The sequence below is a fragment of the Saccostrea echinata genome, unplaced genomic scaffold (assembly GCF_033153115.1).
Source record: "Saccostrea echinata isolate AGI-Se365-2 ecotype Australia unplaced genomic scaffold, CSIRO_AGI_Sech_v1 ptg000029l, whole genome shotgun sequence".
In the NCBI taxonomy this organism is placed as follows: Eukaryota; Metazoa; Mollusca; class Bivalvia; order Ostreida; family Ostreidae; genus Saccostrea; species Saccostrea echinata.
In genome coordinates this window covers 2164875-2231270 of record NW_026889778.1, presented here as the reverse complement: position 1 = coordinate 2231270, position 66396 = coordinate 2164875, and the positions used below count along the sequence as shown (strand labels likewise).

The following is a 66396-nucleotide window of genomic DNA, read 5'->3' as shown; positions in this document are numbered from 1 at the left end:
CTGCCTCGTCAGATATACCCGCGTTGACTGAACCTTCCATTTTGGTAGGGTAAGATAAGTGATGAATCATTCGATATTGATTTGGGGTTTTCTTAGGCACTATACCTAGTGGAGAAATCTTCAACGAGTTAAATGGAGGCTTTGAAAAAGGTCCTGCAATGCGACCTGCACTGAGCTCTTTAGAAATTTTTTGACTTACAATTTCTTTTTTCTCAAGTGCTGATTTAAGATTGGAACTGAACTGAAACCCCCTGTCCCCTTCATATTCTAACCTGAAGCCATTTCTAAAACCATCTAATAAATACAATGTCTTAGATTCATCATAACCTACCAAATATTGAGCTAATTTGTCAGGGTTAATAGGAGTTGGTAATTTGCCGGAGTATTCAGGCTTTCTTTGCAAGCTGGGACCCAGTTGACTGTGTAGCAGGTGCAGACCTTTTTTCTCTATTTCTCCAACACTGGGTTTTGGGGTGGGGTTTAAAACAGGTAGAACAGATGTGAGGGTATTTACAGAGGCCTGTGCATGACTTTCCTTCATTAAATTTGAAGCAGTGGGGACGAAAAAGCTGGTTCTTAGCAGTATGCGTTACAGGTGCCCCCAACTTTTTCATTAAAGCCCGACTATACAAAACCTGATCAACATGTCTCCATGATAATGAGATATCCCCTTGCCTGGCCTTTCTAAATGTGATATCATAATGAAACCAGTCCCCCCCATCTTTATGTATTGAGCGAATTAAGTGCATATACACTGCCAAAGATTCTGGGAGGTCTTTATCATTGGGATTGCCTTGCCTTACCACTGAACTGAAGATGTTGAATGCATCAGTCCATTCTTCAATGGTTATAAATTTTTTTCTTTTATTAGAGCTTAATCCAACTCTACCTTTATCTTTAACTGACAGGTGGAAATCGACAAATTCCAGATCAGTAGGGGGGTCTAAAATGTCACCCATCTGTACAAATTCATTTGCCAATATCTTGTCTTTGATTTTGCTAGAGACATACGTGTAAAGGGGTCTACCAAGAGGTTTGTACTCAGACGTACTTTCGACATTACCCTGTAATTGCTGTGCAAGATTCACAAAAGTAGCTGCTGGTAGCTGCTGTTCAATTGGTGCTCCATTCACTGCTGTGTTTTGTGCTGTCACACCATGAGCTGAAGTTGACTGTGGGGTTGATGATGGGGATGATGGTACTGTGTAAGCGGTTCCCTGCTGAGCTGCTATAGGTTCACTCACATTTTCTTCTGAGGTTGCTCTAGCTGAATTGGAGTCTTGCAGTGAATGTGGCACTTGTGTCGTGATAGCCTCTTGCGGTCCAACAGTAGGTAGGACTCCAACTTTCTTGAGTTCTGACAAAATGTTTGCTGTAATGGACTGCGTCAGACTTTGAATTACACTAGAGTCATTTGTCACTGCACTGTCAGATGTCCGCTGTTTCTTAGTTGGTCTCTGTCCAACTGTTGCTGAAGGAGGGTACTTCTTTTTGGGACCCATTATGCTCTAAAATAACAAAATGTAAATGAAACAAATACATGCTAAGAATATTCATTAGCATGCCAACATACATGCCTTAAATTTCTAGCATGCCAAATTTTCAAAGGTTTTTGATAAAATGCCAATTTTTTTTTTTTTTTTTTTTTTTTTTTTTTTTTTTTGTTTTGTTTTTTTTAAATCCTCCTTGGCACTTACCAATCATACATGTAACAGGTATAATCTTCCTGCCTTATAAATTTGTAAAATATTACATGTACCAACTCATACATGCCAATATACATGCTTGAGTTACAAAGCATGCCAAAACCAGCATGATTATTAAACCTTTAAACAGGCATCAAGCATTGCAATTGATGTATATTTTTGAACATTAATATACATTGTTTACATGCTGAATTTACAGCATGCCACTGCACAAAATAAACTGTTCACTGGCTAATGTCAAATAATGTCCCCATTCCATGATCAATATGATAATGAAGATACATATATATATAATATGAACATGATTATGCCAATATACATGCTCGAGTTACAAGGCATGCCACAGCCAGCATAATTATTCAACCTTTAAACAGGCATCAAGTATTTATGTATATTTCTGAACAATAATATACATTGTTTACATGCTGAATTTACAGCATGCCACTGCACAAAGTAAACTGTTCACTGGCTAAAGTCAAATAATGTCACCATTCCGTGATCAATATGATAATGAATATACATCTATATAATATCAACATGATTAAAGTAAAGCAGGAGACTTATGTGCTCGCCTTACAAACCATACTACAGCCAGCAGTCATTTAACCTTTAAATGGGCATCAAGTATTGATGCATATTTCTAAACAATATACATTTTTTACATGTTGAATTTGCAACATGCTACAGCACAAAATAAAGTGTTTACTAGTTTATGTCATATGTCACTATTCATTGATCATAATGAGAATGAATATACATATAATCTGAAATGACAACTACATGTCCAACCCATCTACATAAACAAATAGAATGCCTCCAATCTACCCTTTAGGCCATAATGCACTAATTGTATAACCAAAATACCATAGCATTTGAAATCTGAGTAATGATAAAAAGATGAGCATGAACAAAAACTCAGCTATTAACAATATCCTAATTGATTACACAAGGCTCACAATAGCATACGGTATGATAGTAAAAGCGCTTGAATCAACATTCAGAATTTCTCTAACCAAAGCTGTTTTTATAAATTAGTCTATTTTAGACAACATGTGCAACTTATCATGTCTACAATACCTTATAGCCTGGAGAATTGCCAGTCTTAGGCTCCTATAGAACTTCCTATTTCCTATTTCAGACAGATGTACACCATCTAAACTGTAGATGGCCAATGGACTGTTCATTAAACGTAAAAGTCGCCAATATATCAACTTAGGGTGAATTTCTAACATGTCCTTCAACATTTGATTGACAATATCACGTCGGTAAGAGTACATTTCGACTGTCACATTTCGTGGTTTTGACCGACTGAAAAGCTCACAAACAACTATTCTCTTAATAAAACTGTATTGGTAAACAATCGATTCGACCCATTCCACAAGTCTGCAAGCGAAAACTTCTGGTCTTAATGTCCTATTACACAAATCATTTCCACCCAGCTGAAGTACAATAACACTCGGGTGAAAGTTCTGGAGCTCGTGAACTAACGCATCATCGACACTGAGTTTATCTAGAGTAGCCCCACCGACTCCGTAGAATCTGATCGTGCAAAAGTTTATATCTAGTCCAAAATTATCACTACACCCTGCATTATGTCCTAATGACTGCTCAAGGCGACGAATAAAACTGTGGCCGACTACTAAGACCTTCGCCATTTCACAAAACGAAAGCACAGCGTTTTACTCAGCATACAATGTTTACATAACAATGGCGGGTCACACACTAACGAACTCAGATCAAAACAAACAGAATTGTAAGCATTTACCTGGAAAATAGCTCTCAAAAACCACCGATCTTCACACAATTGTTCCAGATATCAAACGCTTAAACGACGTAACGAAAACTTGTATCAAAGTAACTAAAAAACTGGCTAAAAATTCAGAAAAATAATTGTTCTCCTCCAGGCTTAGGCTAATACAGAAAGGACGCTATCTCTTAGCCAATGAAATCAAAGGAAAGTAGAGAGGCTACATACGGGTCACTGACTTAACAAAATGTGAGGCTCACCAAAGGGTGACAAAATGAAAATCATGGAAACTCGTCGTCATAAAATAATTTATTACATAAATCGCATTTAAACACAACTCTTTCCATGATTTTTCCAACACAGCTCAACAGTGAAACTGGTCTATAGTTATATCAGGAAAGCATATTTACTTATCAAAAGTACAATTTTCTCTGTAATTGATCGGATTTGAATCGTCAACTTTGAAGCTAAAAGTAGATATCTCTTTTTTTTTGCAAATAGAATCTAAAATCTGACAAATACGATCTCTTCCGAAGATTTTTATGTAGCATTTCAGAGGACAAGCATCAATGCAATACTTTCCAAAACTTTGCACGGACAGTTTTTGTAGACTCATGATTTTTGCCGAAAAATCGACATTTTTTTGTGTGTGCGCATGCGCGGACTCTAGACTTTCGGAGTCTTTTTCAGTCTCAATTTCTTACTTCCGTTCAACCTGTATTTTGAGTTCGTCTAGAGTGATAAAGTCTTGCACACGACTTCAACCAAGCAAACTTGTGTTTTACTAGAGATTATTCAAACATGTAATTTTAGCATCATCATAAGTATAAAACAATTCAAATATGTTCCAAACATCAGTTTTCTTGAAATGTTATGTATTTAGATGAACACTTACTTACTCCTGTGCGGCTTTTTATGTCCAAGCTCATTTAAAATCGACATTTCTGCTCGGGCGGAAACATAAACAAAATACATATCAAGAAAACCCGTAACGGAAACATTTCAGGATCGGGGACTTTACACTATATTTGATTACGAATTGTTTCGTCTACCTGATCAATACAAAAGGCGGATGTGACCTGTCGACGTTGGGGTCTAACTCCTCCATACACGGTACATGAATAAATTTGGCAACATTCTCCTTAAAATTAAGAATCCGGTATGTTTCGTGCCGATTCTGTTTCGCCCTGAGATGGTTCGTGCCACGATGATTCGCTCCGATTTCGGCGCAAAACATCACGCTTTTTTAAAAAAAAATATTTCTTCACATTTTGATCCATTTTAAATTATTTATTAGTTATTAAATATAAATATATGCTGTGTGCTCAAATTCATGCCTTTATAATATGTATTGCCAAAGGTAACGGATCATTTTCCTGCTCTTGGTGTGCAAAACTTTACGGCATTACGGTGACAACTGAAATATTACCCAAAAGAAAACTGCTTACAGAAAGGCAGACCGACGACTTGATTCACATTTTTCCCCTAAGAGTTAACTCCATCTGTATGTAGTTTTGATAATGATGTTTTCTGGGTTATTGGTCACAAAAGATGTACAAAGAAACATGAATACAGTACTATCAGACAGGCATTTATAAAGACAGACACACCAATACCCCCCCCCCCCCCCCCTCCAAGTAATAACTCCTTCCCTTCTTCTAAATTAGTGTTAGATTGAAAATTTTAGGGATGAAAGCTATTAGGTTATTGCATTGCAAGAGGGTTGACAGAAGGACAGACAGACGGACGATGTAATTTCTATAGGTTTCCCGCATTTGATGCCTTAATCAAACTCAAATTTTTATACAGTCATATTGACTTATAACTTTTTGTGGAATGGTAAAACGTCAGTGATCTTTATGCACTGTTCATCAAATTAAACTAAACATATGAATCGAGTGATACACATTTGGCACAGATTTATCACACACATCTTGGACTAAGTCAATTGTATGCAATATATGACCTTTTCCACATTTTCAGTAAAACTTTGCTTTTTTCTTTAAAAATATTACATTTCTTAACCTTGTCTTCATATGTCATATTATGTACCTATTTCAACCCTCAGGACAACATGATCTTTGAATGCCATTTCATTTAATAACCAGGTCAAGGCACATTTCCCAGCACAAACTACTAGTATATTTGAATTTCTACAATGTATTAGCCTCTGAAGTAACTAGATTGAATTTAATGTTCAGACAAGAATCCTTAAAAAATTTAGAATTGACAAATTAACCTGAAAATACCAGATGCTCAATTTCAAATGAAATTCATTAATTCTACAAAGTTTAAAAAAAATTAATTGTTTACAGTTTGAATTTAGGTTACAAATGATTCTTTAGTATTCTACATTGCATTTTACTAGCTCCTAATTTGTAGCACCTTCGTTAGGCTTGAACACTGTTTCAAATTCTTGCATATTTGATTTGATTCTTTCCCAAATTTCTTGCATTTTGACATTTTTTATAATAGCATCCTCATCTTCTCTTCTTAAGGTCAGTTTTTTAATGGAATTAAGATCATCCAAGTATTTCTTCCCAGTAAAGGTTTCCAATCTTTGGCAGATATCTGACATCGTCGACCAGGTATCGTCGAATTCTGTCTGAGAGGTAGAGGCTGAATTCACGTGCGCAGTCAATCTATTTCGTATTAACCTAATTCTCTCGATATCGTCACCCACTGTAACCTCTCCTGCTGCAGGCTCTTCTCCCCACTTTCCTTTTGTTGGTTTAGGGATCATCGAACAAATGTTTCTTATCATCTTGTAAGTTAATGAAATATCAAATTCCACATATCCAGAATTTTTTGCTTTTTTCAAAAGATCTTCTTGATCTGGGTTCAGCTTCAGATTCATCCTCTTTTTGTTTGATAATAAATTCACCTTGTTCTCAATATCAGATGGGGAAATTTCTGATTCTAGAATATCTCTGTATGCCTTATTTAAGACATCGTTTGTAGCCATTCCAAGTTTTGCAAATCGAGATTGGCCTCCTAGGTTTTGTCCAGAGGCCCCAGGAGTACTGGAATCACTCACCTCTCCCTGAAACAAACCATAGTTATAGTGATGAACCCATCTTAGACTAAAAACTTAAATGCTGGAAATAGCCAACGTTGTTTGAAACAGAATAAATCTTAGTTCATTTGATTATTCCATATGTATTTAGCAAAGCTAAACCTAGAGTTAGTAGAGTTTGTAAAAGTATTTAAAATTACATGACCATCTCAAACGGCCCTGTTGTAGGTCAAGTAAGGAAAATTAGGTTCATAAGATTTTAATTTACCATTAGATATCACTGAGTTGGTGACCATCACATTAACATGATTAATTTTGAACATTAGGATTAAGGTGAAACAAAAGATTTATTTTGAAAGAAACAAGTTGTACTCAGAGTCTGTAAAACCCTGGGACCTAAACCATGAGCCAGTGGACTGTTAATTGCATAATTTTGGTAAATGATTGAAAACTCATTTGATTCATGTAAACAGTTCGTCTACTGGGTGTACATCAGTAAAGAAGATATTTATTTGAACAAATATTCTATGAATGTAACAACCTTAGTAAAAACTTCACTGCATATTATAATCATGCTAACAGTTTTCCTACTATTAACATGACTAAGATGTCCAGAAGAACACACAATTTTTGAAAACTGAATTAATTTTATTGGATCCACCCTCTGGATTTCACAATTTTTGTTCCGTTCTATCCATACATGTAATCTGCCAAAACTGGTTCAGCAGTTCTTGAAAAGAGGCTGAACATGTTCAGAAGTTCACAGACAATGCTTAGTGATGTAAAAAGGCAAATAGCAAGAGATTTGAGAAACTTGTTAACTAAAATATGGTTTGCTAAGAGACTTGGGGCCTTAATCAATATCATTATTTATCCTTAGATTATCAGCAATTTAAGAATGAAGTATAGCTTACTATATTTCTCGATTAAAAATTATGGAAATGAATTTTACTTTTTTTATGTTATTGACCAAATGACCTAAAACATCTCCAAATCATGATGCACCCTCAGGTCATAAGTAACCTTTGAGTCAAAGGTCAACCTCTAATTGTTCTTCATTTTTTTGTTTGCCTGGGGATATAAAGATAAGTAATTGTTACCTTTTCCCAGAATCCTAGAGTTCTTTGTACATTTATCACATGTTTCTCCCGAAGTTTACACTTGCACTGAATTTCTTTAGCCTTGATTTTGGAGAGCTCACTTGCAAGGGTGAAAGATATATCTTTCTCATTACAAATAATGTTTTGACATTTGTATCCTCTGTGGAATATTTTTGTGTCTATAAATGTTTCTGTCAGTTTTTCTATTGTTTTATCAACGGAATTTCCAATTTCATTTGATACTTCTTTGTCTACAGTTAATGGTTTGATTCTGAACACTTGCAACTGAATATCATCATTGCATATGCCAATAACAACAGTGTGTGCATTGTGATCAAACACTGCCGCTGTTTGATAAAGACATGGACTTCCTTCATTATCTTCATCTTTTGCAACACTCCATCCTAGATAACTCATGCAGTATGCTACCAGTCTGTAGAACACGAACATGGCAAAAGAAGTGAACCGAAAGCATAAAATGGAGGAGCATTCCCATTTATCTTCAAAAAAGTTAGCTTTAAACTGCTTTTTGTTCATACATGGGACATACCATGACATTCCACCTTCTGACACAGCCTCAAATGCATTCAAAGGTACCAGCATTTGAAGTTTCTCCATGTATGGCATAATTTCACTTTTGTGTTTCAAGTAAGAGGGTTCATCTTTCCACAAAGCATCTATCACTTTATCTTTAAGTTCGCCCGTTTTGTTAAAGGATTTCCACTCTTTGATTAATTTCCTTTTACAATCTTTATTGATGTGATTTTCATCAGCAATTACCTTACTGAAAGCATTAGCAAACCACTGAATGTCTAGTATAGCATGATCCCTCAATTTCTCCTCTTCAAAATACAAAAGAAGGCCATTGTCATGGAAGCATTTTAAAAATTTTGACATTTCCTCAACACGTTTGATTTGGTATTCATCGGGAACAGATGAGTTGAGCTTCCAGATTTCACTCAGGGACAAAACCTTCCAGTCTCCTTCATATAATAACTGCTCCATTAAAGCCCATGAAGAAGGCAATTCAATTCTTGTATTGTTCTCATCTGTAAATAGTTCCACTATGGACTTTTTCATTGACTCCAGCATTTCCTTGGTATTATAATTTAGTTCCCTCAGACCTACTGCATATTCACGATCATTCAGAGACTCGCTTAACCAATCTCTGTCCTCGTCTGGTACAGCATTCCAGAACTCCCCAAAATACTTCTCTATTTCCTGAAGAAGTAAACAAAGCAAGCATGGAAATATTAATATATAATTGTGTGTTATGATTTTAATACTGTAAATGCTAAATTGTGTGTTGATATTTGAAAATCATGAAAAATTTTGGAATTAAAATTTGTAATTAGTTTAAATTGATTACAGATAAAACTGTTGATCTGGTATCCATTATAGAATAACAATATCACTTCGGATGTAAAGCCGTCAAAATATAGCTTCTCTGAATGAAAAGATTTTAGTTATAACTTTTGTATGCTATGTGTATACAATGCCTTCCTATACTGAAAACTCTAAGAAACTTTAAATTTATTTGAATTATTCAAAATTCACAATAGAAACACTCAAAAAATAAGACAACCTCATTTTGATAACCTGGTTAATATTTTCATGGTTAGACCACTAACCCTCATTTATTATGTTACTTCTTACAGACATGGTTTGAATCCACCTCATACTACATATTTACAGTTTTACATTTTCCCAAATTCTTGCCTTTTTAAACACTATCTAATTTTTTATCAATGCTAATTAAGTTTTCTTAAAGACATGTCCTTTCTTGACATGGTATGCTCATCGTTAATCCTCAATGTTACAAGACAGTATAATTAACTGGAACTATAGCTCCGTGAGGACAAAAATCAATCACTTTGTGTTACATGTACTCTTTAAAGGAATTCAAAGAGCTGCAATTGGTTGCTATTATATACAAAATCTACAGTAATAAAAATGAGCTGTTAAGTTGTAGCATATCAGAACAACTGAATTCAAATTTAGATCATTACATCAATGATAAATCTTTATCATTTCCAAGAAGTGTATTAAGTGTATCAAGACTTGACACTACCATTACAATGAAAAGGAAAGAAAATTATCAAATAACCTTTCGAGAGTATAATAAACTAATAATTTGTTGAAAACAATATGCTGCATTTTAGTCATCTATGAAAAGGTTAAAAAAAAACGACAAGAACAAAAATACAAGAGGCTCTTGGGCCACAACGCTAACCTGAGCAACTTAACCTTGCTGATCTCAAGAAGACTGAGATTCTTATATTATGACCTCATGTTATGGCCCCGTCCTAATTCAATGGGATCTCTGATTCCACACAACATTGTATTGTTTTTTTAATATCAATATGACTAACATGACCTTATACATGAAGAAGAGAAGAACATTATTTTCCTGTATACATGTATTATGTAAAGTTTTAACCAGATGGTTTCTTAAATGTTTTCTTATATAGTCCAATGTAAAACTTCCCCATTGTGGTCTCATCCAATTCCTTGGGCCATGATTCAAACAATTTAGAATCAACATTTTAAGGTTCCTCCACAACCAGTGACTTGTGACATATGTCGAGAAAAAATACTTTTACTTCCGGTTTTATATAGTTTGTGCACTGACGATTTGATTGGCACTGCTGCAAGAGAGTCTTACAAATGCTTTAGAGATGAATTTTTTGTCAATGGCAAAGTATGCAGTAAACTGAGAGTGACACCATATTCATAAACAATGAACACATGGCATGGTGACGGCGTGACTGAAAGAAAAATGTGAATATTTTCAAATTAAGAACGGCATACCTTTGAGTTTTTGTAGCATAATAATTCGTAAATATTAGGGAATATCTACGTGAACACGTTTTAGTTTAGTTATACTTTCAGGCTAATCAACCCACTGAGATATTGTCAACAAAGTCTGTTGTATTTAGTTAATACTTTCGCACACTGATCTGTGCATTTCAATAATACCTATCTCATTGTGTGCTTATAATTATTGATAAATAGTGTGAATTTCTAGTTTTGCTCATTTATATCTGTCCAGTTCATTAACCAATAATGAGTAACTTTGGTATGATGACGAATGCTGATGTTAACCAAAGTTTTTGAGACCTGGACTACAGGATAGATAACTCTAAAAAGGAACTTCTATTTCTCAGATTTTGAAAATAATTTTTCTTCATGAATTACTTTGATTTAGATTCAACTTCTTGTTGAAATTTAATTCATTAGAGGTTCTTCTATACAACCAGAAGTCTTTTCTAATCGTTTCTAATCTTTTCTCTATGCATTTTAGAGAAAATGTGATTTATTTATTTTTGTAACTTTTATAAATTTCTTTAAAAAATATGATGACTGATAAAATTCAGTTTTTGTGGTATTTTTGTGAACTTAATAATATATGCCCGGAAGAAACAATTTTTTTTGTGCTATTGATGAAAACTTGATAGGGAAAAATATCTTAAAACTTATGAATAAATTGATTTTTAAGAAACCAATTTAAATTATATTTTAATTCCTGGTCAGTTTTTACAGGTACATTTGTATAGAAAAAAAGCTCTTATGGTCAAAGTCTATGTAAAATTATTATCATGGTTTTAGAGAAGAAAAAATTATGTAGTTAATAAAATCCCTGGCCTCTTTCAAGCTAGTATGTTTGTTACCTTCCACCCACCCACCCCCTTCCCCCTCTTCTAAATTAATCGATAGTCTGTAGATTTTTTTTAATATGTTACGTTATTGTGAAATAGAACAACCACAAACTAACAGGTTACATGTTAATATGTCTGAAAATGTTAATATGTCTGAAAAAGAATAATTTACAAAGTAAGTTTGCAATCAAGTCAAAGTACACACGGGGCGGGGTAACCCGGTAGTTGAATTTGGCTGGAAGTCAGTTGAGTGTGTCATACATTTGATGTGGTCAATGACGAAAGAATTTGAAAGGTGTGATAAAGACAGAGCGCCCCCTGGCCCTCCGGCTGTGTCCCAATATATTTCTAAAGAAAGGTGTTAACTTAGAACTGACCATAGGAATGTTTAAAATCAGAAGACTTTCCACCTAAACGGATTTTTTGGGCCATCTAGCGTCGTGCGATTTTGATTTACAGGTATAGCACGAGGATTTCGTGTGTAAAGTAGAATAAATTGATTGTACACATGTTGTAACTAGGTTGACTATGAAACAATGTTACGGAATATAAATAGTATTAAAGAAGGGTTTATTGTGACATTAGTAATTTATTAACAAATAAAACGAAAAATTTTTACACTCATGTGAAAGGGGGTTAAAATCTCAAAATCTCTCTCTCTCTCTCTCTCTCTCTCTCTGGCATTGTTTCTTTACACACTTTTCAATTAAAGAAAAACATAAAATATTTACACTAAATATTTTAAACATAAACACTAGTTTATAAAAAGAAAAAAAATCGTCTGTTACGAGAAATACGCTTCGAAGAATTGAATGACTTTTTTCTTTTTTTTTTTTTTTACAGATTTATGCGAAAGGGGGTTAAGAACATCTCTCTCTCCTTTCTCTCTTGGACATTGTTTCTTTACATACTTTGTAATTAAGGAAAAAACGTATTGAATACTTACACTGAAATGATTTCTCAAACATAATTTATACTACATGTAGTTATGTACAGAATTTATTCTGTTGTGAGAAATACGCACATTATTGTACACAGGAATTTCGTGTTTTTGCTCTCGATTCTCGCTTATAAATTCAGAATAATATAAGATTAACATAATAAATTTGCTTTACTCTGTAATATAAATGCTTGGACTGAATACTAAAACAAATACTGCTTGGATCGTATACCAGATGTCCTATACAAAAATGTAGACTTTTTCAATTTAAATTTGTAAATGACAATTTGTTATATACAAAGAGCATGAGCGACTTAGGGCCTTTTTTGGCCCAGAGAATTTCTGAAAAATCAAAACTGCTCAGTTTTGGTTGAAAATGCAGTATTTATCACTTGGACCCTTGGTGTCTGTGTATCTATTGAACGTGACGTAATTTTTCTCTCTAGTCAATGCATAATGACGTCATAAAATGCGTCATGTTTCCAATATCCTGTAAATTCCTTAAAAATGGCACAAAGTTGAAATATTTTTTCGATATTTCATATAGAGCACAACTTCTTATCCAAAATATGCAAATACATAAAGAAAGATCTGTTTCTGAAGATCATGAAACATGTTTTTGGATCGTGGGCTGTGCTCATATTTTAATTCTTTGCTGAAGATAGTCAAATACGCATGTTTTCTGCAAAATTCAAGAACATTGCATTTTCTCAAAGCCAATACCTGGATTCTCAAAATGAAATTTTATTATAGAAAATGATGGAACAAAGTCTCTACTTTATATTGATATATGAAATGGGACAGATGGTGATAGTCAATTAATTGATATAAGGACAGGACCATTTTATGCATAAAGTGAACCTAGCTCTTTAAATTGAAGAAGTCTAAATTTTTGTAGAGGACACACATGTAACACAAATGCAGCTCAATGGATCATGCTATTTCTTTGTTATGTGAACACGTGGGATTAAATTATTCAGACATTGCAAATTTCAATCCAAGTAATAATTTTAAAAAGTAACTAAATAACTTTACGAAATATGAAATTCAACTCCATTTACTTTTTTTGTCACTAATATTAAACCTACTGCATGTGTTATAAGTACAAATAAGAGCACAGGTCAATGTCTTCTAGATTAGCAAACGATAATTTTACATATAAATCAATGTGATAATCGTTTTAAAATCTTAAAATATTTTATCAGAACCAAATGATTTTTTTCTCTTTAATGTTATGGACACGGTGCGGCACGGAGGGAATTTTCTGGACACGGTGGGGCACCGGGTGCATTAGCTGGGATTTTTCTAGATACGGTGTGGCACAGTGTGCCTATTGTGTATTTCAAATCCACACACACTGTACACGGTGTAGCACAGAGCATTTCACACGGTGCGTTTTCCACTATGTGACGGGTAAAACTCATGGCCTGTACTGTAGATATGCCTGTTATAAGTAATGCTCAGTAATATGAAAATATAAGCTGGGGGTGTCTGGTGGACCCTTAAAGATAAGAAATTTTTCATGTATAAATTCTATGTAAAACTTTGAACTCCTTTTGCGGCCTCATTCCAACCGGGGGAGGGGCAAGATTTAAAAAAAAAATTAGGACCTATATTATGTCAGGAAACCTGGATAGAAACCAATTCATTTTGTAAAGACTAAAACCAATCTAAAACTTGTACCCTTTTAGGCTTAAAATCTTCTTTTTTTTTTTTTTGGTATTCCTGAAGTATAGCTGTACTTGAGCATTCTCTAGATATGTGAATCTATTTTTTTCTAATTCACATTTCTATAAGCCTGAATACTTACATCTGTAGATTTTGTTTCCGTGTGTGTGGCAACAAGAAATAGTGGTACCTTTCTGCCACCAAATGTCTTGATTGAGGTAATCCAAAACTTCAAGTAGTCTAAAAGAAAAAAAAGAAGAGAAGTCTAAACGAATAAATATAGCATCATACATGTACTAGAAAAAAAGGCAGGTCTATACATCTGTCTGTCCCTCATTAAAATTTTAATATTTTCAACTACTTAAGTACCACTGAGCAAATATTAACTAAGTTTGCACAAAGCATCCTTTGGTAAAGAATTTTTTTTTCAAAAAAGGGCCAAGTATCCTCTCAATCGGGAAATAATAAAGGTAAAACTCGAGTCATTGTTCCAGAAAAATGAAAATTGTTTGAAAGTTTCCTGAGGTAGTGGCTAATGTAGATTCTAAATTCTCCACATTTTGAACTTTCATCCATATAACATAGGAATGAGAACTTTGCATATCATTTGTTTGTTTGTTGATGTTTACTTCCCTCTTGAGAATTTTTCACTCATATGGAGACGCCACCACTGTCTGCAAATTTAGACCAAAACTAGGCACTCAGGACCATTGAGCAGTGATTTTTTTTTTTTTTGTGCTAGCACATACTGCGACTTGGGACCTCTACTTATTGGGTCTTATCAAACATCGTGCAGGATGATTCGAACGCCCGGGTTCAATTCCCTACTCCACGACTCTAGAGTAACTGCACTACGCAGGTGATCTTGACATATCGTTAATTAAACAAGAGGCCCATGGGCCTTATAGGTCACCTGAGTATCATGTAAACACTATCCAACAATTGAATTTAAACAAGAGGCAATGAAGTTCACAATTTTGAAAGAGCCACCATTGCTCATCATAACTATAAACTTAGCATGCTTAATTTGGTTACTTAATACCCAGAGGCAGAGCAAAGGAACAAAGGAAAATGCATTTTCCACTATATAATCAGTAGTGCCCCACCCCACAGGAACCCTGAATCTGGGGCCACACATTTCACAGTATTGGAAAGGCACCCTTCCTCTTCATAAATGTTTGATTAATACCAAAGAAGAGATTTCAAAGCATTAATTCATTTTCAGTATATAACCATACCCCCCCCCCCCCCGGTACCCCGATTCAAGGGCCTTGAAATTCATAATTATAAAATAAGCACCCTTACTCATTATAACTATACATTTAGATCATCGGCATAATACTCAGGAGCAGAGGAGAAGATTTTCAAAGAATGAACACATTTTCACTATATATATAATCAATAGAGCCCCACCCTAACACCAAAACCTCTGACCCAGGGACCATGAGATTCACAATTTTAGAAGAGGCACCCTTCCTCATCATAGCTATGTATATAGTTAATGATTTAATACCCAGAAGCAGAGGAGAAGATTTTCAAAGAATTAATGCATTTTCACTATATAATCAATAGAGCCCCACCCTAACACCAAAACCTCTGACCCAGGGACCATGAAATTCACAATTTTGGAAGAGGCATACTTTTTCATCATAACTATGTATATAGTTAATGATTTAATACCCAGAAGCAGAGGAGAAGATTTTCAAAGAACTAATGCCTTTCACAATATAATCATTAGAGCCCTGCCTTAACATCAGAAACCCTGACCTAGGGGCTATGAAATTTACAATTTTGGAAGAGGCACCTTTGCTCATAATAACTATGTATTTAGTTTGTTTGCTTAATACCCACGAGCAAAGAAGAATTTTTTTAAAGAAATAATGCATTTTCACTATATATTCAACAGAGCAACACCCGAGCATCAGAACCCCCTGTCTCTGGGGTCATGAATTTCACAATTTTGGAAGAGGGCTCAATGCTTATTACAATCATGCTAACAGTTTGGCTGCTTGATGTCTAGGAGTAAAGAAGAAGATTTTTAAAGATTGCACTAATTTTGATGGTATTAATTTACCAAACATCTCAGGCCTCGGGGGGGGGGGGGGGGGAGGGGGGCAATGAATTTCATCACTTTTGTTCCTTTTTACCTATTGATGCTATGTGCCAAAATTGGTTGAAATTGGTTCAGCAGTTTCAGAGAAGAAGCTAAATATGTTTAAATGTTAACGCACGAAGGACGACGAACAACGACGGATGAAAACAGATAGCAATAGGTCACATGAGTAAACTCAGGTGACCTAAAAAGAGTGTGAACAACAAGAGGCCCAGGGGTCACATTGCTCACCTGAGAACCGTGGCTTGAAAAAAGCAGAAATCAGTTCAGTATTTAACAGTTTAAATATAAAAGGGGTTGGGGTATGATTTGAAGTAACTTGAATCTGCACTTCCTAAGGATGCTTGAAATAATATCACACATAATGGCTTTGCTGTTTTTAAGAAGAACATTTTTTTACAGATATCTCCTTGATATTCCTTTGTATAACTATCATCCCCTGTTATGGCCCTTCTATTCTACTGGGAGGGTGGTCATGATTAAACAAATTTGAAACTACATTACATGATGCCTTTATATTATTATGACCAATCATGGCTATGTTGTTCTTGAGAAGAATTTTAAAGATCTTTCCTATGTATTCCTAAGAAAAAAAATTATCACCCAGTGTGGCCCCACCCTACCCCCAGGGGTCATGATTTGAACAAACTTGATTCTTCACTAGCTGGGGATTCTTCCATTTAAATTTGTCTAGTCATGACTTTGCTGTTCTTGAGAAGAAGATTTTTAAAGAGTTTTTCCTATGTATCCCTATGCAAAACTTTGATCGCCCATCGTGGCCCCACCCGACCCCTGGTTGTTATGATTTGAACAACCTTGAATCTACACTACATATAAATATGACCAATCATGGCTTTGCTGTTCTTGAGAAGAAGATTTTTAAAGAGTTTTCTATTGCATTCCTACGTAAAACTTTGATCGTCCATTGTGGCCCCGCCCTACCCCCAGGGGTCATGATTTGACCAAAACCTTAATCTAAACTACCTGAAAATGTTTCCACCTAAGTTTCATCTTTCTAGACCCAGTGGTTCTGGTGTAGAAGATTTTCCTACATATTCCTTTAGATTAAAAATCTTGATTGCCCATTGTGGACCCACCCTACCCGTGGGGATCATAATTTGAACACACTTGAATCTACCCTAGTGAGAATGTTTCCACATAATTTTCATTTTTCCTGGCCCAAAGGTTCTAGTGTAGAAGATTTTGAAGATTTTTCCTATGTAAAAATGATTGTCCATTGAGGCCCTTTCCTATCCTTGGGGTCATGATATCAACAAACTTGAACCTACATCACTTCCCGAGGATGCCTCCACATAAGTTTCGTCTTTCCTGGCTCAGTGGTTCTGGAGAAGATTTTTTAAAAGTGCCATAAATCTTTATTAATTTGTAATTATCTCCCCTTGGAAGAAGACAAGGCCCTTCATTTGAACAACTTTGAATCCCCTTGACTCACAGACCCTTTGTGGCAAGTTTGGTTGAAATTGGCTTAGTGGTTCTTGAGAGGAAGATGAAATTGTAAAAGGTTTATGATAACAACAACAACAACAATTACAGACAACAGAAAAATTTCGATCAAAAAAGCTCACTTGAACCTTCAGCTCAGGTGGGCTAATAATGTCATACATTATGCCCTAACATATAACTCCTAAATGTTGGAATATGACTCCACATTCATAATTGAAAGAAAATGTCAACAGAATTGATGCATGTCTGATCGAAAATAAACTCCAACTGTAGAAGTTTGTAGCATTTAGATAATCTAAGAATTACTAGTAAACAAATAAACCCTTGCTTTGCAGAATTAGATCCACCATCCCAAATTCAATTGATATAAATCCCAATTTAAGATAAATCCTAAAGGATGTGTCTTTGAATATTTTGATCTATTAGACAAAGTGAAAACTGGAAGTTTGTCATTGGTGTACAAAACTACAATAAGTTGCATAATGGTTTTACCTTGTAAAAAATAAAATCCGACATATTACATGTTTCATACCTTTGTATGTCCACACAGAGAAGATTGATCCTTCTTGATTATCTATCTCTTTATCGACAACATCTTCAAATCTCTTAGTCATGTCCAAGACAAGGATGAAGAAGGCTTTTGGTGTTACGTAAATTTGGTGACAGGCATAATACGCTAACTGGCCAGCAAAATCCAGCATACTTACTGTTGGTAACTTCTCCTTATCAGACAAGATTTTCTGAAAAAGTTCATCTTTCACCAAAGCTGGAGCTTCTGAGGAGAGAAGACTGGCCATTGTCTCTACTGAATTCTCTTCTTTTTTGCGTTTAGTTGGTGGGCTAGACAACTCTACATTCTCTTCTTTCTTTTCTTCTCGGCTATAAACAACTTCAGTGTTTTTATCAGTACTTCCTACTCCTAAATTGTCTTCGTTCCCATTTGTATCGGAGATGTCAACTGTACTGCCTGGGTCTGGTCTTAAATCTGCAGCGTTTATCCTGATAAATATCTTCAATGGTGAGTCATCATCAGTCACTGTAAAAGAGGAATATTGTTATTTAGTACTGTTTTTATTTTGAAACACATCATAGAGTAATTACATATGTCTCTTTTATCACAATTGAGGATTGACAACAAACATTCTACTGATCATATTATATCTTGTGTCTGTACATATGTATTCATTATTTAAACAATAAAATTCTTTTATAAATGATTGAATAATTCCTTGCTATCTGATTGGCTGCTCAAGATCAAACATTGTAGAAACTAGAAATATGTCCATAGGACATGAATGCCCTGTCCAGGATTCACTAGTAAATCAACACGAAAATTTATATTACTGTTTGAAGTTTGATGAACATGATGAATGTATCTTGAATAGTTTCTTTAAAACTGAGTTTAATACACAATAAATAGTAAAGTCAAAGTCATTCAGAAGGTCAAGGTAAAAAAAAAAAAAAAACAAAAAAAAAAACAAGAGGCCACAACGCTCATCTGAGTAACTATGGCCCTGCTGATCTTCACCAGATTTTCAACCTTGTAATACTTATTGTGGCCCCATCCTACCCCAGGGGGTCATGAATTCAACAATTTAGAATCTACACCACCCGAAAATGCTTCTACATAAAATTCTGCTTTTCTGGCCCAGTGGTTCTGGAGAAGAAGATTTATAAAGATTTTTCCATTATATTTCAATGTAAAACTTTGATTCCCTGTTGTGGCCCCAACCTACCCCCGGGGGTCAAGATTTGAAAAATTTAGAATTTACCCTATCCAGGATGCTTCCAAATACTTTTCAGCTTTTCTGGCCCAGTGATTCTTGAGAAGAATTTTTTTTAAGGACCCACCCTATTTTTGTCTTCTCTTGAGTATATCCCCTTGTAAGAGGGCTTGGTACTTTATTTTAATAATTTAAACTCAACTTCACCAAAGGATGCTTTGTAGCAACTTTGGTTAAAATTGGCCTAGTGGTTTTCAAGAAGTTGAAAATGTGAAAAGTTTACTGATGGATGGACGGACAGCTGACAGACGACGGGCAACAGGTGATCAGAAAAGCTCACTTGAGCTTTCAGCTCAGGTGGGCTAAAAATTGGACACTGTTGATAAATTTTCACCAAAAAATGCATCAGTGCATCAGCTTACATAACAAGATCCCATGGGCCATAATGCTCAAATGAGACAATATGGCCCTGTTGTTCTTTATCAGCAGATTTTTTCTATTATATATTCCTATATAAAACTTTTATCTCTATTGTGACCCCACCCTACCCCCCAGTGTAAAGATTTTTATAGATTAGCCCCACCCTACCCCTCAGGGTCATATTTTGAACTAACTTGAATCTACACTACCTCAAGATACTTACATATCAACGTGACCAAACATGGCTTTGCTGTTCTTGAGAAAAATATTTTAGAGAATTTTTTTGTATACATCCATATGTTAAACTCCGATAGTGCATTGTGGCCCGACCCTAACCCAAGGGGTCATCATTTGAACAACCTTGAATCTAAACTTCCTGAGAATATTTAGATATCAATATGACTAATCATGGCTTTGCTGTTCTTATGAAGTTTCTTTCCCTATGTATTCCTATGTAAAACTTTGATCCCTCTTTGTGACCCCACCCTAAATCCGGGGGGTCATGATATGACAAACTTGAATCTACCCTACCTGAGAATGCTTCCATATCAAAATGACTAATCATGGCTTTGCTGTTCTTGAGGAGGAGATTTTTGAAGATTTTTCCCTCCATATTCCTATATTGAACTTTGATCCCTCTTTGTGACCCCACCCTATCTCCCGGGGGTCATGATTTGAACAAACTTGAATCTACACTACCTGAGAATGCTTCCATATCAATAAGACTAATCATGGCTTTGCTGTTCTTGAGAAGAAGATTTTTAAAGATTTTTTCATATATATTCCTATGTAAAATTTTGATTCCCCAATGTGGCTCATCCTTATCCCCGGGGGTCATGATTTGAACAAATCTGAATGTACACTACCTGAGGATGCTTCCATATTAATATGACTAATCATGGCTATGCTGTTCTTGAGAAAAAGATTGTCTCCTTTATATTATTATGTAAAAATTTTTGAACAAATTTTAATCTACACTATGTGAAGAAGGTTTCATGTAAGTTTCAATTTTTTGGCCCAGTGGTTCTTGAGAAGAAGATTTTTTAAAGATTCCACTAAATATCCACTAATTCTTAATTATCTCCCCTTGAAAGAGGATGTGGCCCTTCATTTGAACAAATTTGAATCCCCTTCACCCAAGGATCCTTTGTGGCAAGTCTGGTTTAAATTGGCCCAGAGGTTCTGGAGGAGAAGACGAAAATGTGAAAAGTTTACAGACGGAAGGACGGACAGACAGACAGACGGACGACGGACAAAATGTGATCACAAAAGCTCACTTGAGCTTTTAGCTCAGGTGAGCTAAAAAATATTTGGAAAAGTTTCTTTAAAACTGAACTAAACACAAAATTGAGATAAGTGATGTCAAGGTCAAAGGAAAGGTCAAGGTAAAAATATGTTGATGTACTAGAATAGTTCTACATTACACGTATCAAAATATGAAGTTTGATGAAATATCTTTGTTTCCTTGAAACTCAGCTAACAAATTGATAAAAATGAGGTCAAGGTAAATTGAAAGGCCAAGGTCGAAAACCTTGATGCAATTGAATAACTCTCACCAATATAAGCATACGTAGTTTGATAAAACAAGAGATGTTTGTGAAACACTTATCCCCCCCCCCCGGACATATACCCAAAACAAAACTTGACCTAGATATTCTTATGATTAATCTGTATACCAAATTTCATTTCAGTATGTGAAACCTCTGCGAAGAAAATGAATGGAAACTGCAAATAATTGGAATTTTTCTAAGTCCAAGGGGCATAACTCTTTCAACAAGAGCCCATGGGCCACAGCGCTCACCTGAGTAACTTTGGCCTTGCTGTTTTTCACCTGATTTCTCCCCTCCCCCCCCCCCAGTAGTACTTATTGTGGCCCCACCCTATCCCCTGGGGTCATGATTTGAACAATTGGAATCTACACTACCCCAGCATGCTTCCAAGTAAGTTTCAGCTTTTCTGGCCCAGTGGTTCTTGAGAAGAAGATTTTTAAAGATTTTTCCTATATATTTTAATGTAAAACTTGGATTCCCTATTGTGGCCCCGCCCTAAGCCCGGGGGTCATGATTTGAACAATTTAGAATCTACACTACCCCAGCATGCTTCCAAGTAAGTTTCAGCTTTTCTGGCCCAGTGGTTCTTGAGAAGAAGATTTTTAAAGATTTTTCCTATATATTTCAATGTAAAACTTGGATTCCCTATTGTGGCCCCGCCCTACCCCCGGGGGTCATGATTTGAACAATTTAGAATCTACACTACCCCAGCATGCTTCCAAATAAGTTTTAGCTTTTCTGGCTCAGTGGTTCTTGAGAAGAAGATTTTTAAAGATTTTTCCTATATATTTCAATGTAAAACTTGGATTCCCTATTGTGGCCCCGTCCTACCCCCGGGGGTCATGATTTGAACAATTTAGAATCTACACTAACCCAGCATGCTTCCATATAAGTTTCAGCTTTTCTGGCCCAGTGGTTCTTGAGAAGAGGATTTTTTAATGACCCCACCCTATTTTTGTATTTTCTTGATTATCTCCCCTTTGAAGGGGACTTGGCCCTTTATTTTAAAAATTTAAACTCCCCTTCAACCATGGTTGCTTTGTGCCAAGTTTGGTTAAAATTGGCCCAGTGGTTCTTGAGAAGAAGTCGAAAATGTGAAAAGTTTACAGACGGACGGACAGACGGACGGACGACGGACAATGGGTGATCAAAAAAGCTCACTTGAGCTTTCAGCTCAGGTGAGCTAAAAATTGCTTGATCATACCCAAAACAGAACTTGACCTAGATATTCTTATGATTAATCTGTATACTAAATTTCATTTCAGTAAGTGCAACCTCTGCGAAGAAAATGAACGGAAACTGAAAATAATTGGAATTTTTCTAAGTCCAAGGGGCAAAAATTGCTCGATTGTACCCAAAACAGAACTTGACCTAGATTAATCTTATGATTAATCTGTTTACCAAATTATTTTTCAGTTTGTGCAACCTCTGCTAAGAAAATGAACGGAAACTGTTGGTGGACCGAAAGACAGACCGACCGACAGACAGACATCAGCAAAAGCAATATGCCCTCCCTTCTTCGAAGGGGGGCATAAATATCTTAAATACCTTCTTTGAAATTTAGCCAAACACAAATTTGAGGTCAAGCTCACCTGACCCAAAAACTCGGTGGGCTTTTCGGATGGAAAAGTGGTCTGCGATTGTCATTTGTCCTATCAATATGTATCAGAAATTTATTTTTACCTTCCAGAATTCCATCTCTAACAGTGAAGAGATGTTGATAGACTTCCAGTCCCCTGGTGGACTCTGTGACTTTGCTGACATTTTGGGGTTGCCCTTGTAGTTGCTTCAGTAGTGTTGTTTTTCCAGCTTCAGCACATCCAACAAGTATTCCTCTGGCATGGGAAAGAGCTGTCTTCTCCTTCCTCAGAAACTTCTTTAACTCATCAACTTTATTTAAATCATCACTGCCTGGATCTAAACAAAAACATGTTCTTAGAATAGACATCCAGAACACATGCATTAAGCAGAATTTGAAATTTTGTGTTACTGCACAAAGTAATGATGTAGGTATTTCAGAAAAAAATATGGTATTCTATTATTTTCAATCTTATTTTTCTAAATCAGTTCCACAATATTATCTGTTTATTTTTGTTGCTTTGGTCATATGATTTACCTCATGAGCTAAGAACAAGGTATGAAATAAAACATTTACTTCAATTTCATTTTAACTTGATAGTGAAATGATGCAGTCATAGAAAATAGATCATTCCCATACATTTTTGGTATTTCAATATATTTATTTCTTTTGTAGAAAATAAGAAATTCCTGTGTCTAAATGTCTACAAATATAGAAAATACTATTTATATGTAGCAGAAAAAAACATTATTATTTTTTTAGTCATGAAATAAGAAATTTCACTATGCATCATCTGACCAACCTTCAGAAGTTTTAATAACAATAAACCATTGTCCAAGAACATAAAAATGTTTATAACAACAAGTTGACACTAATAAACATGAAAAAGGTGAGGAGAGAAAACAGTGATTTATGTCATATTTTTGACCCCTAGATCATTTTTATGGTCGACGTAGCACGATACATTGGAACTATTCAATTTCACTGAACATGAGCCAACCCGAAATTGTACACCTTATTTTCCATGATTTTAAAAGAAAATTGAAATTATTTTTCATTTGGTTCTTGAGGAAGTTGTAAATTTACTTTTCAACATATCAAATACAGAGCAAAAAGGTTTGTACATTAAACAAGAGGCCCATGGGCTACAACGCTCACCTGAGTAACTTTTGCCTTGCTGTTTCTCACCTGATTTCCCCCCTTGTAGTACTTATTGTGGCCCCGCCCTACCCCCAGGGGTCATGATTTGAACAATTTAGAATCTACACTACCCCAGGATGCTTCCACTTCAGTTTTAGCTTTTCTGGCCCTGTGGTTCTTGAAAAAAAGATTTTTAAAGATTTTTTCTACATATTTCAATGCAAAACTTGGATTCCCTTTTGTGGCCCCACCCTACCCCTGGGGATCATGATTTGAACAATTTAGAATCTACGCTACCTCAGGATGCTTAAGCTTCCACTTCAGTTTCAGCTTTTCTGGCCCTGTGGATCTTGAAAAGAAGATTTTTAAAGATTTTTACTAGATATATCAATGTAAAATTTGGATTCCCTATTGTGGCCCCACCCTACCCCCAGGGGGTCATGATTTGAACAATTTAGAATCTACACTACCCCAGGATGCTTCCACTACAGTTTCAGATTTTCTGGCCCTGTGGTTCATGAGAAGAAGATTTTTAAATATTATTTCTACATATTTCAATGTAAAATTTGGATTTCCTATTGTGGCCCCGCCATACCCCAGGGGGTCATGATTTGAACAATTTAGAATCTACACTACCCAAGGATGCTTCCACATAAGTTTCAGCCTTTCTGGCCCAGTGGTTCATGAGAAGATTTTTAAAGATTTTTTCTACATATTTCAATGTAAAACTTGAATTCCCTCTTCTGGCCCACCCTACCCCAAGGGGTCATGATTTGAACAATTTAGAACCTACACTACCCCAGGATGCTTCCACTTAAGTTTCAGCTTTTCTAGCCCTGTGGTTCTTGAGAAGAAGGTTTTTAAAGAATTTTTCGACATATTTCAATGTAAAACTTGGATTCCCTATTGTGGCCCCGCCCTACCCCCAGGGGTCATGATTTGAACAATTTAGAATTTACACTACCCAAGAATGCTTCCACTTCAGTTTCAGCTTTTTTGGCCCAGTGGTTCTTGAGAAGAAGATTTTTTAATGACCCCACCCTATTTTTGTCTTTTCTTGATTATCTCCTCTTGGAAATGGGGTTGGCTCTTCATTTCAATAATTTAACAACCCCCCCCTCTCCCCGCACCCAAGGATGCTTTGTACCAAGTTTGGTTAAAATTGGCCCAGTGGTTCTTGGGAAGAAGTTGAAAATGTGAGAAGTTTACAGACAGAAGGACACCTAGAAGGAAGGACGACGGACAACGGGTGATCAGAAAAGCTCACTTGAGCTTTCAGCTCAGGTGAGCTAAAAAGTACTGAAAGAAAATGATTAAGTAGCATATGATATAGTGAAACACCCTCCCCCCTTCCCCTAAAAAAAATTCTTGTGTGTGTGGGGGGGGGGGAGGCTAATATGACTCTATAATTCTGACTTTGGTGGTTTCACTTTTAATCTATAAAGATTCCATGTAATATACTTGTAAAATGTCAACCCAGTACACAGTGTAGATTTACAGAACACCTGCTATAGAAATACACAACATTCCTAGACGGAGTTGTGTTAACATCAATGGTGGCTATATCTGTCAACATTGTACAAAATGTTTGTATTAACTGTGATTGAACTTTGTTTGAATGGAGTATTACAAGAACCAATTATATATCAACTATTGATAAGAACTAGGACATTGCCCCCTCTAAACTCCCCTAATTTCCATCCCCCTCCCCTCCCCCCCCCCCCCCCCCCCATACACACATACACACCACACCCATTTAACAACCATTTTTTTTCCATTTCATGACATTTTTAGTGACCTATTAAGTTAATCTGCAAACCACCCAATGTATTCATTTCCTGACTTATACTATAAAATCATGTCAACCCAAATAGAAGACAGAACCAATGAGAGTTATACAACAAATCATTTGTCAGCCAGGGAAATGAACACTTTATACAGACTCTATACTACATTATACATGATGTAGGACAGAATCTATGTCAGGTCTCATCTGCACAAAATCTGGAGTAGTTTGTTCAAGACAACAAAGTTAACAACTAAACTAAGTATATATTTAAGGAATCACTGTCTAGTTAGTAGAGTATGCCAGGGCATCAACGATAGTTGGAAACGTGGGATAATTTGCATAACAAGTGATTCCTCACATTTCCATTTCATTGTGAAATAAAATAATTGTAAATTATTTTAGATTTTAAAAATGTAGACTAATAGATTTAAATTACATGAGGCCTCACATGTCAATTTCAACAGTCCCCTCCCACTGACGTCAAACACAAAGATAGCCACACGAGAATTGCATGCATATTAGGCCTTCTTAGCACCTGACCTTTCGTTTGGCGAAATTTTCATTTCAGTGGAATGATCAAGAAATCAACTCAACTAACTTTCAAAGAGTTATGACAGAGAAAACAAATAGAAATGGAAATATATTGAAATAACCCTAATTTATTCTTAAATATATTATCAGAAAGTTATATAGTTATTAATTACAACTTATAAATTAATAACCTCATCTTAAAACATTTCTTGTGACTTAATGCAACAAGGTATAATTAAATTAACCATGTTGTGTAATTACACTTAAAACCATCACTATAAATATTCATTAATGTCTTGTAACTACAAATAAAACAATGACTATAATATATTTTACACACTAAACATTGTACAACAAAACATATAATTAATCTTGTGTATTACTTACCGGTCAGATTATCCCCTCCATTGATAAGTCTACATATGTACACTGTCTTGTTGTTCTTGTTCTCTGATCCAATCCAGAGCAGGTTAGTGTTGTCATCATAACTCAGGCCGCATGGTTCGTCTATCCCGTGTTCTGATGTCTGTATCAATGACAGGAATTGTCCGTCTTTATCAATCATGTGTACTGATTTGGTGTTACGATCACACACCAGGATGTGGGACATCGTGTCAGTACAGATTCCACGTGGTACTAGTCGTGATCCTGATGGAGGTCCTGTGTAGGAGAAGCGATATCTCCCACCATCATCTGTCACCACTACGGCCTCACGGTTATACGTAATAAAGTCAGACACAATAACATCTCCATTGCGGTTCTCTGTGATGTAGTGAGGTACACCATACAGTCTCTGACCTGTGTTGTACTTTATGGTGTGGATGTATTCTCCTGTGGAGTTATACCGGAATACCTGGCCTGTAAATATACCAGACATCCCGACCAGCAGGTCTCCAGTGGAGGGGGAGCTGTAGACACTCAGTGGTCTCCATGGTTCTGTGTTGTACTTTATTAACGTAGTCTTTACTTTGTGATCTGTAGACAGTTTGTTGATTTTATAATCACTGTCTATATAAATTAAATCACCATCACTTGTCACTGTATGTACTCCATAACCATTACGTACATCTGTAAGATGATGTAGTTTATCACCTGCTGTGTTTGTCAAGAAGAGATTTTTACCATCATTGATCCAGACCCGGTCTGATGATACATGGGAAATGTGACGACCATGACTAACATCTGTGACAGATTTCTGTAACACTAAGCTATACATCATTTACAGCAGACATTTATTTCATCTTTATCCTGTGGTTTTATAACAGAACCATGTGTTGATTTCCTCAGTCAGGGAGATTTCTCTGTAAATTACAGCATTGTTCTATAATTATCTACATCAATAACAGGGCTCTCTTTATAATATACTCCTGTACCAATGTCTTTGTTTGAAGAACTTATAGAAATGAATAGAAATAAGACCCAGATAAACATAAATACCTTTACACTGGGTATGGAATGCTTACAATGTTTCAATCAATAGCAGCCTCCAAGTGTGCTCAATCAAACATGTCTAACAGAGGAATATTTACAAATTAAAAACATATCAATTGTGAAATACTGGAAAATTTTAAAGATTCTCATAAATGATAGTCTATAATATTGTATTTTACAATGCAGTGTATAAACTTTATAATTCACAAAGAATAATCATGATAAACACTGCTTTCTTCCAAATATTAATTCATAAGTTATATCATTAAAACAGTGTTAGATAGAGATGTTCTACTATAGCACTCTATATATTGATGATTACAGTGTGTCATAATTTATAACATTAAACAGTGTTAGATAGAGATGTTCTACTATAACACTCCATAGATAGGTATAATTACTGCGTGTTTTCACACAGTTATAACCAGAAGTCTCTGCCAAGACTGTAGGTCTACTGGTTTGTACTTATAGATAGGTATGATTACTGTGTGTTTTCACACAGTTATAACCAGAAGTCTCTGTCAAGACTGTAGCTCTACTGGTTTGTACTTATAGATATGTATGATTACTGTGTGTTTTCAAACAGTTATAAAAACTAATAAAGTAACAGAGAAATGTATACCACACTGATTTTTTGTATCTGGTAACTTTTCGTCTTGTGCCTGTGTTCTGGCTAGAGAAAACCAAGAAAAATGATCATGAATCACATTTATGAAAAATGATTATACTTGTCTACTTTTTGAAATAACAATTTAAATCTTTATAGCTTTAATCTCCATCCATTGTTTGCTTTACCATGATTGTTTATAGCCATTCTTAAAAAAATAACTAAATGTACTGTCAGAATGCATTTACTTTCTAGTGTATGAACTTATGAACTTTTACATTTGAAGAAATTTAAGAAAACCTGTGAGATGGTGATTCTTTTTGTCCTCTTAACAACTGCTCAGCACATCCTGTGAAATCTGTCAAAAGAAAATTCAGAACATTTAGCTATATACAGGTACACAAGGCCCCCAAAATTAGTTAATAGTTTCTCAGGCCAAAAATTTTAAAATTCAATGTGCCAGGCAGAGTTTTTTTTAAGCAGGTGTCAGCTCTTTTTTCATGCCAGTTGTTCAATAAAATGATGATATGAACTGATTCTTATTTTTTTGGTCTCGTACATTAAATATAATATATAATCAACTTCAATAATATTATTTCAAACATTTGTTTAAAAGTTAATTAAAAAAAAACTGCATTGACAAGAAATATAGAAAACTTCCATCTTTAAGCATGGATGAAAAGGAGAATAACTCAATTTTATTTTTCAATTTGGTAAAATAGAAAACTGAGTTATTCCCTTTTCAATACGTCAATAAAATTGATCAATACAGCAGTTTTTGACCTGATGCGGCAGTGCCTGAGAATCTGTTGATTAATTTTATTTTGGCCTAATGTCTTTGAGCTTGTAAGACACTGTAGATATATAAGTGCAAATAATAATGCCTTATCCAATGATACATGTATATTGAAACATGAAACAAGAGTTGCAACAGCCCTATATTCCGATATATTACCATGTAAAAATTTGATTTCCTACTGTGGCCCCACCCTACCCCTGGGCACTCTTATCTGAATAAATTTAAAACTACACTACCGGACGATGCATGCATATTCATATGATTAAGAGCGGCTTTATTTCTCTTAAGATGCAGATTTTTTAAAGATTTTTTTTCTACACATTCTTATGTAAAACTTTGATCTCCTACTTTGGGAACACCCCACTCCCAGGGGCCATGGTTTGAACAAAATTAAATCTGCACTATATCAGGAAGCGTTCGTATAAATTTTATCTTCTATGGACTAAGTGCATCTCAAAGAGATTACAGGAAGAACAGAACCCCCACACCACCACTGCAATGTTTTTTTTTTCTTTTGTTGTTTTTAATTGCTTATATACAATTTTCTAAATGTGATCTTGAACTTGCCAAAATGACCTTGGTTGAAAAAAATTATACATTCTCTGTTCTTAGCCAAATATGGACATCTAATGTTCCTCTGTTGAAAAATCATGAACCTGACATGAATTTACACTTTCTCCGAGTGACCTTGAACTTAACACAATGACCTTGGGTCAAAACTTTGATATTCCTTCAGCTCACAAACAATCTGTGGTTGAAGTTTCAACTTGCTGGAATGCCAAGGTCAAGTTATGACTAGGGATGTTAATATGAGTTAATATTCGAATATGAATTTGAGATTCGAAAATTCGGTGTTTTTCAGATTTCACAAAAAGTAATAAATTTTAATTAGAACAGTACTGGAATTATCCCCGTTTTATTTACTAGCGATCCCCTAATTCCTCTCGCTACTTTCTTATCTTATAAATCTTCCAAATTATTTCATTTTGAGTGAGGTATAAAAGAAATAAACAAGAACTATTAATGTATGATACAAAAAGTACTTTCAGTAGCTTAATATGATCGGATCTAGAATCGAGGACAACTAAATGAAACTTTCTTGAATATCTAAGAGACGTGAAGGATGTACTTATGAAAATAAATTTTATTGATCATTGAATTACATCTTTGATAGAATCAGCTTGTAATATTGTAAAGGGCTCAATTTCAGAATAATGCACAATTACTTGTTTATCTCGGGTTAAATATTAATTTTAAAATTTTAAAATCATTATCGGGAAATTAATGACCTAGAAGAATTGTCTATTGAAGTGTTTGTTTATTTTGTCAAAAAATTGTATCAAAGATTATATTATATCTTTTAATAAGCAGATAACTATAATTATTACGTGCTTTTAAATCTGAAGAGTAAACGACAATCTTGCCCCTGGTTAAACGACTGGTTCGTCAGTTTGAGCTTGTATAGATATCATTTGTTAAATTTATATTTCGGTTGTATACACTTAAATCAATTATTTAATCTAAACATTTACAAATATCAAATGAAGAATTCCTTATTGTACACCTACAAAAGTCTATATCCAATTTTACTTCCAAATACCGACGCAAAACCTGCCATGACAGTAGAACGATGTACATTTGAAATAAACCAAATTTTATTTACTTTATCGAATATTCGAATATATTCGAATACTTTCACTGAATATTCGAATATGAATTATTGACAAAATTGACATCCCTAGTTATGACACACTTTCAGGTAATATGTGAACTTTCAATGTTTTTTTCTTTAGAAAGTTATAGATTGGATACAAATTTAATGTTTTTTTTTCCAGTGACCTTGAACTAACCAAAATATCCTTGGGTCAATTCCTGATACACCCTGATATCATATAAATCAATCTTTGTGTCAAACATCATCTGCCACTTAGCCTATGAGCCTCTTATGTTTTCCATTACAAGATATCCAATACAGGACATAAATGAACAATTTCTATAAGCTACCTTGTTTTTGATCAAATGACTTTGGGTCAAGGTCACGACACACCTTCATGTCTTAAGGAATTTTTGTACTAAGAAGGAATTTCCAAAATCTCTTCATTAGAAAGTTTTGGAACACACACATTTTTTTTTGACAGTGACCTTGAACTTGCCAGACCTTAGGTCAAGATCATGACATATCCTCAGGTCACAAACAATCTTTGTACCAATTATAAGCTTCCAATGATTCTCTGTTACAAAGTTATAGCTGCATGGACAGATAGACAGCTAAACAGACAGATGGATAAGATGATCCCTGTGTACCCCTGCCCTCAATCTTAGTCTGCTGTGGGGGTTAAAAGACTAATATGACAAGTAGTACATGACATATTCACAGTAAGGCATAAAATTGTGTCTTAACTAGATTTACTGTGAGCAAGCTCACAAAATAATACCCCTGCTGATTTTTTTAAGTGATCATTCAAATTTTGTAAATGTGACCTTAAACTTGCCATAACGACCTTAGTTATAAAAATGACACATCCTTTGGTCATTAGTAAATTATAGACCTGTTATGCATTTAACACTTTTTAAAAGTGACCTTGAACTTGACAGAATGACCTTGGCTCAAGGTCATGGCACACACTCAGATCATAGGCAATCTCTGTAACAAGTATAAGCTTCTAGTGATTCTCCATTACAAAGTCACAGTAAAGCCCAGACAAGACTTTTTAATTTTTTGCCAGTGACCTTAAACGTGCTGGAATGATGCATTCTTGGCTCATAAAAAAAACCCTGTACCAAGTATGAGCTTTCAGTGATTCTCCATTACAAATTTAAAGCCGGAGCAAAAATTTTATGACTTTTGTCAGTGACCTTGAACTAGCTAGAATGACCTTGGGTCAAGGTCGAAACAAACCCTCATGACATTAGCAATCTCTGTACCAAGTGAGAGCTCTGTAGACTTTCTCATTAACTAATTTATAGCCTGAACGAGATTACGCAGATGAACAGAAGTACAAGGCGATTCCAAGGTACCCAACAAACTCCATTAGCTGGTGGTATAATTAAATCTTAACCCATATAAAGGGATTATAGAAACCTGCACAATGTTGATGTCCTCTTCTTTTCTAAAGTTGTACTTTACATCATGTGGAATCTGCAAAAAAAAGTAAGGCATTAGTTAATTAATGTACTTATCAATTTGGTATACAAAGACATGTGTTTGAAGTTTATTTTCTAAGGTATATAATAGGAAGATAAAACTTCAAAACATAAAACAACATTGACAGAAAGCTGATGGCAGTACAGCTCTTGAATGACTTAAGTGATTTTAAATTAATCAAGAGGCCTAAGGACCTTACAGGTTACCTGAGTATAATAACAACACTATAAAGGATCCACTGAAGTATAAAATAAAAGAGAATAAACTGAGAGATAAAGATATATTGCCCAAAAAGCAAGAGAAATAGGATAATAGGATAAATAGAGCCCTGCCTAACACCTCTGATGATTTTAGAGTTCCGTGTTTGCTCTGTTCCTAATTTGTATTGTTCCAATGGACTTTTATGCTTGATTACTGTTCTTTATCTCTATAATTCATTACAAAATTAATAGAGTCCTGCCCAGCACCAGAATACATGATCCAATGGTCACGAATTTCACAAAACTGGTATTTCAAAGAAATTTTACTATGTAATCAATAGAACCCCGCCCTAACACCAGAATCCCTGACCCAGGAGCTATGAATTCAATTTTGGAAGAATCATTCTTGCTCATCTTAATCATGCACTAACTTTGATTGCTTAATACCCAGGAGCAGAGAAGATTTTTTAAGAATTTACCTTTTTACTACATACCGTAAATCTGGAAATTTTTACGTCAATTTATTTTTGCGAATCTGGGTCAAAAGTCTGTTGATTAAATTTACGTTTAAAAATTTTGCGAATCATCATTTGAACTAAAATATAAAAAGCTCTTAAAATTTTCTTAAAAGTTCGTAAGTTACATATGTACATACAATAAATTACGAATAAACATATAATATTAAACTACGCCAACATTTAATAATCAGATAAAAATATTAGAAAAGATAAATCATCCAAAGTGTTGAAAGTTTTCATAACATTTTCATAAATCACAAATGTACATAAAATATATATAACAATGTTATCTTCCAGTGATCTTTAGATAAAAACATTTTTTGTTGTTGAGTTATTTTTAAGAAAAATATTTTTGCGAATGCAATGCATGCGCAAACTTGCTAAAAATTATCTACAGCAAAATTTTCCAGATTTACAGTAATCATTACAGCCCTGCCCAAACACCAGAACCCCTGGCCCTGGGGCCATGAATTTTAGGGGTGAAACGATAAGCCTCCGTCATGATACGTATCGTATAATTTTGTCTCCGTAGGGCTATTTTCGATACGATACAATTTGATAGAAGGAAACAAATTCAACATTGTCTTATGTTTTGTTTCACAAAATCATGTCACTGTATCTACGTGCAAATTGACTAGAAGAAATTAATGAGGATGATTTGACTGTTAAAGATTATTTTACAAACTACCAGTCCTAAAAAATTTACTTTTTAAAAAATTAAATTAAGGAGGTTCGATCCCGAGCCTTTGAGCAGATTTTGGTCTGGACCTTTATTTCTAAAATTCTGCATCATTTTTAAGTTCTAACATTAAATCTGGATTCTACAATGCAAATTAAACTATATCCAATGAAAAAAAAACCGCGATTAAATTCCATTCAAATAGGATTAAGCTAGGAACTATATTTTGTGGCGGAAGGTTTTTTAGAAGAAAATGATCAATTTTTCCCTTTTGAAGTATATACAGTACTGTTAAGAACCCTCTCTACACTGCACACTAATGAGTTCTGATTCTGTGGTATTTTTCTGCAGTTAGAGTGATCTGCCCTTAGATCTGAATTCAAATAAATTAAAATCTTCAATGTATTACTCAATCTGTGATCAATTCAAGCATTCTGAACATTTTAAAAGGCTAAGATAAATTAATTGGACACTTCATTTGCACATATTTTATCCACTGAAGTAAACTACAGTGATTTCCGTTCATTGAAACTTTGCTGTCTTTGAACATTTTTCCTGGGGGTAAATGCCACGTACCATATATTGAAAATTCAATAGATAAGCTTAATATTTACACATGTATACAGTATAATTTTCTCAGTGTCCAAAAAAAAAAACATTTTGCACTGATGTAGAGAGGGTCCTTAAGTTTAAATTCCTATTTTTCCATGCTGGTTGCACACAGAGCTGTTTTTGCAGTGAAATGTTTTATTCTGGTTCTGAAATATCTATTAAGTTATTTCTCATGAATTCGTTCATTATATTGTGACAAGTATAGTAAATATATTCTGAAAGTCCAGGAAAAAATTGAGCCAATTTTAACATAAAATTAACACTTTTTTAGTAATATCTAAAAATTTACATCATAAACCCCCACTTTTGTTTTTCTTTTCTGAATATATAAGATTACTTTGATCAATCTGCTTAAATTCAGCAAAAGTTTAAGACTTTAAAATAATTTTTTTGCTTGTTAAATTTTTAATGCCAGAAAAATCACATTTTGTGAGTGCAGAAAGGTCAAATAATTGATTATGCGAAGCAATTTGCAACTTTTTCTTAGTCACAATTTCAGTGTGTCTTTTTTTTAAATAAACTAATAGTTTATTTTGTCCCATGCTTTATTTGGATAAAAAACATTGGAGGGAAAAACGTCGAAGAGGTGATTTTTGATTAAGACACAAATTTCAGTGCAAAAAGGTCATATTAAATGTACTGTAGCGCCAAAAGAAGCATATTGACCCCCATTTTTTGTTTTGATTTTTAATTAAGCTATGTGTGTAGAAACTAAAAATATATTTGACAAAAAAAGTTTAAGACTTTAAATATCAGGATCCAACCTCGTTAAGCCGAGTAGCGTGTTTTTACTTATACCAAACCTGACTGAATAACGATCCCAACCAAAAAATGAACCGAACCGAAAAATGGAGATTTTGTACCGTGTATCAAATTGAGAAAAAATACCGCGGTGAATCGATACCGCGATAAACTGTTTCACTCCTAATGAATTTAACAATTTTGGAAGAGGCATTCTTAATCAACATCACCATGCGCTTTCTTTTCTTGTTAAATAGCCAGAGACAGAGAACATTTTTAAAAAATATATGCATTTTTACTAAATGATCAACAGAGCCCAACCCTAACACTGAAACCCCCCTACCCAGGGCCCACGAATTTCACAATTTTGGAAGATTTAGCAAACAAATTAAGTGAATGGTTATGTCGAGCAAGGATGCCCCTTCCAAAATTATGAAATTTATTGCCCCTTGGTCAGGGGTTCTAGTCTTGTTGGGGGGGTGGGGGTGGGGGGGGGTGGCTTGGGCTGTATTGATACTATAGTGAAAATCAATAAAGCCCCCCCCCCCCACACACACATACACAAGACCAGAACCCCTGACCCGGGGGCCATGAATTTCACAATTTTCAAAGAGGCATCCTTGCTGAAAATAACCATGTACTTATATAATTTGCTAAATACCCAGGGACAGAGAATGAGATTTTAAGATAATTTATGCATTTTTAATATTATATGATCAACAGATCCTAACACTAGAACTTCAGACCAAGAAGCCATAATTTCAAAAATTTGGAAGAGGCATTAATGCTCATCATAATCATGCACATAGCTAAATACCCATGAGCATATATTATCAATACACCCCTAAAAGGCCAGAACCCCTGACCCTGGGACCAGGAGTTTGACAATTTTTGAAGACATTTTAAGATTGCATCAATTTTGGAGGATTTAGCACCAACCTTCAGGCCCCGGGGATCATGAAATTCACAAATTTTGTTCCTCTTCACTAATAGATGCAATTTCCTAAAATTGGCTGAAATTGGTTCAGTGGTTTCAGAGAACAAGCTTAAAATGTTCAAATGTTAATACGCGATGCACAACAACGGACAAAAATAGATAGCAAAAGATCACCTGAATGACACAGGTGACTTAATAACATACATTTTTTCTTCTTAAAAGGCTTTTCATTCTAAGATTTCTCTGCAGAACGCTTAGTCTAATCTTAAAACAATTACATACTTTAATTTGAATTTTGTTGATTCCTTAACAATACAAACCCATTTCTATTCAGAAAGGAAATTCAGTTAAACCTGTAAAATAGTGATTTCTTCATCTTCTTCAGCTTTACTCAGATAAACAGCATATCCTGGGAAATCTGTCAATATAAACACAGTACAATTAGACAATATATCTGTACAGCTTCAATGTATTAAAGGTACAAATAAGTGATATTTAGAGAACAGTTACGAGTAATAACTGTGGAAATAAGTTAATCTCTGGAAAGGTCTAGAATTTTCTTTGATAAACTCCGCCCACCATCGGAAAGCATTGTGGTATAGCGCAACTGGCGTGCAGACGACATTTCCAGTAAAACAGAGCGAGAGGATGGACGACACAATCTCATAATTTTGATGAGCTTGACTTTTTGCAAATAACTGAGGAAGATATCACACTTTCACAGATTTGTGATGCAATTGAGGAAGAAGAGGAACTCATTGACGGTAGGCATGAAATCAGTTTTGGAAATGAGTTTGATATGAACCTCGGTATTTCGCCGCTGGCAGGTCCCGAAGTGCTGAACCTCGATGATGACGTGTTTGGAGATTTTAATTTGGACAGAGGTGGTGATAGGTTTGGTAAATTTAAAACGAACAGTGATGTGTCAGCCAAGTTTTTCGGGGAAATTTCTGATTGCGAAATTGAGAAGTTGATTTCTAGTCAAGAAAATCAAAATACAAAGAGAAATACTCGTTGCAATGGGCATTTGGAGTTTCGGCAAGAGAAAAACAAAAATCTGCCTCTTGTACTTGCAGTACCAGAACTTCTACTCATGGATGTTTCTACCATGAGCTATTCATTGACACATTTTGTATGTGACGCTCGCAAGAAGGACGGAAGTGAATACCCACCTAAGTCAGTCTTCTATTTAGTTTGTGGATTATTTAGGTATTTACGAGACAACAAGAGACATGACATTAACTTTTTTTCAGACTTGAAATTTGCAGATTTTAGAAAAACCCTGGATGCTCAAATGAAATCCCTCTTGTCAAAAGGACTAGGAACTAAAGTCAAACAGTCAGATTCAATAACTCCAGAAGACGAAGAACTGCTTTGGGAAATAGAAGTACTGGGAAACAAGTCTGCAGAAACGCTACAATACACAGTGTTTTTAGCTCACCTGAGCTGAAAGCTCAAGTGAGCTTTTCTGATCACATTTTGTCTGTAGTCCGTCTGTCTGTCTCTCTGTCTGTCCGTCTGTCCGTCCGTCTGTAAACTTTTAAAATTTTCGACTTCTTCTCCAGAACCACTGGGCCAATTTCAACCAAACTTACCACAAAGCATCCTTGGGTAAAGGGGGTTCAAGTTTGTTCAAATGAAGGGCCACGCCCTCTTCCAAGGTGAGATAATTAAGAATTGGTGAAAATTTGGTGTCATCTTTTAAAAATCTTCTTCTCAAGAACCATTGAGCCAGAAAAGTTTATACTTATGCGAAACCTTCATTACATAGTGTAGATTCAAGTTTGTTCAAATCATGACCCCCGGGGGTAGGGTGGGGCAACAATGGGTGATCAAAGTTTTACATAGGAATATATACGGAAAATCTTTAAAAATCTTCTTCTCAAGAACAACAAGGCCACAATTAGTCATATTGATATGGAATCATCCTCAGGTAGTGTAGATTCAATTTTGTTCAGATCATGACCCCCAGGGGTAGGTTGGGGCCACAATGGGGGATCAAAGTTTTACATAGGAATATATAGGGAAAATCTTTAAAAATCTTCTTCTTAAGAACAACAAAGCAACAATTAGTCATATTGATATGGAATCATCCCCAGGTAGTATAGATTCAAATTTGTTCAAATCATGACCCCCCGGGGGGAGGGTGGGGCTACAATGGGGGATCAAATTTTTACATAGGAATATATAGGAAAATTCTTTAAAAATCTTCTTCTCAAGAACAACAAAGCCACAATTAGTCATATTGATATGGAATCATCCTCAAGTAGTGTAGATTCAAGTTTGTTCAAATCATGAGCCCTGGGGGTAGGGTGGGGCCACAGTGAGGGATCAAAGTTTTATATAGGAATATATAGAAAAAAATCTTCTCAAGAACAACAGAGTCACAATTAGTCATATTGATATGGAATCATCCTCAGGTTGTGTAGATTCAAGTTTATTCAAATCATTACCTCAGGGGTAGGGTGGGGCCACAATGGGGGATCAAACTTTTACATAGGAATATATAGGGAAAATCTTCAAAAATCTTCTTCTCAAGAACGACAAAGCCACAATTAGTCATATTGATATGGAATCATCCCCAAATATTGTAGATTCAAGCTTGTTCAAGGCATCCTCCAGTAATAGGTAGAGCCATAATGGGGGATCAAAGTTTTACAAAATAACATATACAGGAAATATCTTTAAAAATCTTCTTCATTGTCAAGAACAACGCCATGATCAGTCATATTGATATGGAAGCATCCTCAGGTAGTGTACATTCAAGTTTGTTCATTACTTGAACCCCCCCCCCCCCCCAGGGTAGGGTGTTAGACATATTTTTTAAAATTCTGTTTTAAAGAACAGCAAAATCATGATTAGTTATATGAAGATAGAAGCATCCTCAGAAGGTTTATATTCAGTTTCATTCAAAACATGGCACCTTGGGATAGGGTATGCCTAGAACAGGCGATCAAAGCTTTATATATGAATATATAGGAGAAATATAGGAGAGGAAATCTGCTGACGAAGAACAGCAGGGTCATATTGACTCAGGTGAGCGTTGTGGCCCATGGGCCTCTTGTTTATATGTGTAAACTATTCGGGCTGCGGGGATTTGATGAGCATAGAGACCTGGCATGTGCAAACGTCACATTGGTGAGGATGGGTGAGGTAAATACATCCATTTTTTTCAGCGGTTCGAACAAGACTTTTAAGGGAGGACTTGCCCACCTAACTCTGTAAAGTAAGGATATTCTTCTCTAATGTCAACCAGGTATGTGAGACAAAACGTATTTTTTCCTTTACATATAAATTTTAATTTTAATTTTAATTTTAATGTTTAAAACTACAATCTACAATGATGAATATAAATTTATTTTTGTTACTTTTTTTAAGGAGATCGATGCTTCGCCGACTATTTCCATCAGTACCTTATAATTAATGCACTCGGAAACGATGGAGAGTTTTACAGACGTCCACTTGCAGGGAACCCTACTCGATATGGTGCACAAGTTGTTGGTGTAAACAAAATTAAGAGCTTCATGAAAATCATCTGTAAAAAGGGGGGCCTCGTTGGAAACTTTACTAACCACAGTGGCAAGCGCACCTGTGCTGGCCAGTTATACAGTGCTGGAATGGATGAACAGGCGATCATGTAGAGAACCGGTCATAGGTCGGAGAGAGCAGTGCGGGAGTACAAAAGATCATGTCCAGAGGTAGCTGAGAATGTCAGTAAAATGCTGGATCCTCCAGCGCCGAAAGCAATGAAAACAGAAATACATATGACGAAAATGATGACCAAGAAACTATGTGTGCTGAAAATACGCTGGAGAAAGGCTTAGTAGGTTTGGAGTCTAGCAGCAATTCGTTAAAAAAAATTGACAACAGGGCAATGGCGGATTTGACCAACAAGTTTCAGTTTGAAAACTGTAAAATTTCGTTCAATTTTTGAGACAAAACATACTTGTGAGATATTGCAGGAAAACTTTTTTAACATTTGTTTTTAATCATACATGAGAGTACATGTGTCAACATTTTTTTTTTTTTGGTTGCTAAAGAGAAATAAATTGTTTGTTTGAAATTTGTTTTTATTTTAAAAGCATGTGATAACAAGTTATCACATTGGAAGTTAGCGCATGCTTAAGCTCCACCCTCTTTAATTTTAACTACATTTAACATATAGGCAACTTCAAATGGAAAACATCGCATCCATGATACAATGTTATTATAAGGCACGTTTGGGTTTATTCATGCATATGTTTCATGATCCCCGTATAAAAGTAGTCTGATACTCTTAAAACTATAATACATCTCTTAATTTATTTTTCCAAATATAAAGTCACAAACCTATAAAATATAAAGGTAAAAATGAACATGCACCTGTATGATGATAAATATCTTCTTAATCCTTTCACACGTTGTACATCACATCCTGTAGAAGCTGTCAAAATTAACACAAACAAATCAAGAAATGACACAACTTTTTCTTGTAAAGGCAGGATAGTGTTAAAGTTCTTGGCACACATCATGATCATGCAAGACTGACAATTTAATGGAGGAGCTAATCTTCATTGTATGCTTCTCAGAATCATATTCATTTGGACTGTTTATTTTGTAATACTAGTATTAGACTCAATTTTTAGCCGGGCTCATTGCTCGTAGAGCAATAGCCGGCTTATGTTGTGGTGTTCAACTGGAAATGCTGCTTCCTCATCGCCAAATCAAATTTACGAGTAAAAATACAGTATGCATGTTCGACCACCTTTGAGGCAATACAAACACTAAATTAAACAAAGTAACAGTATATGAAATCTCTAAACAAAAAATCTTGATGCAAAACTCCCCACTGAGGACTCATCTGATCTGGCTACATCAATGTTAATTTACTTCTGTTAGTGGTATAAGACCCCGAAACGATACAGGACGGTGCTAAATTGTTTACTCTGTTAAACTACATTTTATTTAATTTTTTAAACATTTTATTTATACTATATGCCACAGAAACATATATTTTTTTTGTTATATATTCTTCCAGTGTTAAAACTTGTTGTTATTCATCTGTTATTACAATGTACATTGTATTTACATTTGCTGTGTTTTTCTACTAAGTCAACTGTGAAATTGATTTGAATGTCATTTTCGTGTTTACTCACGCGTAGAAATATGCATTTTATGCAAATATGCTTTTAAACATGTAAAATGTAAATATAAGGAATGTTTTTAAGTTTAGTGTGAATTATTGGTGTGTAAATCACAGACTTGCACGTAGGCATATTTTTCCTGAAGCGCTAGCTATGCCTATGTGACAAGCCTGTGTGATTTACACACCAATAACTCACACAAAACTTAAAAATATTCCTTAAACTTATATGTTCCATGTAAAACGGTCTTTGTTCACTACTCTGTAAATGAGCCCAGCTCTCTGTACTTCTAAGTGCTTTGATTATTTGTGCTTCTTCAGTGTATTGCTAAAGTCATATGCGTGACATCTATGATGTGTTTCATCTAAAATTAAATAAACTGAATGTTTACTAAGAAATATACAGAATGTGGTATTTTTTTTTTCAGTGTAGATAAAGTAAAAATGTCAAACACAGGTAACGTCAGTTTTATCACTGTCGTTCCTTGTGCTAGGAGTATATCCAGGGCTTAATATCCATCAACCCAGGTCTAATAAAACGGACCAACCTGAATAGAAATTGATTTTCTCCCCTCAAATTAAGGTAGAAATTCCAAATTAACAACAATTTAAACTTTCTAATAAATTCAATTTGGCATTAAAATTTAATATTTTTACTTCAAAAATCTCATAGAAGATATGTATTACAATCATGCATTGTACTGATTAATCCCAGCCCTACGGAGTTTACAATGTTTTAGGTGCATCACTGAAATTTGATTTGAAATTATCAAATAAAATTGTATATTTCTGTGAATGTACAATTAGCTAGCATGTTGGACCTGTACTTCTGGAAATTTGACTGTATGCCAGTATAATGTATAAAATATCAAACTTTAGTGAATTAATTCCATTGAAGCCACTTTAGGACTCTGATTCAGAGTTTCATGTCAATATTATCAATAAAAAATTAACCAATGGTCAAAATATGCATTGTCTTGAAACATATTAAACTAGCTTTTTTAAAAAAAATCAAAGTTTTAACATTTTTAACATTTTTGAACTAACACCCCCCTCCCCCCCCCTCCAAAAAAAAAAAATAATAATCATTATATTACTTTCGCAGCACAGTTAAGACTACAAAAAGGAGGCGGGGCCTAACTTGTACGGGAAATGTTAATTATGACATCACACAATTCTACAAATTCTTTAAAATATCAGAAGATGAAATTATTTGCTATTTTAAACCATTCAAGAGAATTAAATTACATTGAAACTTACTATAACATGCTGTTTTGTCATTAATTAAATCCCACATAACACAGTATAAACGAGTCATTGATCGCTATGAACCTGTCCATGTGACAGAATTTTGTAAAACATGACGTAGTTTGTAAGCAGTGAGAAGCAGATCAAGGAATATTTTTAAAATAAAAAATGTATTTTATATTTTAATAAAAATATTATTTGCAGATATTTAAGACTCAAATAACTAAGATACAATGTCTTTTTACATTTTTATGATTTTACTCATATATTTTTCTTTATTTCCCTAATAACTAATACTGTCGTATATTTGCCTGCAGGTACATTTGAGGGTAATGTAAGGGTCTTCATAAATCGTTCTAGTGCAAGAGCATACATTCAAAGGATCATATTAAGCTTTTCCACATTAACTTTAGAAATATTAAGCTATATGGAAAGTGCTGCAATCCTGTTAAAATCTTGAAAACGGATTAATTATTTCTATATTTAATGTACTTGACCAACACAAAATTCACCATGCAGAGTCTGTCTGAGACATTCAAATAGGATTTTAACAATGAAAGAGTACAATCAATATAGGATAGCAGCACTTTTCACAAACTTCAATGATCGAGTTTTAAAAATATTTATAAACTTAACTTTGAATTAAAACTTGGTTATGCTCTTGCACTACTGAAATTTATGTGACCTCAATATTGCAAGCATAACTGCTAAAATCACGTGACTGCCACATCATGTGACGAGTCTAAATAGAAAATCTAATCGTCATCTATGCAATAATAACCATAGTAACATTTGTCAGATTTGAGTAAAGTACTATAAAGAAATACCATCGCGATTAAGAATGCATTTTTTAATCACAAACTAGTGTTAATATTTCTATTGGGCGCCTTAATTGAACTGCTTTGCCAAGTTTAATTACAAAATCAAATACCTTCCTTGTTCATGTTATCATAAACAATTGAAAACGAAGGGGAAAAAATAACTTAATTTGATTACTAACAACTCCATACCTGTAACTCCTAAATTATTGCTTTCTACAATGACTTTGTAGGCTTATAAATACTTTCTAGCATAACTTTGTAGCTTATAAATACTCCATGACTCCATCTTCAACGTCAGTCCGAGTTGTCGCCGAGTTGTCGTTCTGAAAATATTTTTGTATTTCGATCCCGATGTTAAATTAGGTCTGTAGGACATTTATCATTTTAACGGTACATTCTATCTAGATGTTTATTTGACTCAGATCACCCTTGAGCATAAGGATTTCTTGATGCGTATTTCAATTTTTGACACTAAAACAGTCTGAATAGATAATAAAGTCACAAATAAATATTTCACTTATGTTTTAAATGTTGGTCAAATGACAAAAACAAATATATTTAATGTAAAATGACGTCACTAAATTACATGTCTAACGATTTGTAAAACAGACGATGTTACGTTTATAATATATATATATATATATATAGAGAGAGAGAGAGAGAGAGAGAGAGAGAGAAATTTTCCTAATATAATGCATAAACTGATGATCGTGATCCGACCTATAGACTCCTTAGCCAGGAAACTCAACCAAAAACTTTCATTATTTTATTAAAAAGACAATGTTGCCTTTAGAATCGACATTAATCAAATTCTAAGACAGTCTAAAATATCTTACCTTTGATTTAAAAAAAATAATAGTAAAAACAAACCCGTGTTATATGCTTTGTAACCAACAAAACTCTACATGTCTGCATGTTACGTATGATACTTCTTGAGCAATTGTTTCTTTGATCAGAGCTTGTAAAATTTGTAATTTAAGGCATATCCTTTATCAATGGCAGTATAAAATATACGCACGATAGTATTACTTATATACAGAATGTATAACATTTCAAAAATGAATTGTTTTTACATAAATCAAACCTCTATCTTAAGGGGCCAGACAACAGAAATTTTATCACCGGGGGAGGGGTTTGCAGTGAATTTTTTTTTTTTTTTTTTTTTTTTTTTTTTTTTTTTTTTTTGAGATATCAGGTCCCATACATTACGAAATGAAAAAAAGTGTATGTCCCATCCCTATTTTGTGTCAAAAGGTGAAAATAATATCCATTTACTTATGTAACATAACCTTAAGTGACATCATTCATCTAGAGGGCAGGTAACATTTTGGTATAATCCATGAACATCTAATTTAACGTATATATTACATTGAAGACTTGAATTTTCATGGTCACCTGATTAATACATATGACTGAGGCCAGATTTGACCGGTCAATATGGAACTCCTCCAAGGCACCTGATCCAACCTCAAGAATTTCCAGAGTCCATGTTTTATGCTCTGTTCACAGATTTGTATCGTTTGTAGACTGTTTTTTGATCAATCACTATTCGTTCTCTCCACCCCTTTCATGTAGACTTTAAAGATTTGATAATTAGTAATGTTATTTCTACTTTACCCATTAAATATATTTCAAGATTCAATATACACTACATTCACATCTTCTTTGACAATGCTAACGTAGGTCTTATGAAAAGAGTTTAAATATGTAAAATATGTGTTCTGACTCTTGAACTTAAGTACTGATACTACAAATAATCATAGCTTTTATTGTCTAACAAACAAGCGAAAAACAAGGTTGATGAAATTGCACATCTGACGCAGGCCCGTAGAACGCGGGAGGGGGGTGTCAGGGATGGGGGAATCCTGGTCCCCTACTTTTTCTGAGTATAGTGTTTTGCTAGAGTAAACTTTCCTTTAGACGCTGGTTTAGATGCTAGACCCCCCCCCCTTCAATACATACGTACTTTCTTTTTGTTTTGGTTAGGTTGGACACTGGCAAATTCTAGAATTTGGACAGTTAATTAATTTGTGTGTGGGTGGATAGGTGGGGTGGGGTGGAGGGTGGGGGTTGTTGGCTTGTCAGATTTTTTGCTTGTCAGATTCTTTTTAATGTTGCCCCCCCCCCCCCTTTTGAAACCGTTGCTACGGGCTTGCCATGCTAAAATACCATAGTTTGTTAGGAATATACAATGAAAAGATTTTATGCTCATCATTTATCGGTGAATGGAAAATACTTCCTTCGCAATCTAGTTTTGTTCGTCGCCGAGCGTCGTTCGTCTTTAGTCGTCAGTCGTGAGGGTTCCGGAGAAAGAATGGGGCTCTATAAGCCACATCTCTCCCACTATATTTTGCAAACAAACTAAATGTTTCAGGAAATGATGAGTAAAAGTGCTTTTTCTATTGAAAATCGTGACTTGCTTGGCTCCTAGATAGGGGTTCTGGTGTTAGGGCTGGGCTATATTGATTATTTAGTTAAAATGGACTGTCTCTAGGTAATAAGCAGATAAATTAAGTTCATTATCCTGTTGAGCAATGGCATTTCTTTCAAAATTATGAAATTCATGGTCCTTTTACAGTGCAGGGAACTAATTTTGTTACATAAACCAGCATCAGCATAAGCAGTAGTAGCATCAGGATCGAGCTAGCATCAGCATCAGCATTTAAAAAACAGCATTACCAGGATCAGCATCAGCAAGCAAAGGATAAAACCAGCATTGACCTACATACAGTGCAGGGAACTAATTTTGTTACATAAACCAGCATCAGCATAAGCATTAGTAGCATCAGGATCGAGCTAGCATCAGCATCAGCATTTAAAAAACAGCATTACCAGGATCAGCATCAGCAAGCAAAGGATAAAACCAGCATTGACCTACATAAAATCAGCATTATCCTACTAGCATCAGAAAATCAATGAGTTTTAATTCAGTAAAAAATTAAAAAAGAAAGAAAGAATATTGGTTAAAGTGTTCACATTATTGATACATAGTGAGATATTATGATCAAATAATTGTAAAAGGCACTTTTATTGCTTTAAACGGCAATGCTGAAATTCATTATCTACTTCCGGTAGCATGATGCTACTTCCGGTAGCATTGACCTAATTATAAAACAGCATCAGGATAAGGATTACTAGCATTAAATCAGCAAGCAAAGGAAGCATTCAAATCAGCATCGATGCTGTAACAAAATTAGTTTCCTGCACTGTAAAATCAGCGTTATCCTACTAGCATCAGAAAATCAATGAGTTTTAATTCAGTAAAAAAATTAAAAAAGAAAGAAAGAATATTGGTTAAAGTATTCACATTAATGATACATAGTGAGATATTATGATCAAATAATTGTAAAAGGCACTTTTATTGCTTTAAACGGCAATGCTGAAATTCATTATCTACTTCCGGTAGCATGATGCTACTTCCGGTAGCATTGATCTAATTATAAAACAGCATCAGGATAAGGATTACTAGCATTAAATCAGCAAGCAAAGGAAGCATTCAAATCAGCATTGATGCTGTAACAAAATTAGTTTCCTGCACTGTATCAGGGGTTCTCTTGCTACGGCGACTATCTATTGATTAATTAGTGAAAATGCATTGCTATCTTAAAGTCTTCTTTCTTTATTGGAAATGAACTAAGTGCAAGGTTGTGATCAGCAAGGGTGCCTCTTTCAAAACCGTGAAATTCAAAGCCCTTGTGTAAGAGGTTCTTGTGTTAGGGAGGGTATTCTATTGATTGTATTGTGAAAATGCATTTATTCCTTTCTCTGGTCCTATGTATGTAGCAGATTAACTAAATGCATGTTATAATAAGCAAGGTTACATGCACTTCTTCCAGATTTGTGAAGTTCACCAATTGACCACTAACTCAAGGGTTAGTAAGCTCGTGGGTATGTCTCTATTAATCATATATGGAAATTTGTATTCGAATTTAAGAGAAGTTTTTCCTCTTCTCCACTCATTTAGGATATTAAATTACTGTAAATAATACATTTGATAAGTCAATAAAATGAAAGAATCAAACGAGAATCTTAATAATGTATAATATAAAAAGCACCTATTTAGTTCTTAATGGTCAACTAGACTTGCAAACAATAGACAATAAAAACGAGAGGAAAAAAAACTTTATTTTGTGCATAAATATTATTCAAAAAGAAGAAAAGACCATAAGCACATTGGTTCTGCAGTGTTATTTAATTGTTTATTATGCTCAAACACTATAATGAGTTATTGGCTAGGTGATGGTGATAAGTGTATATATAGACAAGTAAATAACACAAACTTTATGAGTGTTTGCAGATTACAAGATTAATTGTTTAGTTGATCCCTGTTTATTCTAAAATTGTCATTTCATTGGTCCATTACAAGGTTGTATATACTTATGACTGTTAAGGTTGTATAATCCTCATCAGCTCATATGACCATGAAGACCAATGCTCCTTTTATATTATTTATCCTGGTTAGAGTCAGTATATGTCCACTCCAGTTTTAGACTTCCTGTTCCCAGACTCCTGGTGCTGTAGCTGCAATAATGTAGCCCTCTCCAATTTTTTTTTTTTTTTTTTTTTTTTTTTTTGGGGGGGGGGGGAGAGGGATACAACTCCTTAGGATCTCCGTAATGGTGCAAGTGCGGGATTGATTCACTACCGCACAGATTTCGGCTCAAATTATCAGTAAGTGGGTATTTTATTAACATATCTTACATGAACTCATAAAATGTAGTTATGCAAGACATGAATTGATCCAAAAATATACAGAACAATCCTTATATCGGTTATTTTTCGTGTATGTCAACATCACAACTTGAATTTATCCGCCATGTTTACTGACCTTGATCGATTTTATTTTGGGACAACCAATGAGAATTTGGGATCTGGGGGAGCGGATCTGTACGGATTTTCCTTATTATAAGCATTAATATCACTGTTTATGATAAAAATATCACATGGAATGCTTTTATTTATCGATGTTTAGTGATAACATACAACACGAACATTTATCAACACCGACATTTATCTTATCAATTGATTCTAAATTTCAAGCGCAAATCTCAGTACATCAAGCGAGAACTGTCATGGTTGCTGAGGTGAACGACTGGAAAACACGCAGATTTATTTTACTTGGTTTTCGCGTATAAAGGGCTATGATGTTGATAGTGAATAAAAATTCCGTCTTATTGGAAGTAAGTTGAATGTAAAAACAATTTATTTTGCCTCCAATCGCCCGTACCTAAAAAATATATTTGCACCATTACGGAGATGCAGTGGAATTGTAGCCCTCTCCTGAAAATATCAGACTAAAAAAATCGGAGAGGGCTACATTATTGCAGCTACTGGTGTTGACGAAGACACGCATTTTTCTTCCTATTGACGTTCGCTCACCGACGCCTACATCTTACACCCAACGGTCAGAAGTGGACGTCTTCAATAAGTTTTGCATATTGTGTGGGCTCATTTGAGCTTTGCCGTGAGAAAACTTCCTTTGTATTTAGGTCAGAAACGTTTTTGCACCACTGTGTCAAATATAGTATTGAATACCAAAACTTGTTAATGTTTTGTCAATTCTGGATAAGGTAAAACCCTGCGGCCTTCTTACATGTCATTCCTCTAAATATGGCTCCTTTGTTTTGGTTCTGATTATACTTTTTCTATCATCTACACTTACAATACACGAATCTCTATCGTGCTTTAATGATCGACACTTTTCTTCTGTTTTGCCTTTTTGATCCGGCTCCAGTATAATCCTTTGTCCATTTCGCGTTTCCGTGACGAGTTTACGGTTTCACCTAGTAAGGCACACAATTTGGAATCCGAAAATGATGTTCTTGTAATCAGTCCATTCACAACAGTGGATGCATTATTTCGTTCCTGAATGAGGGCTTGAGCTACCTTTAGTATGTTGTTTTACATGTTAGGTCCTAATCAGATTATCTTAAGAGCAATCGTTTTGAGATTTTTCACGTGCAAAGAGTACTTTGCGATATCAACACATGTTTTCATTGTTTTAATACATTTCCAAAAGAAATCACTACGCACATATTGATGTGATTCAGATAAATCGAACTGACAAAACTTATTATTGTCAGCAATTCAAATAAATGCATTCCTCGGGCAGGTTACAATCCACATACTTGACCAGGGTGGACGGAGAAGTTTAGCAACTACATCCGATAGACTCAGACTGAAATTACATACGTTCCAAATGGAAATTTACGGCCGATGAAGCGGCAGAATGTGATATACGTTCTTTTAAGCTAGTTAAAAACAAAAGGTTAAAACCTCTCGTACACATCCAAAAAAATTTAAAACGGAATGTCTTTTCGAGATTCATCAGGTGTCGCACATGCATTTGCCACCTACTTTGAAAACATATACTTTGTCCAAAACTTGGTCATTTGATGAAAGCTTTTACTCTCATATCGAATCAAAAATACTTCAACATCAATAAACAGTGTCTCCAATCGCGAAATGACCTTCCGGGCGGCCAAATTTCTACCGCTGACATATTAGTAGTCTTAAACAATCTTAAACGCCGTAAAGCTCCCGGAACTCTTTAACTCCATTATATACCTTGGAAAAATACCAGATACAAGGATTCTTCGTGCTTCAATTTAAAGGGGAGAAAGGGGAGAAAAACCAAAAACATTATGTGTTAGCTATAGGCCCATTGCCTTGTTATCATGCTTCTTGAAAATTTTTGAAAATGTCAAGAATTTCTTGTTTTATTACTAACCCTGACAATTTTCCCTGCAAACAACAGCAATGTTTTCAAAAATACTGGGTTGCTTAACCGCTTCTTTTAACACAAGAGAAGACCATTTTTCATAACATTGAACAAGCAGCAATGTCTTCATTAGCTTAATAGACCGTTCGAAACCTTTCGACGCGGTATGGAGACATGTTCTCCTTGTTAAATGGTATGAATTAGGTATTTCGGGTAAACTTTGGTAGATTATGAATGATTGTCATAAAGATACATCTAGCACAATCGTTGTAAACAATCTAATTAGTTTCCAGTTCTACACGGTGTACGACAAGTTGGAGTTTTGTCATTCCTTCTTTTATTTTGTATTTATTAATGAACTTGTTGTCAATCTCGAAAAATCTAGCATAAATACCGGGATATTTAACACAATTAGTAATTGTCCCTCACTAGAAGATGATATTTCATGTATCAGGATAACCCAAACTGCCCTAGAAAAATATGTTTGATATTTTATATGAATATTTAGAAAATGACACTTTTCCTTCAATGCTCAAAAATCGTGTACAAATCCATACCAAAGGTTACAAAATAGATCAAGATTTTGTTTGGAAACTACCATAACAAAAAATACTATAGTTAACTATTTTTAACATTAGTTTAGTATACATGTAGTTAACAATAGATTAATATAGTATCAAAGTTTTTTTTACTATAGTAAATCAAAGTATTTTTACTTTGGATTTCAGATTATTATTTTTTTTGCAATTCATACATTCACATTTTTCGTATTAGATGGAGCTATTATTTGTATATTCACATATTATTTCCAAAAAATTATATCACTCTTATCGAATTTAAGAGATTTTTGGCTTTGAATTCTCAAAAAACGTTCAAAAGTAAAGTTCCATAGTAAATCAAAGTATCAAAGTTTTTACTTTATAATTAGTTAACTATAGTAAACTATAGTTGACTGTAGTAAATTTTTGTTAGGGTAAGTGACACCTTGCTCCAAAACATATAATCACCTAAGGATTATTATCAACAACAAACTCAAAGTTTCGGATAGAATTCCGTCAGCATGTCGCAAGGGGCAAAAATCATATGCACTTAACGATATTGGATCGATCTTCCATAATCCTCCCGTGATCGGGAGGTCGTGAGTTCGAATCTCGGCCGCGACTGACCTAAGTCGATAAAAAATAGGTAGCAACTGTTCCTTCGCCATGCGCTCGGCACTCTGAAGTGAAAGTTGCGGGTCCTTCGGATGAGACCTTAAAAACCGAGGCCCCGTGTCACGGCAGGCGTTGGCACGATAAAGATTCCTACACTGCTCAATGGCCCTGAGTGCCGAGTAAAGGTTAAAATTTGAAGCCCTTCACCGCTATATGGTGACGTCTCTATATGAGTGAAAAATTCTCGAATGGGACGTAAAACAATATACAATCAATCAATCAATCCTTAATCCTCTCACCTTATCACATCTTAATAAGTCATTTGTACTGCCCACAGTTCTCTATGGTTGTGAACTATGGAACAACCTATCTACAACTGATTACCAACGCCTGAATGTTTTTGAACATTTTATATGTAAAAATTCTCAGAACCTTCCAATAGGACAAGATCCGATATCTGTGAAAGTCTTTTCAATGTTCTACCAACTGAATCGAAAGTAGACATCCGTACACAGCTTTTTCTTGGGGGACTTTGTTGCATGGGTCATTGCTGTCTCCAAAGAAAGTCTTCTTGACACGTTTATATTTGCTTTTGGAAAGCATTTCCTGCAAACGACATGGTTTCATGAATGTTATCACCATTTTTATCTACTTATAATCTTACCGAATATCTGCAAACCTGGCTCATAAATAAACCATTTCGATTACAACAGTTCTGTAAAAAGATTGTGAGATCTTCAGTGTCTAAAGACCAAAAAACACAGCGAAACAATAAAATGTTAAACGACAATGTTCTTCGCCGTTTCCTGTCTATATCCCAAAATCAGAACCCCTGTTTCATATGGTCAGTTCCTTCGGGCTTGTACGAAATTCTGTTATGTAATTTTTTTGTAATCTCATTAGCCCTCCTGAACCTACTCCAAACATCTGCAGATTCTGTCGTAAACTCTTTCTAGATATACTTATAATTATGCACATCACCTGCTCTTGCTCACAGACATCGGATTTACGTAATTGCTAGTGGGATGACATTTCCACTAATTTTGATTTACTCCTCTCTGAAGAAATTGGTACAATGACAGATGGCAAGATATTTCTTTTTCTTTTTGGACATAATTCCGTTCATTTACTATCTGGAAAAGATCTCCTACAGCTAAATGTGACCAACTTGCGATACATAGGAAATGTTGCCACGTGATACAACCGAGCTATCCAATTTCAGAAGCAAATTTGCAAACCAACCACATTCACAGTTATCAGTGGCCTTCAATTTACACGTTTGTGAATATATCAATAGTATCTATTTAGTATTTGCCTAATTTATATATTTCCTTATTTCCATTTCACCTTACTCGTTTTGCCATTTACATGTGTTTTGTATGCTATTTTGTTGATTGTATTTATAATTATTATATTAATCTTATTATGTGATTAACCTTGATTGTATACATGTAACTCTATGTTTTCACATAATCATCTAATGAGAGAAATAAAGTATGGATAAAATGAATGTCTGTCCAGCGTAACGAAAAATCAAGAGATCGGAACTCCTTGGATGCTTTCCACAACCGACAATTAAAACCTCCTTTCTGGCTGTCAGTGAAAGGAATTGGGTAAATAAACACGAATTCAGGAAAAATAAATAATTTTGACCGGGTTTTAACCTAAGGGGCTTGTCAAACAACATCTCCCTGAACTGTCTCTTGCATTGTTTCATTGGTAATGCTGTACCAATGTTGGAAATTTCCTTCAATCTCTAAATCATAACGAAAAAAGGAAATGATATCAAATAACAAAGTAAGGGCATGGAAGGCTATGAATTCATGCATATTTGTATGGTGGCATAATTCTGCCCCTACATGCAAGACAAATTATGTTAAAATGCAAGATAATTATGTCTACATGCATAATAATTATGTTGACATGCAAGTTACCAATCTTTTTAGAGAAACTAATTTTGATATTTAATATTACTTACTAACGCCATTATACGACATCATACAGGCAAGATGCACATAACTTTGTTAACATTGCAAGATAATTATGTTAACATGCAAGATATTTATGTCAACTTACGATTTATTTATGTTATCATGCAACTTACATATGTCAACATTCGACCTATGTATGTCAACATGCTAGCTACATTTTAATCATGCAAGATGTTTATGTCAACATGCAAGATAATAAATTGCATGTTAACATAATTATCTTGCATGTTGACATAAGTAAGTCGCATGTTGACATAATTATCGCGCATGTTAACAGAAGTAAATCGCATGCTAACATAATTCTGTTGCATCTAGTTTGTATTATGTCATATTATTGCGTTAGTATGTACATGTTACTTTACCAACGTTAAAATTAGATTCTCTAAAGACATCGGTAAATTGCATGTCAACATAATTTTTTTGCACAATGGCATAAATAAGTCGCGTGTCTGCATTATTATGTTTCATGTTAACATAATTTATCTTGCATATAGGGAGCAGAAATATTCCACCATATATTTGCCAAGTTATCGTGCCTCAAAAATTCTCAGATGGAGGGTAGTGGCTACACCAACCATTCTTCAGTTAGGTGCATTTAATTGAGAACAGTGTGCAAGTGTGTGTGAATGTGAGTTTTCTGATGTAGATATATAAAACTTTCTTTTGTAAAAACAAAATCCTATAAATTTGAATTGTCTTATGTTTTATATGAAGATAGTCGGGCTCAACCACGTTACATGCGGCGAAAGAGAATCGTATCCGGGCCTACTGATTCCGAAGTGAACGCAGGAATCTCTGTAATAAACCTTAAATTCTTAGAAACCTGCTTGATTCTCGTTCGCCGCGTGTAACGTACAAGTAGTTGAGCCCGGCTATCTTCAAATAACACAAACTTTCACAACTTAATTGTTTTTAGCCTTAATTCTGATTTAAATTACCCTTGTCATATATCAACCTGTATTACAAAACGACCACCGGTATCAAGGTTTAACTCTGTCAGGAATTTGAATGCAACAAACTTGAGGTCAGTACCTAAGACTAAAAACCCTGTATGTGATGGGTACATATCCCTTTGTTACTATGAATTGCCGATCTGCTGTAAGCAAAACAATTGTAATCAATGATTATATTGTCTCAAATGATATTGACCTTCTATCTCTTACAGAGACATGACCTGGTAGAAATTCTGACAACGTCATTTTATCCGAACTTACACGTGAGGGGTATCATGTTTTACCAAATTCAAGGAGAGATCACCGAGGAGGTGGATTAGCAGTTATTCACAAAAAGCATATTAACATCAAACCTAAGACTACTGATTTTCATTTCACTCATTTTGAGCACTTGTAATGTACTGTCAATTTCATTGGACAATCGTGTTTGTCTCTGTGTTGTTTACCGTCCACCGGCATCTAAAGCTAATGGAAATTTGAGATTAATATTGAAATAAATTATGATTTGTTTTCAAAGGGACCAATACCATATACCGGTAACTTTCTTTTTAAAATTACAAATACAAAAAAATGAAATTTTTGACATTTCAAATATTCTCATCGGCTGAGTCAATTTTTAAGACAAAACAATATGCCAGTAAAAGAGCGACTAAAGTTATGTATGGTATTTTATTTTTAAAAGATAACCAATTATAGTTTTCTCTTCATGATCAATTGTATTTGTTTCATTGTTTCCAATTTTGTAATATGGTTGTGAGGTATGGGGTTATGGTATTGTTGAAATTATAAAAAGAGGAGATCTTAAATGCTGTAAAACGCTTTTTCAATTAAAATCACGTACTCCCAGTTTTATGATTTATGATGAATTGGGGGGATGTACATAGCAAAAGCAAGAATTATTGCTTATTGGTTTAAATGTTTACATGGAAATCAATCGCAATATTGTTGAATATTATTGAACAAATTACTAAGCGATTTTGAGTATGGTAATATTTGGGATCAAAACTAATTATTCAGTAATGCTTTGCTAATTAAAAGTTTAGATTAAAAATTACTAGATCAAATTCAAGAAAAATTGGGGATCAAAATGCAATAATTCTACAAAATGTGTGATATATAATCTATTCACAAATTTAATTTTTGGATGTCAGTTTTATGTAAAAGTGTTTTAAGTAATCAAAAGAAACAAATTCTAGATAGATTCAGAACATCAAATCATGAACTACCAATTGCAATGGAGGATAAGAAGGTATTGTTAACAAAATATGTTTTAATGTGAAAATGATATAGATGTCGAATTTCACTGTATTTTATGCTGTAATAAGTCAAAAGATGAAAGGAAAATGTATATTCCCAAATATTATTTGTAAAGACCAAATTCTATCACATTTAATGAATTGTTTTAGTCTAAAAATATAAGCTTAATAAGTAATTAAAACATTCTTAAACCTCAAATCTGGTACAATCGTATAATAAGACCTTATACGAATGTTCAAGTACTCGACTATCGTTCGATCATAACGACTATCAACTAATTTTTTTAAAAAATTGGTTATTCGTTAAAAATTTGCTTATCAATAGTATTCTTAAATTTTCTGCGATAAAATTGGATCCGCCTAACATATTTAATTTCCAAACGCATCAGGAGTAAGAATCCCGTGTTGACCGGTCACATCCGCCCTGAGTCCTTTGTATTGATCAAGTGGACAGAATATTCTCATGGTTCATACGTTTTAACTGCTATATACAGAATCAAGAACTATTTTCTTTAAAAAGTACTTAATCCAGTAGATCAACACGTTTATACTCTGAAGGCTGGGATAGATAAAGAAGCTTTTGGGGAGTGGGTTTTGCTGTTTTTAGATTATCCAATGCCCAAACTTCATATATCTCCTAGCACTGATGTTCCCAAAAGGTGTTGTTATTGATTTTTGGAAAAGGACCCGGCGGCCGAATTAAATTTTGTCTACATCAAGTCACCACAAACAGAAACTCAAAACTTAAATACATTAATCTCTCTTAAGCAAGAACTGTGTTAGTTTTTCTTTGATGATAGAGATGGAAAGTGGTTTTAAGTTTTAACTAATATATGTACATGTAAGGGCAGTAAATCAGCAATATCTTAAGAAATGTTTGCATGTACTGTTAAATTGAACAATATGAAAATATATCAAGGGGAGTAATGCAGATAAAAAAAACTTCCAAAAAATATTTCATTATTAGAGAAAACAATGCAATGTCTTTGTAGATTTTAAACAATCCTTGTCTAAGGACTTGTATAATTCACCAAAAAATCTAAATCATAGATTGTTTAAAAATTAATTTACTGTTGCGATATACACAGTATACATGTTGAATTTACCTTTTGATTTTTGTGCGAAGCATTGTTTTTAGAACTGGAAATTTCTAAGCTTCCAAACCGGTCACGGTAGTCTAGTGATAGGGCGTTCGCTTGGTGATCGGAGGACCTGGGTTCGATTCTCGTTCGCCGCGCCGCGTCAAACTTAAGACGTAAACATAGGTAGTATTTGTTCCTTCGCAAAAGTCACGGATCTTTCGGATGAGACCTTAAAAACCGATGGTAGGCGTTGGCACGATAAGAACCTTCACTGCTCAAGTGAAAAATTCTCGAATGGGACGTTAAACAACAATCAATCAATCAATCAATCTAAGCTCCCAACTGAAACAAGAAGATGGTATAATATTGCTCAAAAAATGTCATACGTTATTTCCATTTATATGATGATTCGAGATATCCCAATGAACTTGAAATAAAAGACTCCTAAGAATCTGTCACATCTGTTTCATTTTTTAATGTTTTACTGATTATAGACGACAAAAGCCAGCTACCAACTAAATTGTCTGACAAACGAGATGACCAGTACATTAGATATTATGTTCTTTTCTTAAATTGAATACACATGTCATAAATAAGTTTAGGAATAAACCGATTATTTGATACAATGAATGTAAAAGGTCATAGATTTCACAACTTTTATACAAACATTTTAATTTACCTGATCATTCTATTTTGTCAATGAAAGTTAGAATTCTGGAAAAGATTTACCACCACACAAACAGTCCATCACTGAGTACACCTTTCCGTGGACAACGAGAAGAATTTTGGATCAGAAAGCTAGGGACAGCCTATCCCTATGGATGTAATGACAATGTCGATAGTGTTGGAAATCTTTCCAGTCCACAGTGTAACAATGTAAATGTGATGGGACTTTTTAACCATACACAGAGACGTAAGCGTAGTCATGGGCATCGGTCTTACAATAAAACTTTAATACACGATGTCTCTTTTGATTCATTACTACCTTACGTAAATCAACAGTTAGGGTTACATCATATTCGCACCAAACTTTACTCTGTCCCTTTGAAATTTTTAAATAGTCTTGTTGAAAAGGTCAAGGAAAGTCCATTTTTTGATTCCTCGACACCAGAATATAGGCTCGGATCTGTAGTTATGGATATTGCCAATCATAGGCTTTTTAAACCCCCGCGTTTTACTGAAGGAAATGCAGCTAAAACAATCCGTTTTTTCCTTAAACTTCAATATGCCAACAAAGGAATTGACGCGGTTAATATAAGTAATATCCTAAATCACAAAAAGGTCCAGTCTTGTATTCCACCATATTTCAAGTTAAAGACTACACCTTGTATTTCCTACAAATATACATCGACTATTGCTTCCAAACTTTTTAATTACAAGAAAACTTTACAGGGCCTGGATATCGAATATCTGAAACATAATCCTCCATCGTGTTCATGTTCTTCTTCGCCCTATAACTATAGTCCTGCTGGACACGTTATTACTGATGACGTAAATATAGTTAATAATGAGGATCTTAGATCACTAATTTTAAAAGGTCCTAAATTTAGGGAACCCAGATCCTTCAACTGGCGTAAGAATTTCATAAATATTATGGATTCTGTAGAGGACTACGCCAGGCGATGGGCTAAACATGAAAAAGAAGACCTTGACACTTTGTCAGAATGGATTAAATGTATCAGATGTATGTTAAAATCGCGCATTAATAGATTGAGAGGCAATATGAAAACCATCTATCCTTCTGTATTCAATAATCCAGAAGTGAAAAAAAAATTAGATAGATTACATGATCAGTACGTACTGGTCCCTGCTGACAAAGCAGGTAACAACATTGTCTTTGTTTGTAAGGCTCATTATATTAAATGTATTTTAGAGGAACTTGGATTTAATTCTACAAGTGGTAATCCAACTTACACTCATAGTTCCCTTTCTAAGGAAGAAATTCTTCAAAATCATATGTCAGTTTTGAATATTTTTAATATTCCAAACAACCAAAATGAATTCAAATTACCATATTTATATTGGATTCCGAAACTTCATAAAAATCCTTACAAACAAAGATACATAGCGGGTTCCAGTAAATGTTCAACCAAGCCTCTATCTTTACTCCTCACTAAGATATTAACAGTGGTGAAGGAGAAACTTCAAGAGTACTGTACAACAATATATTCGAGAAGTGATGTAAATCAGATGTGGATACTTAAAAATTCCAAGGAACTTTTGGAAAATTTGAAATCACATGATTTTACCAAAATCAACAGCTTAAAAACTTTTCAACTTTATACACAACCATTCCCCACGATAAATTAAAGTCCAGGCTTTTTGATATCATTGACAGCTCCTTTTTCAATAAAAATGGAACTCGTAAATATACTTACCTTGTCATTGGTCATTTGCAAAATTATTTTGTTAAAAAACATTCTGATTGTACACACAAGTACTCTGAAGTTGACATTAAAAAGATGCTTGAGTTTCTGATTGACAATATCTATGTGGTTTTTGGAGACCAGGTCTTCCAACAATCTATTGGAATACCTATGGGTACCAATTGCGCCCCGTTATTAGCAGATCTATTTTTGTATTCATATGAAGCAGAATTTGTCCAAAATCTTGTACGTGAAAAGAAGAAAACACTTGCTGTGGCGTTCAACTCGACATTTAGATATATCGACTACGTACTGTCAATTAACAATGGTTATTTTCATTCTTATGTCGATACGATATATCCTGGTGAACTTGAGATAAAAGATACCACAGAGTCTAACACATCTGTTTCATATTTGGATATTTTACTTGAAAAAGACGTTAATGGTAATCTAACAACCAACCTTTATGATAAACGTGATGACTTTAACTTTTCAATCGTCAACTTCCCTTACTTATGCAGCAATATACCTTCATCACCTGCATACGGGGTATATATCTCTCAGTTGATTCGATACGCAAGAGCATGCTCTACGTATGTACAATTTCTAAAACGAGGTAAATTTTTGACAAATAAGTTGATGAAACAAGAATATCAGCTGTCTCGTTTACAGTCATCATTTCGTAAGTTCTATGGTCGATACAATGACCTTGTCAGCAAATACAATTTATCATTAAGTCAAATGCTGACTGACGTTTTTCATACTAATTGTTAGGCCATTATTTACACACTGAATTGTCGACGGATTTTTCCGTTATTTCCCGATCATGACAAGGAGCACACGGCAGGTGTGACCGGTGGGCAGGGGATGCTCACTCCTCCATGGCATCTGATCCCACCTCTGATGTTTGGAGGTCCGTGTTTGCTCTGTTCCTATTTTGTATTGTATAATGGACTTTTGAGCTTGAATACTGTTCGTTATCTCCATATATTTCATGTTAAAGCTTGCTTTATTAAATGTTATCATTTGAAGATGCACTTAATTTCTAGATTCAATAAGTGTCAAGTGTTTTTGAAAAAGTTTTGTACAACTCTGACTATTTTGAAAGATAATTTAAACAATACTCTCTGTGCATTAAGAAAAGGTCATGGATGCCAAACTACACTACACTAATACTAAACTACACTACAGAATCTTAGAATGTCGGAAAATGGCTAGATCTAGATCTAGATCAGGATTTACGAAGGTTGTCCGGTAAAATCGTTGACAAAGCGCTACCCTCCCCCCCCCTTCAAAAAAAAAAAAAAAAAAAAAATAGTGAGCACACTAAGCTGAAATTTTCAATAAATATTTATATAATTATCATATATAAATACATCTTCCTTTTTTCTTATAAAATATAAACAGAAATAAAGATTTTGTTATACTTGAATGTGCACAGGACACAAGGCCCTACGGTGCACGATAAAAAATCAGGGTTTCATTAGAAAATAAAATATGGAAGTATTAGACAAGGTTGAGGTAAAATTTTTCATATTTTTAATCCAGTATTTATTTTGTCGTCAGTTGGAAAATTTCAAGGCATTTACTTCATTTTGCTGAATTTTTGGCAGTTTCCCGAGCATTTGAAATGGGAAAGTGGTAAATACAAAACATACAATAAAATGGCGTCGTTTGATGATGTTAGGATGTTAGGGCGCATCGGAGAACAGTTCAATTTGATTTAGATGTAATGATGACGACATTAGAGACTTTAAATGACTACAGTAGAATATATAAAATATATAAATATCACTAGATCTTTAGTATACAAGTGAAATTGGAGTGAAAATTTTCGAACGCAGTGATGATTATTTTTCACTCTAGACATTTTTACCGGACAACCCTCGCACATGTGGCTGTTATTTTGATGGATCTCTTTAAGGCTTTTGATTATCAGCCATATGATAAGCTATTAAGTAAACTGCTTACTGTCTATCTCTAAATTTTGTTTCTATTCTAAATAGCTACTTGTATGAACGTTTTCAGCATATGATACTTAAGGGAGTTGTCAGTAGTTTGGTGGGTATAAAAAAGGAGTATCAAAAGGTTAATTCTCGGACCATTACTTTTCAATGCTTTTATAATTTTTTTTTCATTTCATAAAGAATGGGTCTTTATATAATTATGCAGATGATAATACTTTGGCCTCTTAGCGTAAGGATTTGACACTTTGATAAATACTTTGTAAGATGAAATTTTAGTATTATTGAAAAGCGTTAAAGAAACTGTTTGCAGACTTTTCGTCTAAATTTCAGTCAAATGCCTTGAGTAGGAAAACATTTACTAAGAAACCACTGTTTATGATTAATAGTGCCGAATTCCTGTGCAATGAAATTGTAAGTTTTAAGAGAGTAAAGTACAATTTTGGATATTCAAATATTTAAGAAATACCCAAAGTTAGAACTTTTTTATGGTAAAATGTCTTTTAGAAATGCAGCACCAATTCTATTGAACTCCCTACCTGAAAATTTTAAATGTCAAACAAACTTTTTACAGTTTAAATCCATGATGGCCTACTGGAGTGACAGGATTGACAAGGACTGTGGATGCACAGCTTGCTCCACTAGGCAAGATATGTAATCTTTGTTTGCGTGTCTGTACATGTGTGTCTTATATATGTATCCTTATCTGATATGCCTTCTTAATGTCCTGTGTGCTGTATTGTTGTGATGTAATTCTATGTTTATAGCCCTGCATGTTCTATTGTTTTTCTGTTAAGTAATTTTACTGTTATGTATAAGTTAATAATATCAGTCAAAAGCTCACTAAAAAGGCTTGAAAAGCTAAAAAAAAAAATTCACCAATTTGTACGCATTAAGGTTCAATGTCACTAGGGTTGTAGCATCAAATTATATTACAGAATTTTTTTTCAAAACAGTATTGGGTCTTTTGGTCTTGATAAAATGAGGAACATTTCTATCATCTGTAAATAATAAAACACCACTATGTATCGCATTCTCTTACACTTTAGTATCGTTAAACAAAAAGTTTAAGCAAAAATAGGCCTCCATGTTCCTCTCCTTTTTTTGTTATGTCCTTAATGTCTGTACATCTCATAGGAATATCAAAATACAAACTCTGGAAAAAATAAAATCTTTTTATGTGAAGACGTCCTGGGTATAAAAAATAAATAAATAGATCTGTGTCTAACCAACATGCTGTAAAAAAAATCATTAAAACTGGGTTTTATCCATCTACTTCTACTTTCGTTTTCTAATAGTTACCTAATTTCTTCTTTCAATTTCCTTCAGCAGTTTTTATAAGAATTGTAACACCTGCAAGACTTTCAAAGCTTCTTTTTTTTTTTAAAGAAAATGTACTTGATGAAATATTTACCAAAAATCCAGTTGATTGAAATATCTCTTCTTACAGGCTTTGCAGCATGGAAATTTTAGAAAATACAAAACCAAACACTGTTTGTACGAATTGACCCGGATTGAGGTTAGTTTGCAGTTACAATGACTATAGGAAACTTTATTGAGTATTTGCAGATGAGAGGATATAAGCAATAATCTGAATCGGAAAAATCTGAGAAAGTGAAATTACATAAGATGAATGGAAGATGAAGTCCATGAAAAACAATAAAGCTTGTGGGAATGAACTTGTATTAAAATAATGATGAATTTTCAAACAAACAAAATTTTTTTTTTTTACCTTTTTTTCAAAACTGAATTGATACCTATATCATGGTCTGAGGGAAGTATTTATACTTTATATATAACAAGAAAAGTTGATCGGTTATCCGCTCCGGAAAAAAACCCGGATTTTCTTTTACTGTTTATGTTAGATATACATGTACTATGTCCTCACTATGAGCTCTGCACGTTGTGAATTTATTTTGCTGATGGTTTACATATCCAATCATGTAAACGTTTTCTTTCCAAACGAGATCATTACTTATCAATCGTGTACTTCCAGACTTATGATAGTTTGTGATGCAACAAATGTATGTTTTTGTTTTTGTTTTGTTTTTTATTTAAATAGCTGAGGAATCTACGGTTTATTCCCTGTAAATAAACTATGAAAACTAGCTGTCGCGTCTCCGAGTTTTGGGGAAGCACAAGAGATGACTGCCGATCATAAAATCAACATCAAATGGTAAACAACAGATACCAATCGGGAAATTACGACTCATTGCGTTCCGTCAGTCAGACGCGAAAAGAGAACATTTACATAGAACCGACAAGAACATTAAAAGTTAAGGTTCTTACAAATAAAACACAGGAACTAAAAAAATGTGAATACATTTTGACTCTTTGGTGTTTTTTAATCAAAGTTCATTGGATATATCGAATCGACATATGAATGAAAGTTACTATTGGTAGTTGATAATACATTGTCGATGTATTAATTGTCGAGCTGAAGGCGACTGCAAGTGTTTTCTTCTTATGCAAAAGTTTTCTGAATAAATTCTGTTCCATAGCAATACAATATGAAAACAATTCAGCTTATAAAGGAGCACAATAAGTACCTTTCGGAATTCCAATATTTTGTTTAGAGGGCTTGTCTCCGAGGACTATATAAATGTTGTCAATGAGGAACTCCAAGATCCTTAAAATATCAACTTCAGAGTATTTGTGTGTAGAATAGAGTGATTTTAACGAAGTAATTTTGTTGATGACCAATCACAACATAGGAAAATTTCCGACTTCCATTTTTATTGCAGAAGCAATTGTCTATGATACCAAAAAGTCATTTTTTTTTTTTAATTTGTCCTGAGGAACGGTTGCATAAAGTGTAGAAAAGTCGTGTAGAAAAGTTTTGATGTTACAAACATGAAAAATTTGTCGATTATAAATTTTCCAAAATTCTTTGGTGTTTTTCAGAATTACATCTTAATTACACCACTTCTGGAATATGCTGTAACACAGTACGTCTGATATTCCTCCTTAACATCAGATATTATTGTTGTAAAGAGTAGTAAGTTATGGCTTAGTAGAGCATTCGCTGAACCGTGCAATGTATCCTTGCAAGAATTTTTATGAAGTTAAGGAATCCAACAGAGGTAGAGTAGATCGAACTCACCTTGGTTGACTGGAATGTTAAAAGTTTAAAAACTGAGAATTTTGAAGAATTCGTCTTTAGAAAATGATTGCAAGTATAAGATGGATTTACAAAGGTTAAATTTAAACCAAGTTCTTCTAAAATACATGTACAGTTATAATAATGAGCCTAGCAAACAAAAACAATTTTGTTACAAGCATTGTTACAAGTATTGTCGGGTGGAACCATAACAAATTTTATCATACCTCTATTAGGAATACTAAGGTTTGATTGGCTTGTTGGAAGGGTTTTATACTTAATGACTCCAAAACGTATCGTTTACAGCAATAATGACCTAGGAATCATTGCACGTGGTGTATAATGATCCGGTCATTATAAATAATTAAAATGACCTGTTAATTTGAATTCCACTCAAATTAAAAATTTTTGCATACAGTAATGATTGTTCATTACAAAACATGCCGATAAAAGAAATATGCATAGTCTTTTTATGATACTGAATACGATTGGCCTTTAGATGCGTCATAAAATTTATAATTTTCATTGAAACTTTCGTTACAGTGTCAAATTCAACGAATGCAGACTCGGCTCTTTTATACAGTAAAAGTCTGCACCAGATTGTCATTAAACTCGGGAATGGTATTTGTGAATTTATGAAAATGAATGTTAAGGACAATCACAGAGCGTTTTAGTCAGTCGGCGGTGCAAAAACGTACAAGACGCAGGCGAAATATAATTCACTAGTGAATCCCGATCCCGATGGAACACTGATAATAACAGTTCGTAGGTCTAATACACACTTGATTATTTTAGTAATTGAGCCTACAAAAATTGTCTTTACTGATATCGGTATAATAAAACAATTGATTACCCCTTATGAGTTCAAGATGATGAAATAAGGACCTGGCTACGCGGCCTTGGTCAGGTCAGGTCACCTCGTGGGCCAGGTCTCGGGTCCTTATTTCACCATGTTGACCTCATAAGGGGTAATTAATTGTATAATGTATGCAATGGTTCTAATTGTTTGATAACATGTAAAGGTTCTAATTGTTTGATATACGATTTTTTAAAATATTTCTGAATATTTAATCCATTCTGACAAAGTTTCTGATTTTTCGTTTCAAAGTCTTCGACAGAATTCTATGAAATGTATAACGAACAGAAGAAAAGTGAAGCTCTGTATGTGAAAGATTGGGGCTTGCTGTATATAGAACCTATTTTATCGCTTTAAGATCTTCATTTTCAACTATATTGACATCACCAGTAATGAGGTATCCAGTGGAACTGTAGTTGAAAGAAGAACAAGAACAAGGACACTCGAGAGGATTTTTTTAAATGTCGAACTGAGAAAAAAAGTCTTTTACTATGAAGTCTGTCATCCTATATTTGCATTTATTCTTTTAAGTGGAATACAAAATTGCTTCGTACATTTTGAAATTTTTCCATCATTCAGTACGTTCTGTGAAATTTTAATCATTTTTTTATGGAATGTCCAAATAAGGGAGTTAAAATTACGCCAGAATGGGGAGTTTTGACTTTTCCCAATAATTTTAGAAGTTTCACCTCTTTCCTTATGTGTAGATATATTTACAATATTATGCATTGAATTCATTTGTTTATGACCTTCTTAAGTTATATACAAAAGACAAGCTTCAGCCTGTACTAAAACCAAGGGAATCCCATCAAGAAAAGTTTTATGAGGCAATGGGAGCGGACATTGCGAAAATATTAGCAGATGATATTACAGAGTTACGCAACTGTCAAAGTGAATTACAGAAATTAGTGGCTGACTAAAAAAAATCAGTGCGATGAATCAATGGGAAAAGAGAGAAGAACTGCAAAGAAATCTTTCAAGAGTTTTTATTTTCAATCCATACTGAAAATCCTTGACGAAATACCTTTTGAGAGAGTACATGTATTTTATTTAGAAGAACCATATTAGTTTTGAAATCGATCACTGTTCGTTATCTTCACCATCTATTTTCAGAACAAACTCAAGGAACATTGTTACATATGTTTAATTGTTATAGAGATCATGAATTTGTTTGCCCATGTGCCACCTCTTAAACTAAAGATAAGGATAAGTAAAAGGTAATGATAACGAACAGTGATCGATCTCACAAAATCTGTAAACAATACAAATACGCGAAGAGAGCACAATACACGGACCCCTAGGCGCCCAGGAGAAGCAAGCACCCCCACCCCCCGACGCCCGGTCACACAAAGCCAGCCCCATGCAGAGACCAGGCAGGAAACACATTTTTTTTTATATTGACGAAGATGCAAAATTTGGTGTTTTGTACTTGCCCCGTAAGGCAGTAAAAAGGCATTTTCTGATCGCTTTTTATATGTAAAAAATGTGTTTACGACAGTTAATCTTTGTGTTTTTTGGGTGACTTCCCTGTCTGGTTTGTGTTAGTGATATTCAATGCCAAAAGCATAAATACCATCCATACCACCTGATTCCACCTCTTATGACTTTAGAGGTTTGCTCTTTTTCAGGGGTTTGCTCTATTCCCACTTTTTCTGGGAAATTGTGGGTTGAAAACGGTTCGCTATCTTTATACTTTATTGATCATTGTTTGTTATCTTCACCTTTTACATTACAATTACTTGTCAGAAAGTCCTGCATCTTTGAATAATCAATAATACCTAAGTACACGTTACTAATAAGAAGTCGTGGTGTTTGTATGTGTACATCTATCTTCGTAAATAATGTAAATGACCTGTCAGATAAAGTGTCGTGTATATTTACACATCCAGTAAATTATTACTACCTCATGTCTTTGTTGCGTTTATTTTTTCATGCAATCTGTGTCAT

At 34.4% G+C, this 66396-nt stretch overlaps 2 protein-coding genes and 1 pseudogene across 5 annotated transcripts in view; 1 reads left to right on the top strand and 2 right to left on the bottom strand.

The window, feature by feature from the left end:
• Nucleotides 1-3777, bottom strand: part of LOC133195456 (uncharacterized) — a 6908-nt gene extending 3131 nt beyond the window's left edge. The window contains exons 1-2 of one of the 4 annotated variants that reach the window (XM_061331294.1): nucleotides 3472-3777; nucleotides 1-1508 (exon numbers count right to left, since the gene is read on the bottom strand). The exon at nucleotides 1-1508 is cut by the window's left edge and continues 3131 nt beyond it. In XM_061331294.1, the coding sequence (XP_061187278.1) occupies nucleotides 1-541 (541 nt within the window). In that variant the 5' untranslated portion in view covers nucleotides 542-1508; nucleotides 3472-3777. Of the gene's footprint in view, nucleotides 1509-2783; nucleotides 3294-3471 lie in introns of those variants that run through there. The other 3 variants (XM_061331296.1, XM_061331295.1, XM_061331297.1) reach the window with 3 other exon arrangements.
• A 1993-nt stretch (nucleotides 3778-5770) lies between these two features.
• On the bottom strand, nucleotides 5771-27362 carry LOC133194323 (uncharacterized). Its single transcript, XM_061330301.1, has 6 exons — nucleotides 26534-27362; nucleotides 22791-23024; nucleotides 17946-18449; nucleotides 13979-14076; nucleotides 7570-8790; nucleotides 5771-6496 (listed from the first exon to the last, which is right to left on the bottom strand). The coding sequence occupies exons 1-6, from the start codon at nucleotides 27360-27362 to the stop codon at nucleotides 5825-5827; spliced, it is 3558 nt and encodes a 1185-aa protein (XP_061186285.1). The 3' UTR covers nucleotides 5771-5824.
• A 4236-nt stretch (nucleotides 27363-31598) lies between these two features.
• On the top strand, nucleotides 31599-39639 carry LOC133194322 (uncharacterized; annotated as a pseudogene).
• Nucleotides 39640-66396: the final 26757 nt, after the last annotated feature.

What these genes read in the sequence shown, in the direction of transcription:
- LOC133194323 (XM_061330301.1), bottom strand. Translation starts at nt 27,362, where the DNA reads ATGTATAGCTTAGTGTTACAGAAATCTGTCACAGATGTTAGTCATGGT. An exon ending in TGGAGGGGATAATCTGACCG is followed by an intron (nt 23,025 to 26,533) that starts GTAAGTAATACA and finishes GTTTTTGTTTAG; the next exon opens with ATCCAGGCAGTGATGATTTA. An exon ending in CTCTGTGTGGACATACAAAG is followed by an intron (nt 14,077 to 17,945) that starts GTATGAAACATG and finishes TTTTTCTTTTAG; the next exon opens with ACTACTTGAAGTTTTGGATT.